Source organism: Nannobrachium achirus (assembly GCF_963921795.1).
Source record: "Nannobrachium achirus genome assembly, contig: SCAFFOLD_221, whole genome shotgun sequence".
NCBI lineage: Eukaryota > Metazoa > Chordata > Actinopteri > Myctophiformes > Myctophidae > Nannobrachium > Nannobrachium achirus.
Genome location: NW_027664950.1, coordinates 3,750 through 75,838, shown reverse-complemented (window position 1 = coordinate 75,838; position 72,089 = coordinate 3,750). Strand labels below are relative to the sequence as shown.

Genomic DNA, 72,089 nt, shown 5'->3' with positions numbered 1-72,089 from the left:
ATTTGATGTTATGCTTTTGAAACTGATATTATCCTAGATAAAGTACTATGTTCTATCCGTCTGTCTTTCAATGTTATATGAGATACTTAAAGTGTGGTTCCTGTGGAAATAAGCCTCGGCTTTCTAGGATCTCCTTTTAGTTGACCTTGTACCAGTGATTTGTACTGTCATGAAACTGTACTTTTTTCTATTGCAAACTTCTAATAAATTCTTCAATCAATCAAAACTGTATGTGCACACATACAGATGCTATAATAACATAACATAACCTAAAAGTGAAACCAACTATATTAGTTAAGGGTTGTGGCTTTTCATTTAGGTTCATTTTTTTTAAATAAGAGAATAATATTAGGTTTCAAATTCTTATTGTGCGTATATAATGGCCTTAGATAGGGTCTGCTTGTTAGTGCCTGTTTTTTTTTTTTAAATCAGAGGACTGATCTCTTTACGTCAAAGTGGGTCATAGCCATGGTCACAGTGTGAGCATGTTTGTTTTCATTCAACATAAAGTATAGTTTGAAATGAATTAGTAACATAATCAATTAAACCACATATTCTGATTAGACATAGTACAATGCTTTAAATTTCAGATTTCCCCTGTTATTTTACCCAAATATTTTATTGAATCTTTGTGGAACACATTGTAAAAAAAAGCCACGTGACACAAAAGTAAATATACATAGCATTTTATTAAACAAGAATTGACACAGTCAATATATAAGCTGGTCACATGTGGGTTAAAAAGGCGGAGCGCATGCTTCCTGGCCACAGTGGCAGTTTTTGTGATGTTTCACCTTCACCACATTAGTCTTTTTAGTTTATAAACGCATTTTTAAGCAATCTATACATGTGCAGAATATCTGTGTAGCCTACGTGAGCGCGCGTGTTTGCGTGTGCTCATGCGAGACGCATAATTGCACACGAAAAAAATCACGAGAGAGAGAGAGAGAGAGTAAACTTCACGAGCGCAAATCCACTAAATGGACTTGTACGTGTGGTGTGTGAGCGCGCGGGCGTGTGTGTGTGTGAGAGAGAGAGAGACAGAGCACACACTAGCGCGACTGGACGCTACCTCGTTCATCTATTCTCCTGTCGAGTCCTGTGCATCTTCTTGCGATCATAAATAGACTACCCCAAGAAAGAAGAAACCACCAGCAAAATATCCAATATCCTTCATCAGATAAATAATATTTAAAAGGGACTGCTGGGGTAAGGGGATATAAGAGAGACAATTTTAAAAGTAGGCTATTATACAGACTTTTTGTTTATTATCGTGAATGCACTTGTCCATGATGGGCCGTCGTGCGCAAATATGGATTGTGACGTGATGATGATTATAATAATGATAATATAGGCATATTTGTAAACAGAACAACGCACATCCCCAATAATCTAATTAAAAGAGCATTGCAGCTTATTTTTTCACTTTGGTGGGGCTGTGCATTTGCATTAGGCCCCATTATTATTACTATTATTAATGGATACAGGGAAACAACACGATTTAAAAGTGGGCACATGTAAACACCAGATCGGATTGATCTCACCCCATGTAAAAACTTGATCCAATACCTTCAATCGGGTTTATTTAGATCAGATTGGAATGAAGCTGTCATTTATACGCAGCTACTGAGAGGAACACTACAGTCCAGTTGGCTAGGCACTCCAGTGAACTTTTTGCCAGAAACACAATTAGCATTCTGTATGTTAGTTTAAATGCTTAATCTATATTTTGAATGTGCATATCATGGGACAATTACTAGTTTTTCAACATTTTTCAATTGCCTCAGAGGTACTCTTATTCTGAAGAGATCGGCACCGGAAGTCTTATTGCAGCTAACGCTAATGCAGCTCACTTCACATAGGCCAGAATGGCTGAGTGCGAGCTCGCGGTTATGTTGAAGAGAAAGATGGGTTTGCCGCACTTCCAACTGGATTTGATACAAGTTAATTTGTTCATTATTTTACGGTTTGTCGCAAAGACGTTAGGACTGATTGAATATACAGTTGACGTAGTTTCTCAATTGGTCGCATATTCAGCTGAGAGCCCAGTCAGCCCTCACAACAACAAAAGCCAGGAGCCATGGATTTTCGGATGTTTTTGCTAACGTAATGCTTTTAAACACATTTGTATTTGTAAAAGTATATTGAGATGACGATGATGATGACTGCTCAATGTTCCCATAATGCTTTGAATGAGCGTGACAAAGTGAACATATACTGACTGACTTGTGGGATGAAATCTGCAGTGTCCCTGTAGTAGACGGGTGTGAATTGCTGTAAGTGGCATCTCTTTGATACCGAGGTAGTCTGACACATCCATTCACACACAAAATTAACGAATTGAATATATTAACATATGGATTCCCATTGTTACAGTTATTCTTTTGTGTAGATTGTGTGAAATGGTAGACATTAAGTAGCCTATATATTCGTATAAACAATCTATGGAAGTGTGACTTCATTTTGCTGTGTGTATGTATGCTGTATAGAGCCTATCACTGAACGTCTATCAGAGGGTCTTGTGGATTTAGATCTAAGCTGCTGGGTACTAGTGAGTATTTTTATTAGCCTAGCCATGCTAGCATATAGCTGTTATTGCTTTATGAGAGGATCAGATGACCGTGCATTACCTGGTGAACAGGGGCCTACGTTTTAACATACCAACATCGCCTTGGTTCTTTTGTGTTATTAATGTCGTAGCACTGTGTATGATATGGGTTGATGAGATCGCTTGCTCATGCCTCTCTGCAGTAGAATACAGAGGACACTATTGCTACACATCCAACAGAGGGCGCTACCTTCACACTAAAGCCGGCATCATAGTCGCCTGGGCGGTGGAAGGCTTTACACCGCGGTGTAGTCTTTTCGAGTCTTTTTGAGTCATGAAACTACAATGTTACATCATTCCTCACGGTGGAGAGCTTTCCACCGTGAGTACCGACACATCTCTCTGTTTTTACTATCAGACAGACAGGCTCTACACCCCGTTCACTGATTGGTCGACCTGAACCGGTCTAGACGGGGTAAAGGACTTCACCGTGGGCCCGCTGGGCCGTGACTATGATGGCCTGCACTTATTTTCTGACTTGAGGTGGAAAGCTTTCCACCTCAAATTTGCGGTGGATAGCTCTCCACCGTACACTCTGATACGGGCTTAACTCATGTTTCTAATATGTGTTTTACCATTGTGCCGCTCTGGACGATGGATCATTGTCCAAAACAAACAGCGTCAATGCTGCCAGCTTGTCAATGCTATGTCATTACTACGCTGTCCTCTCTGTTCCTTATATTAATTACATTTTCCCCTTATTTAAGGTAAAGTTCTAATTCATCTATTGACAACTCTTTTTTTCATGACGATGACGTGACGTTAACGTAACGAGCTAAACATATGTCTGACGAAAATATGACGAGACGAATGTGTGTTTTCGTTGACGTAACGAAGACGAGACGAACATCTGGTCTTCGGACGACGTTAAATAAACATGCATGAAAGCCAGACAATATTATTGTAGTTGTTTCAATGGAGGAGTAGTGGCCAATCATATGGAACGTTCTAGGACGCATATAGCAACGGGCTCTGTGATTGGCTGGGATGTCGGCATGATTACACACGTGTTGTTTGTTGTCGTCAACTTTTCAGAAGTTAGTTGCACACATTACTGCTGGAAATGCTATTACATTTCTATTGGGATATGAAAGCTAATCATCTGATTGAGGAAAGACCTACTGTAGGTCTGCGTCATGCAGCAGCGCCGTCAACATTAATTAATAGATTTGGTCGTCGGAAAAGAAGACACGATATGGATATATTTTACAATCCAGGAAATAATGCAGGCTTACTTACGACGGAGCGGCTGCAATTCCAATCCGGTAAGCTGACGGTCCTTTTAACAAAATGATAGTCCTTACTCCTTTGCCTTGAGTCGATTTGCTTATTGACAAGTTGACAACTGTCCCATCCGTGGTCGCGTTCCTACTAATACTATCGCAACGTTTTCTATAACATCTGGTGCTAAGCTTCAGGCTAATGTTGGCTTTTAAGCAAACGTAAATTAATTGGATTGTTTGTTGCAAACTGTTGATGCAAACTTTGTTTTCGCTGGATCATGGATGTGGAGGTCGCTGTATGCGGAGCTATTATTCCCAAAGGCTAAGTTAGTGACGTAGTGGTTGTTTGTTTCCGGTTAGCGGCCGCCGACGATGCGTATGACTGTGACGTCACTTGTAAATCCTTGGAACTCGGGGACGGTTCTCAGTACCGTGTGTGTGTGTGTGTGTGTGTGTGTGTGTGTGTGTGTGTGTGTGTGTGTGTGTGTGTGTGTGTGTGTGTGTGTGTGTGTGTGTGTGTGTGTGTACTCTGTAGTGTGAAAGTGCAAGTGGCCAGTTCAGTGATACCATACCAAAAAAGATGCATAGTATTCTTATATTATATTATTATGATATTGCCTCCTGTGTGAACTGTGCATATAAATAGGATGGGGCAGGTGTAATATACACTTGTTATTAGCCCATATACCGGTACATATTGCTTGAATCATGAATTCAATTGCACCTGTCAACTTTGATTATTTCCAATGTCTATTAAATACTTAATGTATTTATTTAAAGACACATTTTTCTTTTTGACTAAAACTATTGACTAAAACTGGACTAAAACCTTTGTGTGGGTTCGTCGACTAAAACTTGACTAAAACCTTTTGAGTTCTAGTCGACTAAAACTAGACTAAAACTATCAAGGATATAAATGACTAAAATCTGACTAAAACTAATAAGCATTTCGTCAAAAAGACTAAGACTAAGACTAAATCTAAAATGCCCGCCAAAAACAACACTGCTAGCATGGCCTGTGATGCTAAATTAAACAGTAAAGTGGGATTTTCTATGTTGTCAGTTTTGGGGATTTCCATGAAGAGTGAACTGTGACTTTAATGTCCCAACATTATAACTCTAGGTAGTTTGCAGCAAGTGCAGATTATGTGTACTGTAAATTGCATTCACGAAGAGTCACTGTATGTCACTGGCCATTTATAATGTGTTGTTCCATTTACCTGTTGGGTAGCACTGTGAAAGGAATGTGAGATTTGGTCATCTATGTTTGAATCATTGATATAAATGGACATTTGTTCATAATACTAAAAAGGCATTACTACAGTGTATGGAACGACAGCAAGACATTGTCCTGTCTGTTCCTTATATTAATTACAGTTTCCCCTTATGTAAGGGGTCCTACATTAAAGGAGCTATAGTCAACCTTTTCATTGTAGGGCCGACACTTTGTTTACATCCTAGTCTATAGACTAGAATGTAAACAAAGTGTCGGTCTGACAATGGCCAAAATTATTATTTTATCATTATTTTACGCTTTTTGTGGTCATTTTTAAATCGAAACACATATATGAAGCTTATTTTTTTATAAAATATTTTTGAGACATTTTTATTTTAGCATCCGTTTTTCAAGAAAAAGTTGACTATAGCTCCTTTAACATTGCTTCATCACATTTAACTAAAACATGAACGCCACAGAAGAAGCGGGTCGGCCACAACCACCGTGAGGAGTCCTGCTGTTATATGACCGCCCGCCCAACTCGGTCCTCCGTAGGAACAAGCACATCACACATCGCCTTGGTTCTTTTGTGTTATTAATATCAATGAGAAATTGGACAGTGGATATAATCGTCCTGCTGCGAGATGACGGCCCGAACGGACCTCCGGTGGAACTCGACCATCCACCATCACACACCGTCTTGGTTCTTTTAATGTTGTCTGACAATGACAAATTACTCTGCCTATAGAAAGACTAAATACCTTAACGCTCAATGATGGTTTTTACATTGTCATCAGATATACATAATATGGTTTATATAATTATGTAGGACTACAATGCTGGAAATTATCTGGGAAAAATGACGAATATAACTATGGTCACCAGTTGGCTACTTGCCTGCATGCAAGGCATTGATTGCTTGAAGTATTTATTAGACATTTTGCAAGGGTACAGCAGTTTCATAACAGTACAGTTCACTGATACAAGGACAACTAAAAGGAAACTCGGGTAAAGTCAGGCTTATTTTCATTGAGATCATTCTCTTTAACTCACATCATTATAGTCAACGCTAACTGGGACAGACTAGACAGACATATGGGCGTCATGCATGCCTGGCCAGCCACAGTTTGCTGCTGTAATGTGATAATACTATGTAATATCTTTAACTGAAGACATTACTGAAAAGGTAACTTTTCGTTCCATTTCACTGGATACCATATCCTACTGAAAACTGAAGCCATGCTTTGAACATGTTTATGCAGTATAGAAACAGACAATGCATACATAATACATAAATATGTTCCCAATTTTCATCTGTTTTCATTATGTTTTGCAACTTGCTTTGCCAACGTAAATGTGTTTTCGCATGCCATTATTTTTCTTTCTCCAGTTTATTCTGGGTTTAATTATATAGTGTGTTTTACATGTGAAAGGCATATCAGGAAAAATACATGTTCTTTGTGGATTCTTTTTATTGTAGGAATAATCTTGTCTGCCAAATGAAATTGTATACTGTAAACGAATATTTCAGCTACAACCAACATGTTCATAGAGACAGACAATGCATAAATAATTAATATATGTTCCCAATTTCAAACAGTTTTTGTGTTTTTCAACTTGCTTTGGCAATATGTTTTGTCATGCCATTACAGCTCATTTTAATTGATTTTTTTGAAATCAGCAGTTACTGCAATGTAGAAAATAGGCTACTCAATAAGGATCATAATGTTATGCTATGAAATAACTCTTATATCTGGCAGGTCGCTAATTACACAATATATCTTATATAAAAACATAATGCCAAGGCCGCATGAAGCCCCGGTCTCCAGTGTGGAGTCAGCCCAGAGGTGAGTCTACGCCAGCTGTAAACAACAGATGTTTTACTAAGTAGAAGTATCAATACTGCAACAGAGAAATACAAGTAAATAAATAGTCTAGAGGAGCGGTGAACTGTCCAGCCATTGTTTTACTTAAGTACAAGTATCAATACTGCAATAGAGAAATACTGTTACAAATAAAAAGTCAAATGGCAACCAGGCTAGCCAGCTGCCTATTTGCTAATTTCCCGAACTCCCTGGGGGACCCCACTTAGAGAACCAACAGTCTATAGCTGATGATGTACAATAGCCTAGTATAGACGGAGCTAAGATGCTAATGAGGCTAGCTGCCTATTTGCTAATTCCCCCATTGCTAATTTCCAGTGGTGTAAAGTAACTAAGTACATTTACTTAAGTACTGTACTGTACTTAATTACAGTTTTGAGGTATTTGTACTTTACTTGAGTATTTCCAGTTTTCAGTACTTTTACTTCTAATCCACTACATCTCGGATCCAATTAATGTACTTTTACTCCACTTAAATTATTTGAAAACTTTAGTTACTTTACAGACATAAATTATAATATTATAAAACATACATAAACCACTTTAGCCCTAATTCATACCTAGGCTGTTTGAAAATAGCCGATCTACAAGCGACACGTTGTGAACGTGTGGCATCTGTACTTTTACTTTTGGTACTTTTAGTACATTTTGATGACAATACTTTCATACTTTTACTCAAGTAGGCCTACATTTTGAATTCTGGACTTTTACTTATAACGGAGTACATCTACAGTGCAGTATTGATACTTTTACAATACTTTTACTTAAGTAAAACATTTCCATTTTGATGACAATACTTTCATACTTTTACTCAAGTACATTTTGAATTCTGGACTTTTATTTATAACGGAGTACATCTACAGTGCAGTATTGATACTTTTACGATACTTTTACTTAAGTAAAACATTTGAGTACTTTTTCCAACACTGCTAATTTCCCCCATAGCCTGGAGGAGCGGTAAACTCTCCTGCTATTGGCCCTAACGCAGTTCTTTCCCCCCATTGTCTGGAAGGGCGCTCCTGGGGTACTGTCCTGCGATTGGCCCTTAGCTCAGTACCATGTGACATGGATAGCCTATCCAGAAGAGGTAACCAATGGTCGTTAGAATCTCGTCTAAGAAACTGATCTGATCCCAGAGCTGGTCCTTCTGACCAGCTAAAAAAAAAGAAAAAGAAAAGAAATCTCACATGGGAAATAGGGTGGAGATTGATTTATCTCTTGATAGAATGATTACAATGCAATATTATTATGCTGTGTTAAGAGACTGTTATATTTGCTTACATTGCTAACTTTGTTCAATCACAGATTAGGGTTAGGGTCCGAGATTAGGCCTTTTATATCTCCTCAATGCATCCTGTATATGAAATGCAAAGTTTATTTTCGCAGCTTTGCAAAGGACCAATGAAGGGAAAAAGTGTCCTCTTAAAATCACAACGGAAGAAATGGATCCAGCATCTTTTTTCTACATTGAAGAATGTTACTGTCTTTCCTTCACAGTCCAGAAACACTCCAAGCTTCTTAGGTTTCAATTCAGTGCTAAGTTTAGTGGGACTCCGCTCACATGTTTGCATTTCTTCATTTTCTAAACTAATGCACCAGTATCCTTCATCTGGGTATGTTTGAAATCTACTCCATTTGTTGTCCTCTGGGAACTGGGCGACACCAACACTCCACTGAGTTTTCTCCCTAAGGTCAATCTCCCAGTAATGTCTACCTGTGTCATACCCAGCTTTTCCCAAGACACAAAACCTGTTTTCAAAATACTTCTGACCCTCATGTTTTGTAATGGGCACCTCACAAATTGCAACAGACTTCCTATCCTCAGACACTTGAAGTCTAGGATGAGCAGTATCTGGATCAAGTAGAACATCCTCTGAAAGATTAGACAACATACAGCTGTAAATCCTTCAGGCACATCTGGAGTAACTATTTTGATGTAGCTGTATAACAGTCTCTCTCTCAGTGTAGGAGCAAACTTTAGCTTACTGTATACTGGGAGGGAGTCATCAGAAATGAGACTTTGCCTAAATGGGAGTTAACCATACTGACTCGCCAGTACATGAACCAAATATTGCTCATGTACTGGTTTCTCACATGTACTGTAACTTATGTACATTGTGTGTTTGCATGTGCGTGTGCGCTTATTATTGTATGGGGATTAAGTGTATTATTATGCCATTACCTGCATATGTGTGCATCAGTTCCCACACTAAAACAAAAGAAGAAAAACAGAGGGTGATTTTAATGGCACTTTAGAAGATGGCAATTAAATGATGACATTAATATTTACTGTTTTTACTGTACCATCCACTGGAATTTTCCCAGTAGTTTCTGTGGAGGAAGATTGAAAGAAAACAGATTATGTAAACACAGAGGAAAAGATCAAAAGAATATAAATATAGCCTACAGAATATACATTTGTTTTTATCTTTATACATTTCTGAGTCAAGATTAAAATTTGAGATAATAGGTTTCACTCGCATTACACAGTTTTTCCAAGTTTGAGCCTTTGTATTTTAGGCAGTTTGTCTATCTCCACAAACTGCTACATAAGATTGCAGTGCTTAAAACAAAATGGTACTTGTTAGAAATAGAGTGAATGGACTATGTGTTCACTTTACCATGGACTCAAAACAGTGGATAGTTTTGTGCTACCACAGAGCTACTTATCTGATGACCTCGAATACAGGCCGACATGGCGACATCAGGCCGAATCATAGTATTAATGCCATAACAACAGAATTAATTATTAGGCACACACTGTAACCATGAGTATGCTGCATGAAATGTCAATGTAATTTGCACAAAAGAGAATACTGCTGCAAAGTTGTACTAACCATTCAGTAGAAGCTCATCAGTTTTCTGCTTGATTTCTATGTAGAAGAGAAAATAGTAAATTAGAACAGTATAATTAAAAGAAGTGACAAACGTGACCCAGGAAAGGTAAGTCTGGGATTCTAAAACTATTGCCTCCCAACTCTAGATAAGCAGATGGTTGATGGATGGATGGATAGACGGACGGACAGACAGACGGATGTGAAGTGAAAAGACACAAAATTACCTACCATTGTTTTTCTCTTCTAATTGTTCCTGCATCTGAGCTGGAAAGAGAATGAGAATGAAAATATTGAGCATACATGGTACCAAATCTTAAAGTCTTAGATGAACATATGATAAACTAATTAGTAACACTTTTGACAAAATGTATGTTGTGATCTTACTCAGTGGTTTCAGCTTCTCCTTTGCCACTGTGAACAAAAGATAATGAAAAAATAAACAACGATAAACATGTGTTGATGTGTGTGTGTGTGTGTGTGTGTGTGTGTGTGTGTGTGTGTGTGTGTGTGTGCGTGTGTGTGTGCGTGTGCGTCCGTGCGTGCGTGCGTGCGTGCGTGTGTCGGTGTGTGACAGAATGGTACATTTCTTCAATTTGCGTCATAATTATTACTCTATGTTTTCTGATCTCTGAAATCATACTGAAAATGTTGAGATACTCACTTTTCCTCTCATGCATGACGTAGAGCGTGGACACAATAACAGAAATCAATATAGGAATCAGAAAGGCAGACAAGTAGATCCGTACAAACTCACTTTCTGTGTAGAACTCCCCTGTTTTGAAAGACAACCAGGGTTAGGCATGTGTGGTTCATTATTAGCATTCCTACTTAAAAGTAGGCTACCTGCTGAAATTGTTGGTCGTGGTCTGACAAGTGCTTTAGGGATGTGTTCTTGGATCTCAATCAATTTGATCATCTAAAAGTATAATTATGCTGTAAGCTCACCAGTCATTTGAATTCCTGTTTCCAACTTGTATTTCCTGTCTTGTGAAAACACCACACAGAAGACCTCCTCTGGCTGATGGTTCACTAAGGTCAGGTGACTTGTGACAGAGAACAAGATGCCATCTGGAATGGTTTCATGTTTTTCTGAGACAATCTCCTTCCTGCTACGATCCATCCAAACCATTCGAGGCTCCTCGGACCAGGAATGGGATCTGCAGCTCAACTTGAGGGATCCTCTCTGGAACTTTACCAAGGAGATCCTGGGAACAGTTCCCTGCTCTGCATGAACAAAAAGTATTAACAGTTGTAATTTATCTAATTTGAGATTGATGTCATCATCATCTACCATGACTCTGTGGTAAAAGTTCTACTCAAGCCATTTTCAGCCAGAGATACAAGAAATGTGCTTCAACACAGAGGTACAAATGCACTACACCGTATATACAATATATCTGGAAAACAATTAACAATTTAAACAATTTATCCCAAAAATTCTTTGCCTTTTTTACTATTTTGTAAAACATTGTAAAATACTCCAAATAGCCATGTTGTGAGCTTGTAAATCAGCTATTTTAAATATTTAAAAATGTTTTTCAAAATAGTAAAACATTCCAAATGAGATTAGGGATAAGGGGTAAGGCATTGAAGAAAATAGGGCCCAGAATGTAAAACATTAGATTTGTCGACCTTAAATCTATCCTTTTTACCAAAGCATCCTTCTGAATGTCTCTACTGTATTGAGTTTACAAACTGCTCAAATAATGGAAGTTGTGCAGTCAAAGGCCCCAAATTATGTCCACGCTCCCGGGGGCTAAACCCAAATCAAGAGTGATAGCGCTTGTGGTGGGGGCTCGTCATTTCTCCTGGGGGCTCGAGAGATAAGGCACAGATGTGCAGTACAGATGTGGTGTGAGGGATGTGCTCTGTTGCTGCTTACGTGTGATGTGGAGATCAATGGCTTCTTCTTGGACCCACTCCAGGTGACTGGCTTGGCATTTGTAACGACCTCGATCAGAGATGGTCAGGTCCTTCAGGAGCAGAGACATATTCCCTCTCTGCAGCTCCTGGGTGAAGAGGCTGACCCTTCCTTCATATTGTTTGCCCTCAGAGCTCTTGGAAGGTCGATAATGATACAGGTAGTTGAGGAAATCTCCTTCCCTAAACCACCTGATCCGCATGGGAACAGCACTGGCAACAGGAGAGAGGTGACATGGCAGGATGATGTCATGGCCCACGGAGCCAATCACAGGGATAGATGGCACAACAAGGTTGAACTCTGTGGAATACAGAGAAAGAGAGCAATGAGGAGTTATTGATCATATTCAGTCTTCAGTCTCATCAGGCTAATACATCGCTGCTGTATATTTTCATCATATCAGATGCCGTGATATAATTTGTGTCAGACATTTCATCAATTCTGGCAACAGACAGTGGACAAAGTGTGTGCTCTCTCTCTCTCTCTCCATTAATTGTGATTGGACTTGTAGCTTAATATATTTACATCATTACATGTACATGTTACATTGCTACACCTACAGTATATTTAGCAGTTTTCCGTAGTCAATAGATATTCTGTTATCATGTCCTGATCATGTCTTGATCACATATGCATACAGATTTGCTAATGTTTGGACAAACTCTGTAGGAGTAATATAAAAGCGGCTAGTGGGAATATGTGTGCAAAGTTTAATGAAAATCGCTACGCTCATGATTTGAGGATTTCTTTTCTTCAAAATGGAACACTCCTGCAAACTTTGGAAGCCAATCTTAGCCAATCAGGATGGAATATGAAAAATCTGAGATTTGGTTGACCCATTTGGTTTAATGACTATAGAGATACTGTGTCCTACAGATTTGTGTGATTTGGACAAAATCTGTAGGAGTAATATAAAACAATTGTTTAGCAAAAATCCGCCTCCTGGTGACACTATAACGGGTCCATGTGCACAGACATAGTGCAAAACATAGTCTCTGCCATGCCTTAGGCCTTCGACCTGGCGGAGACAATAATCACGTTTATAAGTACTGCATTTGCACATCAAGCTTCAGAGTCTGATCTGTGTGTAAGAGACTGTACCAGAAAGGTAAATGAATAGAAGCCAGTGATGGCAGGATTTAATTACCTGCTTTATTGGTGCAGATAGCAAATATAGCAATGACTGCTAGTTTCATACAGATTTTCTGTATCAAAGTCTCCATCATAAACCTGTCAGAGGACATAAAAGTTATTATGTAACTATGTAACTGAATAATAGTAGTCCGCTCCAGTACATACCATGCTAGACAGGCAATTAATAAAAAAAAAAATATTATTAAGAAAAGGTTGTCATTTTTATTATTTTCAATAAGCAAGTTTAGAGGGTTTCCAACCACATGATATTGTTAGTTTTGGTTTTCATTTCAATATTTACACCCAAAAAGAAGTGTGTGTTTAGTGTTATACTGTATGCATATTAGGCATAGTACATGATGGTTTTTCTTTCCCTTTATAAGTCTGTGCGAACCTGGGGGTCTGCTGAGGGGGTTAAGAAGCGGCCTGGGTTGTCTCGCAACCACATAACCGCCAGATCAGAAGAAGAGACTGTCACTATTGCCAGCAGACAAACTACTGTACATGAGCACACAGAACATCTGTGTTCTACAAATATATACTCCTGTAAGTTATTGTGATTTTGTGTGAACTGTATGTAAATGCTGAAGAGCTTAAAAAAGAGAGAAAAAAGGTCACAAAAAAGAAAAGGTTGAAATGAATTAAATTAATATTATTACATATTTCTGAAACTATAGTTTACAAATGGCAGAATACGGCATTATCAGGTAAAGTTAACCACATTTCAATGTCCCAAATCAATATAACAAATCACATATGAAGTCTGCAAGGTGAGAACATTTACGATTTGATTTGTGCTCTTTGACAATTAAATGTAGCCTATTACCTAATGAATAATATAGATTGTTTTAACAAGTGAAATACTGTTAAAAATCAAGGAATGGTTACTCCTACCGTAATGAAGTGAACGTCCAAGGAAATCAGTCTAGTGAACTGTGTTCAGTCTAGACAGAGATTAGATGAAACCACTCCTCCTTGAGAGGCAGGAGTACAAAAACAGTTCATTGTAGGACCTACATTCAGACATTAAACTATACACAACAGTAGAAGTATACCCTTCTGCTGAGCTGGTCGAGTCATCACTGTGACGTCAGAACAGGTCAGCTATATCCATATATGGAGTCTGTGAGGTCATATGTAGAGTTATTGACCAGCTCCATATATGGAGATCTAGGTGATGATCCAGTTGTCTCTATGTAGCGATATGCAGTGTTTGATGAGGTCAGTGTTGTGATCTTCATATATGGAATCCAGATGATGATAGTCAGCCATCTTGATTTGCAAATTAATTCTGTCTTGGCCATATGGAGCATCCATATATGGGCATTACCAAATATTAGTCAGGTTCACTATGTTAATAAAGGTTTATTCATTGGATTCTTTTGGAGATTTGTAAAACTATACATTTCTGGAATCTTCAGAGCATGGGGAATCCAAAAATCTTTGTTGGCATTTGCACGGACATGTGCAAAGCCGCCATTTTGGACGTTCAAAATGGCCGACATAAAATACATAATTTGTGCTATCTTGGCTTCTAGACAACCTAGAAACGTAATTAAACATGCCAATCCTATGTTTTCTGGGTCAAGGAATCGAATGAGTGAATGGTGGATGTAAAATGTTCTGGACCCCCACCCCCTTTCTGGGGGTTATCTATTTTGGGACCTCCCAGAACAGTAGGCCAGCCAGTTAATGTCCGATTTTCATAATATTAGAGTTGTTTTGTAGGTTTTAAAACATCCTGAGTTCATTTATTAGACTTTTAAAGCAGCCAGAATAACCTTTCTGACTTTTTTTTGGGGTCTTTCCTCACCTGGGACCCCCGAGACAGACCCCTGAGCTTATCTCAGTTCAAGAGACGATCACTAGGTTTGAATAAGCTTTATTACCAGAATGGAAGCAGCAGGAGAGCATTGAACAGCATGGCATATAGTGCTTACTACACTAGAAGCAGCATAACATCTATAGAGCTCCTACATATCCTATAAGCAAGAGCATTAGTATTAGTAGTATTAGGATTCTGCTCGGGTCATTTCTCGCTGACCCCCGCTCACATGTTACCATGTGTATCGGGGGCATAACCTATACCAGCGATCGATGACCCGAGACCCCCCGCAGGGTCTGAAACGGTGGCGCTGGGGTGGAGGCGGGGCAGCAGTTAGCGCAACATGACTGGGCTCCTAGCTGACATACCTAATGAACCCTGGGTAAGGGGGAGGGACACAGGTCCCAGCCCCCGCGGCGGCGCTCGCACCACGTGATCGTTCTCGAACTCGCTCTTGTCCCTTTGGTCCGCCGCATCATTTCAAGAGACGATCACTAGGTTTGAATAAGCTTTATTACCAGAATGGAAGCAGCAGGAGAGCATTGGCATATAGTGCAGTAGGAGAGCATTGAACAGCATGGCATATAGTGCTTATTACACTAGAAGCAGCATAACATCTATAGAGCTCCTACATATCCTATAAACAAGAGCATTAGTACGGTGTGGATTCTGCTCCGGTCATTTCTCGCTGACCCCCGCTCACATGTTACCATGTGTATCGGGGGCATAACCTATAACAGCGATCGATGACCCGAGACCCCCCAAAACACTAACAACCCCCCAACACAAGCAAAAGCTCAGAATCCACTGCCAATGCCAACCAACGGTGAGGAAGGTTGCTCTGCTGTAAATAGGCGACTATGCTGAGCACAACTACACTGACTAGCCTTAATACTCTAGAGCGATGCCATAAATAGAAGCAATAGCGATAGAAGCAGTGGAACTTTATTAATAGAATAACTTTATTAATATTAAATTAAGCGACAAGCAGCAATTAATTAACACTCTACCTAAAGTGCCACCCCAGCAACCGCCTTGCTTTGCATACTGAGAACCTGGAGCGCGCATATAAACCTATAAGAGAAAGAAACGCATAGCCAACACAGCCTGAAACAAAACATCTCTGCATAAGCGGTGAGGAGAATAATTGGGCATGCGAGCGTCCTGTTGATAATGCTGCCGCGTCAGTAGGGTGACCAGATGTCCCCCTTTGCGAGGGACAGTCCCACATTTCCATGACTTTTCAGGCGTCCCCCAAATTGAGACTCTGTCCCACATTGTGACTGGCAGGTGTTGATATACAGTAGGTGCGCTGATTGTTGCTCTTAACGTGATCTCACAGCAAGCTAGACTGGGCCACACTGGACTACTGGAATACATTATAGGGCAGAGTATTCCATTGTAATGTAAATCTCTTTCATTGTCCTTTTCCCTGCAAGATATGTTTTTAAGCTTCTCAATAACATGAGAAATATACCCTATAGGGGGGTAAATAACAAATTAATTGACAGTATTAGGCCTATGGTCGAATATGACATCAAAGCATTTATTAGCAACTTAATTAATAATTTGCTTTTAACCCCCCGCCCGCTCGTCCCACATTGTTCCACACAAGTGGTACTTCTGTCCCTCAAATGAACAGTTTGGATCTGGTCACCCTACGCGTCAGAGCGGCCGACCTGGCAGTCCACCCGATGCTTCATGGATTACTCCGACTGGGCAGCTTGATTGCTCATCAGTTTCTGTGCATGAAGAATCTCAGGCTTGCAGAAGCGGATGTACCGCACGTAGGCCGCTGATGACCATCTGCCCAGCGATTTTAGAGTTGACGAGGGCACCAGAAGAGCTGCGGTTGTAGCCGCTCCGATCCCTAGGGAATGCGGTGTATAGAGTGTAGGCGGAAGGCCGCAGCTCCGGCACAGCTCCCTCAGTTTGTCGCCAAACCAGGCGCGCGTCATTGGTTGCCCAGCGTCAGTGCGAAACAGGGGGTCATGAGGCGAGGAGATGGGGCGGACAGCCAGGTATTTCAGCATGGAGGTGAAAGGACAAAACAGAGAGTTAGTTTTTGCTACAATCACCGGTGTTCCTTCACTAAATTTATCTGTCTTTGATTGTTTTAGCAAAATGGTGTAATGCATCCCTCGCAATCTACGGTTAAGTCAGAGAAACATAACTCCTTCTTAGGATTGAAAGCCAGCGAGCTGGCCGTGTATTCCCCGCACCTCAGGAAAGCATAGAAAGCCATAAGGAGAACAGCCTCCAACATGATATTTTCGTGCTGAGAAAACATGCCTCCCCTTAGCCTCCCCACCAGTTTGTGCAACACTGTGATAGTTATAGGTAATCTACGGTCATTCCTTGGCCGTGGTCTTTTTTGAGTCCGTTGAGCAGCAGTTGGATGGCCGGGTTACCTAGGATGCTTGGTACGGTGGGTTCGAGGCAGCGAAGGTGAAATTGCACGCCAGAAATGAGCACTTTGATTGAGGGGGGCTGTAACTTTCTAGACTCATAGGAATGCACTATAAAAGTGCACACAATAGGAATATTTAGACGTAGAGGAGGACAAGCAAAGCGGTCACAGAAGGAACTAAAAAACCACCATGCTGAGTCATATGCTTTAATAGTTCTGGGGGCCAGGCCCTTCCTCATATAATATGCGGCAGCATCCAAGAGGTTGGCTAGGGGCCTTTGGGGCCTTTCCTGCACTAATCCAACAACAGTTCCACAAAGGCGGGAACCTGCAGGCTGTGGGCCGCTGCTCCTGGGCACAGAGAGCGGAACTCCTGCAATTTAAAGCGGGACAGCGCATCAGCGATGCAGTTTTCCTTCCCCGGAATAAAAACCGCATGCATAATAAAGTTGCCTTGGAGTGCTAGCCAGGTCAGGCGTCTCACAAATGTATTAATTATGGCAATAGAAGAACGGCCTTTGTTAATGACCTGCACCGTTGCCTCGTTGTCACACAGGACTGAGATCCTTTTCCTAGCCCACCTGCCTCCCCACAGTGATGCTGCCGCCACAATGGGGTAGATTTCATACAGAGCAGTTGATTTACATGCGGGAGATAAATCGTGCATTTCTATTGGCCAAGCGCTGGCGAACCATTCCCCGTTGAAATAACCCCCGAAGCCTATGGACGGGGCCGCGTCCGTATAAAACGCATGGACTCTGAGGACTCGGGCACATCATTGTAAAAAAAAGAAATACCATTCCATTTATCCAAAAAAAGCCCCCAAAATCTGAGGTCAGAGCGGCTGCCTTCGTCTAACTCTATCATTTCCCTCAAGTCCTTTTTTGACGCTGACAAGACAATTAACCGGGAAACGAAAGAGCGGCCCTGGGGGACAATGCGCATGGCGAAATTTAAATGACCTAATAAGGATAACAAGTCTCTTTTTGAAACGGCGTTGGCTGCTGCAACTGACTTCACTATAGCTCTGATGCGCACTAATTTTTCTATAGGCAGCGCTGCTTGCATAAGGATGCTGTCGAGCATGATACCTAAAAATTCAATGCGAGTGGATGGCCCAACGTTTTTTTCCTCCGACAGCGGAACCCCGAGCGAGTTAAAAACGTGGCGCACGATAGAAATACACCTAGCCGGCGGCGAACATGCGTAGTCGATGGTCAGAAAATCATCTAGCAGATGGAGCACAAAGGGGAGTTTATACGTATTGTTAAGAATCCAACATAGTGCCTCTGACAGCGTGTCAAAAATCCTCTGGCTGCTGCGGCACCCAAAAGTCAGTTTAACAGCGAAAAAATATTTAGAGCGCCACCGTATGCCGAACAAATGCCACTGCGAGGGATGGAGTGGCATGACTTTAAATGCGTCAAAGATGTCTGCTTTGGCCAGCCAGGCCCCCGGGCCAGCCTTTTTAATCAACTGAATGGCGTTGTCTACCGATGCGTAAAAGAGAGAAAAGGGTGCTAACGGTATCAAGCTATTAATGCTGGAGATAGGGCTGTTATGCGGCGCGGACAGATCGAAGATAAGGCGTTTTTTCCAGAATATTTCCTAGTCGCTACCCCTATAGGACTTACTCTAAATAAACTGAAAGGAGATTTGGCGAACGGGCCTATTAGGTGACCTTTCTTTACTTCCTTCTCCAGTAGCTCATCTACGACCTCGGGCTCCGACAGCGCTGATTTGAGATTCATACACACATGAGACGTTTTAGGTAGCCAACATAGCCCCGCTAAGAACCCCTGAATGAGTCCCCTAATCAAATATTTAACCCAACATCTATTAGGGTGGTCGGAGAGGGCAGCAGAAAGAGCCGGGACATCCACTGGAGTTGAGGGGTGGGTCACTTTTATTTTTTCCCACTCTTGGGCGCTGGGCGCTGCCTCCTTGGACAAACGGACCGGGGGTGGTTGTCCGTGCACCAGCTGCAAATATGCATGTATTTACAATTGGGAAAAGTACACACATTCTCATTGAACTGAATACAGATGGTGTCAAAAGACTCACAGGGAAATGACAGCAATCACCCCCAATCAGCCATGATTGGATTGCAGCTTGCCTGTCAGCAGCAGCAGCAGGAAGTTTACTTAAGCAGCCACTCACAGCCACGTCACTCTCTGTCTGAACCCCAAACTGCTCACCTGTGCTCCTTGGAAACCTCTGACCACAAAACCCTCCTGGATCCATTCTTCACCTACAATCCATCCAAACCGTGTGCGTCCACAAACCAACGTGAGTTTCATGTTGTCTAACTATGCTAAAGACCTGCAGCTAACTGCATGCTTCAATTGTTTGTTCCAGTTGCCAGCCCTAGTCAAGTTGCCAGCCCTAGTCATGGGCTATGGGCATGGGCACTTTCCTTGACTGAATAACTTTGCACTATTCAACTGTTTATTTATATGATTTGATTATTTGCCTTTATAAGCAATGCCTTTAAGTTATGTTTACTGCCATTTTGGTTGATGGTTTATTGATTTATTGATTGATGAAGTAATGGTTTACCCTGCTTATATAATTACGATGTATTTCCATTTAAGTTCATTAATTGATTGCCAAGTTTATTATTATGAATTACTTAATACTTAATTGAATTATGAATTTGATTATATCCTAAAGATGATTTATTATTTGATTAGATGATTTATGATGACTTATTATTGCAAGTTAAAGGTGCTTTTGAGTTTAAATACTATTATGATTTATTGAACATTATTATTGATACAAATACTGTATGTTGTTTCTTGTACAGCACACATCCCAATGGCTTCACTAAATATGCCGTTCAAAGGCTGAAAGTAGCTCTCTGTGTCCTGCCTCATTCATTCTTCATTATTACCTGGCCTGACACGTGACCTTAACCTGCTCACCCCCCGTCAGTCACTACACCTGAACTATACATAGACAATCTTTCAGATGGGGATTTTTCGATTGGGATCGTACGGCACCTGTCTAGTGTTAGCTGGAGCCTGCGGCCCGAATCCCATCTGCTGCTGGTGCATGGGGCCTCCCCCCATGCACCAGCAGCAGATGGGATTCGGTGGTCTTGACCGGCGCTTCGTTGGCAAGGGCTTTGGGGCAAAGATCGGTCCTACGGCTATAGGAGCCGCACACCGAGCATGACAACGGGGGATGGGCAGAAAAGTGGCGGCTAATGAGACCGAGGTCCAGAACAGCCCAGTCGATCCTCTGATTGAAGCGCTGTATGTGCATGGCCGATTTAGAGGAAAAACTTTTATGAACTCATAAAAGAGCCCACCCCCGTGTGTGTAAGCCAGGTCTGAAATAATCGATAGATAGGTATCAAACTCTACCCTGCGCTCGGGGTAGATCTCACACAGCGTGTCTCTGTAGACACTAAAAGCCACGTTAAATTCAGCGAGGGTTAGAGATTTAGTGAGCCTGGGGTCGATATCTTTTAAGATTACAGAAAAATCTCCGCAATCCACAAAACGCTCGGCTGTTGACTCTGCTGCACAGAGGAGGATCTTCACTAGGTTCACGTCCTGACCTGTCAAGGCAAGCGAAGCAATGCAAACTTAGAGCGCGGCTACACCTAACCAGCAAACAGGCAAAAAGCGCCACACTTTACCTGCTAGAATCTGAGTGCGCAGAGCATCTCGAATGGCAGCGGCGGGAGACAGGAATGTAGATCCCGTAGCTGGTGCGGGGACAGCTGTCCCTAGATTCCGACGCGGCATGCTGAGGATGTCGGATGGCTGCTGCTGACCGGCTCCAGCGAACCCGGCAGATGGGCTGGCCCCCGATCCTGACTCGAGCGTGACGAGCCGCTGATTCATCGCGCCGAGGACGTTTTTGATGTCGGCCAGCGCCAGTAATACCGAGGGGTCCGCGCTGGCGGCGGGAACGCCTCCGGATTTGGCGGGAGCTTCTCCGGGGTAGGCGGGAGATCCTACGGTTTTCGCGGGAGATCCTACGGGGTTGGCGGCGTTGCTACCTTCCGCGCCGGACTTTTTCTTCTTGGCTGGGCCGGTGTTGTTTACTTTTGCCGTCCTTTTCCCACGGGGTTTAGGTTTAGGCACTCCGGATGGCTCTCCCGGAGCGACTCGCTCGGCATCCAATAAAAACTGGAACAGTGCCCCGTGGCTGAGCCCGGCCGGGGCGGACAGCCCATTCGCATACAGAACCTCCAGGATCCTGTGAGGTGGCCAGTCAGCCAGCTTTGGCTGCTGGTTGAGCCTGGTGCTGCGGCGAGGGGGGGGAAGCTCCTCGCCCCCGGCCTCGGCGGCCTGGGTGTCGGGAATGACAGCCTCTTCTTCATCATCGAAGACTTCTTCTTCATGGTCCGATGCCGGGGCGGACATGGTGGACATGGTGAGTAGAATAACTGCTAGCAGCCAGAAATACCTCATCGGCAGCGGGCGGCGAGCACTCTCAGTGTCGAGACGGCGGCGGTAGTAGCAGCGTAGTAGCAGCAACAGTTAGCGCAACATGACTGGGCTCCTAGTTGACATACCTAATGAACCCTGGGTAAGGGGGAGGGACACAGGTCCCAGCCCCCGCGGCGGCGCTCGCACCACGTGATCGTTCTCGAACTCGCTCTTGTCCCTTTGGTCCGCCGCATCATTAATTGCTCTGCTACTGCTCCAGAGCAATGTTAAATTAGATCATAATTGAAGCATAAAAGTTGTTGTAGCTGGGCTCTGAAAACAAAAATGAGTAGTAGCAAATACCTCGGGGGGTCCGGGACCCCGGGGGGTCCTCAGAGTTACTACAGGGGGCCCGCCAAATATTGATGGGATGTGATGTCAGGGGAACCAAATCCCCTTTATGCCCATTAATGGAGATCCCTGTGATGCCAGGGGAACCAAATCCCTTTTATGGACAACTAGGTAGTCATCCGGCAACAGCTGTGAAGCCGGGAGGAGTTCAGATTGACAATCAGGTTCACAGGAGGGGAGGTTGGCGAGCAAAGTGTGGTAGAACAGGGGAAGGGCAAGGGCCAGACACAGAATTTGACAATGAAGATATTGCAACTTCTCACTTTGGGCGTGCAGAACAACATGTCCATTTATTGCACTGCACTCACACTGACAACACACACACACACACACACACACACACACACACACACACACACACACACACACACACACACACACCTCTTTGTTATTGTCACCCCAAAACCCTCACCCTAACCTCTTAAAGAGCCCATGGTCAATTATGCCCAAAAAGATTCACTACAATGCAGTCATTTCAGACATGCAGGATCTATTGTCTTCATCATTGTCATCTTCAATGTCCAACCTAATAGTGTTGACACAGTCTCCACCATGGAGTGAAAGGCAGGTTATTTGAGCAGCTGCACCGTCCCTTGCAACCTGCTTTGCAGCCATATTTGATGAGCTCAAGTACTGCCTTTGGAGCAGGGAGGGCAAGACACCTGACTGGAACATACCCTCCACTCTCTGAATTTCATCTATTTTCTTCGATTGGTGGAAGCTCAGGGCAATTTGTCAGGTATGATTTATCCCGCATTGTGACGTAGTTGGTACGGAGGATATGTGGTATCAGTGCAGCACGAGTTGGAGGTAGCATCTCACCCTCAAAGTTCTTTGACAGAAATAGTTCCCAACTGAGTAATCGCAGGGTTGTTGGACCTTTTGAACTTTAAACATGGCATGCAATATGCTCCAATGACTGCAATGTTGATGGAAGCTCACCAATAATAAGCTCAGGAGGAATGGAACCCTTGAAGCGGTTAATGACTTGGTCATCATCATCATCAGGCTTCAAATTGACCCATGTCTTTTTGGAGATTCCAACAAATGCTCTTCCCCAGCCAGCACGAGAAAAATTGTGTAGGACAAGGAACCCTTGACATTTGTGACATCCAATAACTTGAACTTGCTTGAATATATCTATTTCCATCGGTGGAGGACATCGGTGTTGGGTGACCAAACACATATGTCTTCCAAAGCACCATAAGCCGCAGAGGCAAGGACCTTGATGAGGAATCAGGGCATCAGCCTCTTCATGTGTGTGCACTTCCACAAAATCATGTCCCTTGATGAAGGTATCGTATTATGATGCCTACTTTGTCATATGTGACAAAAATAGCCCCAATCTTCGATCAATCGAAGAAAATAGATGGCATTTAGAGAGTGGAGGGTATGTTCCAGTCAGGTGTCTTGCCCTCCCTGCTCCAAAGGCAGTACTTGAGCCCATCAAATTTGGCTGCAAAGCAGGTTGCACTCCTCCCTGCAAATGCTATGGTGGAGATTAGGGATTAGGGCCAATTAGGGAGGACATGTACAGTATTGTAGTGAATCTCGTTGGGCAGAATTGACCATGAGCTCTTTAGCCCCAGGGGGGTCCAGGGGAAAAATCCGCCTAAAATGTATGCCCAAATTGGAACAGTTGTGGACACAAAACTACAATGATTGTGGCTACTCTTGACCCACCAAATGTCAGCTAACCCCTGAAAATTCACAAATGCAGTGTAAAACATCACATTTCTCTTGCCAAATTGTCCTGCTGTGATCATTTAGCTAGGAAAAGATGATTGAAAAAGACCTCCGCCTATGGAAATTTTGCCTTCTGAATAGTGAATGAGCCTCAAGACCTCATTGAAAACATAGTGAATAGAGACATTGTTCACCAAGGTGTCATCAATTGATAGGCAAAATTGTATGAATATATTCCAAACTATGTAAACTCTACAGATGTTTTAGTGAGAGTAGTGCTGTAATATTAGTAATGTTAAAGTATAGGGTGAAAAATGATAAAAACGAGTAACAATACATAGTAATAATACTGTAATATGAGTAATGAATGGATGAAAAGTACAATGGCAGCTGATTACTATGCTGTAGGACCACTGTAACAATAATCAACAAAGAAATTGTAGTTTGATTTGGTCTCTATTGATTTATTGACATTTATTGACAGCTGTTCAGAGGTCAACACCCTTTGCCCCCGCCGGCGGGGGCAATGGGGTTCAAGAGGTTAAGAGTGAGGGTTTTGGGGTGACAATTATCAAAGAGGTGTGTGTGTGTGTGTGTGTGTGTGTGTGTGTGTGTGTGAGTGTGTGAGTGTGTGAGTGTGTGTGTGTGTGTGTGTGTGTGCAGTGCAATAAATGGACACGTTAGTCTGCACACCCAAAGTGAGAAGTTGCAATACCTTAATCCCTGCAGTAACACCTGTTAACCATATTTGTCTAACATAAATTGTATAAATAATACTGAGAATACTAATAAACTAGAAAAGAAAATTTCTAAGAAATTTTAAGTGTGCCTGCAGCTCGCTAAGTCTGTGCAACCTTGTGTAGCGGTTGGTGTTGCGTTACATTTTTTTAACATTAAAATTTTTGCATAAGCTTTAACATTATCGTTTTTCATATGACACATCCCATATGTCTGTACGACAAACGGTTCATGAGATATAAGGTCACTTCCTGTTTGGTGAGGGGCAATTCCTGTTTGGCGAAATAGGCCCCAATAAGGTTAAGGACTCTTAATTAAGTCATATGGGGCCACCCACGCGTCTGTACGACAAACGGTTCACGAGATAAAGGGTCACTTCCTGTTTGGTGAGGGGCACTTCCTGTTTGGCGGAATAGGCCCCAATTAAGGTTAAGGACTCTTAATCAAGTCATATGGCGCCACCCACGCGTCTGTACGACTGACAGTTCATGAGATAAAGGGTCACTTCCTGTTTGGTGAGGGGCACTTCCTGTTTGGCGAAATAGGCCCCAATTAAGGTCAAGGACTCTTAATCAAGTCATTTGACGCCACCCATGCGTTTGTACGACAAACGGTTCATGAGATGTAGAGGCACTTCCTGTTTGGTGAAGGGCACTTCCTGTTACAGAGGAGGCGGGGCTTAATCAATTACAGCTCATCCCTATTGGAGGAAAAAGACCAAAGTTGTGTGTGCATTTTAAAGTTTAAGTGACGTTGCTAGGCAAAAGTATGTCAGAGTAATGTGGGGCCAAAGTTTCTGGGGTTTTTTTCAGAGTCCCCCATTCAAAGTTAATGGGGGTTTTTGCGCGTCGTTATTTACGAATTATGTTGCCATGGTAACGCGGATCGGAACGAAAAGTAATGGCACACCATTCCCGGCCGAGCCGCACATTTTGATATATATTGCGGGGGTGGCGTAAATCGTGCGGCAGTTATTACGTGCCGAAATTTCCCCCATTCTAAGTCAATGGGGTTTTTGGGCGTTGTTTTTTGCGAATTACATCGCCATGGTAACGCGGATCGGAAAGAAAAGTAATAGCACCCCATTCCCGGCCGAGCCGCACGTTTTGATGTATATATTGCGGGGGTGGCGTAAATTGTGCGGCACTTATTACGTGCCGAAATTTGTGGCGACATTACTTACTTATGTATATAAGTATGGCGGATTACAATAAGTGTTTTGCCATTGCATTGCATGGCAGGCACACTTAATCATAGAAGTACAATTTTTGGTGGGCCCCCTGTAGTAACTCTGAGGACCCCCCAGGGGTCCCGGACTCCCGGACCCCCTGAGGAAGACCCCTGGTATTTTGCTTACTAATTAAGTGTGCCTGCCATGCAATGGCAAAACACTTATTGTAATCCGCCATACTTAAGTCAGTAAGTAAGTAAGTAAGTAAGTAAGTCATGTTCTTGCAAATTTCTGCTCGTAATAACTGCCGCACAATTTACGCCACCCACGCAATATATACATCAAAACGTGCGGCTCGGCCGGGAATGGTGTGCTATTACTTTTCTAAGAGAAAAGTTGTATCGTTTAATTGATATTAATTTATTAGTGAATTAATTTTACCCATTGACTTATAATGGGAATCGCAAAAACTCACATTCAATATTTTTTTTCTCGCAAACCATAGGGGCTACAGTTTCAAAACTTGGAGAGGAGATTTATAATGATATCAAGGATTAAATAAAAAATAATTTCGTCAGTTGGCCTCATGGTGGCGCTATAACAGTCCACTTTACCTTTCGGCCTGTAACTCTTGAACCGTGGGTCGGAAAATGAAAATTCCTTTTTCCCTGGATTCCTTGGGTCATGACGCATCTCCTCATATAGGCCACGCCCATTTGCGTCAGGATAGATTTTCCGCCATTTTGAATTTTCTTCAAAACACACTTTTTGCTCCTTTTCCTACATATTTTCTCCAAATGTCACAAAAATCGATACACACGATCTATGGACTCATGCGATAAACATATTTAAACGATATTTTGATAGTCCATACCGTTCTTCCGTAACAAGGTTCCAAAGTTAGCGGGAGGAGCCCGTTTTGTAAAAAGTAGCCATAAATCACAAACGAAACATCCAGTCAACACCAAATTTTAACCACAAGTGGGGGGCGCTATACTGAACATATACCCAAAAGCATTTCCACTTCGACCCATAGGGGGCACCACAAACGCGCAAAACGTAACCGCTAATGCTAATGCTAACAAATGCTAATGCTAACAAATGCTAATGCTAACACATGCTAATGCTAACAAATGCTAATGCTAACAAATATGCTAATGTTAACACATACAAGGTTGCACACACTTAGCGAGCTGCAGGCACACTTAAAATTTCTTCGAAATTTTCTTTTCTAGTTTTTGTTTACAGAGCCCAGCTACAACAACTTTTATGCTTCAATTATGATCTCATTTAACATTGTTCTGGAGCAGGAGCAGAGTGATTACCGTACTGAGATAGGCTCAGGGGTCTGTCTAGGGGGTCCCAGGTGAGGAAAGACCTCAACCAAAAGTCAGAACGGTTATTCTGGCTGCTTTAAAAGTCTAATGAATGAACTCAAGATGTTTTAAAACCTACAAAACTCTAATATTATGAAAATCAGACATTAACTGGCTCGCGTACTGTTCTGGGAGGTCCCAAAATAGATAAGCCCCAGAAAGGGGGTGGGGGTCCGAAACATTTTACACCCATCATTTACTTAGTGGATTCCTTGACCCAGAAAACATAGGATTGGCATCTTTAATTAGGTTTCTAGGTTTTCTAGAAGCCAAGATAGCACAAATGATGTATTTTATGTCGGCCATTTTGAACGTCCAAAATGGCGACTTTGCAGGTGTCTGTGCAAATGCAAACAAATATTTTTGGATTCCCCATGCTCTGAAGATTCCAGAAATGTATAGTTTTACTAATCTCCAAAAAAATCCAACACAAATACATAGTGGACCTGACTAAAAGCAGTAATTTCCTCTTACTTATCTTTTAAAAATCAATTATAACCTTAGATTTGGGACTTTAGTTTAGGATATGTACTGAAATCAGACAGTAAATACAATATATCAAAGCTTTAGTTTACAGTAACTAATACTAGCTTTATATCAAATATGACCCAATGTCAAAAAGGAGCTATCATCAAACCCTGATATCAGTAGTTATACTGTGAGACACAAGTACTAAGTGAAACTACATCCACCTATGCTGACAACAAACAATCTAAAAATATTTTCAGACAATAAGAGCAAAGACCTTCAGAAATGTGTCAGTGGCAATATGCAAATATGGTAAAGGAGGCAAAATTATGCAATACTGCCCTCATGTGTTCAAAGATGGTGCTGTGTCCAGATGCCACAGCATTTTTGGAATTCATCAATATTCAGTTTATATTAACTCTTAGAACCTCTATAGCCTACTTTTGTGTTTTTGAGGGCACAAAGGTCAAATGCCAGGGTAGGAAGGCCATCAAATAAAACAAGATTTTAGTCCATTGAAAGTGAAATAGATAAATGATGGTATTTACTATCGGATCCATGCTCAGCCCTGCACCAATCAAAGTCACTGGATTGGTTTACAGTAAAGACTGGTGCCTACTAGGGATGTGAATCTCGACCACTGAGGCGATACGATACGCATCACGATACACTACCAGCGATACGATATAATTGCGATACATTGAAATCTTGCCGATACGATACATCACGATTCACCCCTGACCCCGATACGATGCGATATGTTTCACGATACTTTGCGATACACCCCTGGTGCTTACGATGCGATACGATTCACGATTCGGTGCGATTCAACACAATGCAAAGGATTTATATTAAAGCCCATGTAAATTCCCCCCCCCCCCCCCCCAAAAAAAATGTACTAAAAATGCATTACATTTAATTTCCAAACAATTTATTGTTTCACTGTAGTACTAGGCTCTGTCTAACAATCCAACTTATTGAAATCTGGGAGAACACTCCCTGGCTGGTAGAATTGTTTGATTAATACTATATCATGATATCATTATTATATATCATTACATCCTCAACAGGTGGTCAGGGACCCCTAGGGTCCTCAGAGTTATGTGAGGCGGCCAAATATTAATAGTTAGTTGTTACAGTAACCAATTGAACCCTAGCAAGTAGCAACCCTATAGGGGAACATTAGCCAATACATTAACACTTAGTGGGGGTTTAAGAGATAATAATTAATGGATTATAATGAATAACATAAATCCATCATATTAATAGAAAAGATAATGTGTGAACAAATAAACACAACATAGTAATGTATTAATGTCACTGATGATATAGTGTGCTGTCAAACAAGTCTCTGACAAGTTTTAATCTGCAACAGTTTATATAATAGCCTACAGTAGTCTAACATATAGCCTACAGTGGGGGTCCCTGCTTGATCTCTCTCTTCTCAGTTAAGGATCCTTGACCTGTATTATTATTATATTGTATGAATATAATCTAGGATTTTGCCATTTCTAGTCAAAATGTTTTAAAACGTAGATATTTGAGTCACAACGCGTCGCGTTGTGAGCTTGTAGGTCTGCTATTTAGGTGCGTGCGCGACACCGTCGAGCTGCCAAGTATAAATCAGGCTCCAGCCTGAGCCTCTCTTTGCAGAGGGAACAGCAGCAGCCTGCAGCTACAGTAACAAGTTGTGAATCAGTGTCAAATACTTTAAATCGCTAGTTGCACGCCCAGTATCGTTGTTGTAGTTCATACGTGTGTGTAGTTAAAGCGTGGAAGCTTCTGCTTTGTTTAAATCAATTCCGTCGCAGACTCGACAAGAAGAACAAACGGGTGTGGAATGTGGATCATAATATCACGCAGCGTGCTCCAGTCCAGTGACACAACAACGGATCACATCAGCGAACATTGGACAGGGATGTTATAAAGCTAAACGTGGTACTAATCTTGCATGTTTAACCAGTGGGCTCACGACTCACGAGTGCTGTCTGTCCGCATTGGTCGGGTGTTCACTGCACTACAGCTCAGTGCTGCTGTAAAAGACGCATGTCTGTAGAGTCGCTACAAGTGCTTTTTGGGGGAGGGCTGATGGGGTATTCAATGCGCCTCGGAAACACAGTATAGAATGAAATACTATGCAAAAACCGATCCAACCGTGGAATGTACCGATCCAGACACTCACGATACAATACAATCACGATTCCAGCCGTCAATTGTACCGATCCACCCTGAATGAACCGATTCACTCGTGTCGCGCACGTTTGTATCGCGATTACGATCCGTATCGGTATATCTCCGCATCCCTAGTGCCTACATGACAAGAAAGCGACACTGTTATCTACTGTCTACATATTGACAAAAAAGAGACAGAGGAGAAAGTAGTACATTCAGCTGGGGCATTAAGGCCACTGTGGCCTCAGGTCATGCCATTGGTTTGAGGGGCACAAGGCCAAACTGAGGGACGGCAGCCATGGACTTCGTGGCCTCCATGAAATTCCTTCCCTGGTTGTGACGCCTAGATATTCTGCTATTTCTTGATGAATGTTTCCCTCAGAATAGGAATGCTGGGGTTTAAGTGGTTAAACGTCAAGTATAAAAGTAAATATAATTCTGTCCTAATGGAAACAGATATTCTCCCAGTTTTCCTCGTGGCATACTGTAACTTAGGGGGGAATATTTACATATTTACACAGCATAATGTGACAAATGTACAGTAAGGTGCTAAAGTAACAATGTAATTCAGGGGTGCCTTGGATGAAAAAGTGATTTACAGGGGTGACCTGGGCCCAAGAAGTCTGAGAACCACTGCAGTAGACTGACATGCTAAACGCTGTGTGTGCACTCTTGCCTATTTTGTGTGTGTGTGTGTGTGTGTGTGTGTGTGTGTGTGTGTGTGTGTGTGTGTGTGTGTGTGTGTGTGTGTGTGTGTGTGTGTGTGTGTGTGTGTGTGTGTGTGTGTGTGTGTGTGTGTGTGTGCATGCACTTGTGTGTGCGTGCATGTGCACATGTCATGTCAGCCTGTTTGCAGGTGCTGTGCACACTAAAGGGGTCAATCACAGCGGAAAGAGAAAGTAGAAATCTTGGAAATAAAAGATCGTAAAGATTTACTGTGCACAAAGAACATCATGCGACCTTATTTGACACTTGAATAGATAAACCTTTGCCCAGATATCTGATATCCAATAAAACTATACACCACCAATAAAAGGCTGGGAGCACAGGCAAATATGCCAGCCTTTTCTTTTAAATGTGTTATACTTGCACTATGGACACCAATAGAAACCCACACGATAAGTCCTAGATAAATTAGAAAGGGTAATCACAAGTTAAAGGACAACTCCACCCTAAATCACTTCTAATCTCATTTCCCTACTTATATTGATCCCAAAAGACTGTCCATGGGGTCTATTAGGCGGAAATTCCCTTGTTGTCCAGTTTCCCCAGCAGAACGCAGCAGCTGTCATAGCATAGAGTGGAGCCTATAAGCCTATATCGCTTTTACACTATTTGTTGTGTTCAAAAGTGACTTTCTTTTTCATGAATGTGTTACTAATTGTCATTACATCCATGCCTTGGGTGTCCCACACAAGCCACCACAATCTCATAAATAATGTTTTGGGGTGATGATCATTCGGCACAAGTGCCAATCAAAGTGACTGCACTGGCCAATCACAGGGCATCTTTTCCAGGACTTGGCAAAACATATAAAAGCATAACATGGCATGATGACATGGATGTGTTTGTATTGACAACTAGTAACACGTTCATGAAAAATAAAAAACATTTTGACCACAACAAATAGTGTAAAAGTGATAGTCTAATAGGCTCCACTCTATGCTATGAGAGCTGCTGGGTTCTGCTGGGGAAACTGGACAACAGGGGCATTTCTGCCTAATAGACCCCATGGACAGTCTTTTTGGATCAATATAAGTAGGAAAATGAGCCTAGAAGTGATTTAGGGTGGAGTTGTTCTTTAACCATGACCAAAAACACCAAACAAGCTGGCCATTGGGAAAAGTGGGACAACTCCCGAACGGCCGGTTCATTCCCGGCCGGCCATTAGGAAAAAAATAAAAATAAAATGTCGGCCTTCGTTTCATTTTGGGGGCTGGGTGCATGGCCAACAAAGTAAATCGTCACTCTCGGGCAGAAACCTCGTATCTCCAAGTTTCAAATTTGTAAATTTTTTTGCAAAGCAAAGCCCTGCTTCATCATACAAGGCCGTCGCACAAAAGTAGTGAAAACGAGGCGTTGTGTGCTCGTAGATCGGCTGTTTTCACTAGTTTACATCATTTTCAAACAGTTTTGGACTTACAATGTTTCCACCTGACAACGACAAAATATAACTCATGTAATTGGCCCACTGGCTTGTCACTTGTCATGATCTGAAATGGCAAATCTTTGAGTAGCAGCAGCGCTATAGAGAGAGATCTCTCTATAGCGCGCAATGAGGGCCTCTCCAACTCTTTTTCCTGGGCTGAATCAGGGGCCCAGCATCATGTCCCTGTGGGTAATACTGGGGGCCACATCAGAACAACCAAGACCAGAAAGGATTGCTGTGCATCTCTGCATACTAAGTGCTGAGTTACATGATCAAACAGTGGGTTTCAATCCACAGATGATGAAAGGGCTCTTCCCTGTTAGTAGTGCTTTCTGCTCCTGGCAGTCTAACCATTACCCACCCAGGGCACTCAGGCACCCGCGCTAATGCACTATAATTACCTTCATTTCAGAACACAATGTTTCCAAAGGCATTTCACATTCTGCTTTCATAAGACTCGTGTAATGTCGCTCACACAGTTTTGTGGGGTTTTCCTAATTCCTACCCTGGCTGTAAGGTCATCAGTGTCACTTTTTTATATGTCAGCACAGCAGCCATGTGTCTCAGTGTCTGTGTCATTATCTTGATAACGGACCAAGATTGAGGCTATCAAATTCAATGATAAGTGTGATGTCCTCTGCTCCAATTTGGCCAATTGCTGCAATCTCAGAGTTGAAAAGTCAAATGTTAAATCAGACAAAGGTTTTCTCTAGACCACTAGAGTAACATGCATTTGGTGACAGTGGCAAGGACAAACTCCCTGAAACTCCATGAGCTGTAAACATGGTCTAGGGCAGTGTTTCTCAACCACTGTGCCTGGGGACCTTTGGTGTGCCCCTGAGAAGGGTCAAGTGTGCCCCTTGAAACTGCTTGAAAGCCAGTATTGTATTTACATTTTTAAAAAAATGATTTAAACTAGTGAAAACAGCCGATCTACAGGGCGTTGTGTGCTTGTAGATCGGCTGTTTTCACTACTGTTGTGTGACAGCCTTGTATGATGAAGCAGGGCTTTACTTTGCAAAGAAACGTACACATTTGAAACTTGGAGATACAAGGTTTTCTTCCCGAAAGTGACGATATTTACACCCCCGTATTATGTTGGTGTGCCCATGGATTCTTGGGACATGAAAAGTGTGCCCATGCAGAAAAAAAGGTTGAGAAACACTGGTCTAGGGTGCATGGCCATGTGCCTTGACCAATTTGTTTGGCACATTTATTCACATCCAAGATGATGACTGATTAGTCCGAACTGCATTATGCGTTCCTTTCCTTTATCCTTTTCTTTCTTCCTGAGATATGACCGATTATGTAAATGTGACCTTGACCTTGACATTTGACATTAAAAGAAATTCATCTCTTCGGGCAGTCTATACTGATAACTCCTATTCCGTGCACTAAGTTTCATGATAATCTTCCCATCTGTCCTCAAACTAAAACCTGCCACAAAAAAATCAGAAATCTAACTTTGGTCGATTATATCTCCCCTTTAATATACCCAAATGGTATTGATATACAGCTTGTAAGGATCTGGCATTCATGAAATGAGCAACACAGCCAAATGTGTGGGTAGCGCCCCTCCAAAAATTGTCAAAATGGCCTGGCAGGCCTGCAATACTGTTATTTTGGTGTTCACCTTTGTTACTTGGGGCATTGAATGATTGCACTCTCCCACAGTAATAATGAAAAGAAAAAACAACACATATTGGCAATTTTTACACTTTGTTAATGTTAAGCTCAGTGTCAGGGAAGCCCAAAACGAGAGTAAATGCCAGCAGAACGGTATATTGCAAGCCATTTTGTCAAAATTCTGGTCGGCGCTACCCACCCGCTTGGCTGTGTAGCTCATGCCTCGAATGCCCGATGCTTACAAGCTGTACCTCGTTGTAAAGGTGACAAATCAACGATAAAAAAATATAAAACTCAATACCATTTGGGTTTATTAAAGGGGAGATATATTCGACCAAAGTTACCCTGCCACATGCATGAGAGCAAGTTAGGTAACACGTGTTTTCTCTTTCTCTCTCTCACCAGGCCTGGATGAGGTGGAGAGCATCTACATCTTTGCCGACAACGAGATCATTGAGTATGATGGTGAGCTGGCTGCTGACACTCTGGTGGAGTTCCTCTATGATGTAAGTGATATGAACGAACGCACACTTTTGTGTTTCTGCCGAGAGATCTCTGTCGAGTGGATCGTGTGAAGTATCAATTAACACTTATTTGAGGAGATCTCACCAAGAGCCAAACCCAGAAGAGGTTAGAAGATAATAGAAAATGGTCATAAATCGCAAATGTGCTATCATGTACATTTTACATACAGTATTTACATATTCGTAAATGAATGTTGGCCACTACAGAAACCCATGCAAATGTACTAACATCTCCTGTCGTCTCTTCACAGGTGATTGAAGACCCCGTGGAGATCATTGACAACGACCGTGAGCTGAAGGGTTTCCACAACATCGATGAGGTCACCAAGCTGGTCGGCTACTTCAAGAGCGAGAAATCCCCCCGTAGGTGCAACCATGACGTCATAACCATGAGAACAACTATACATGCTATTGAGCATATTCACATGGTGGTCATTTTGTGGTTTCACTACCTTTAAGGTGGGGAACAAACCTGGAGAGTAATACAAGAGCAAACCACAACCACCGTGTAGATACATTATGGTCAATTGTGTTGTTATCAAATAATGATACTTCCACAGCTGCAGGTAGAAATTATATGAAGCACGGAGATGTATAACTCTTTATCTCTGTGGTTTATTAACCACCTTACCAGCGCCATTCCCATCGGGCACGATTACTATAAAGATAACTAACTATATTGTTCACCATTATATATATATTTTCATAGTCAGTGTGAACACTGCCATCCACTTGACTTAGAAATCTTTTTTTAAAACCATACTTTTATAGTTATTATGATAGTTATAGTGCTCAGTGTGGCCCTTCATAAGTCCGGTATCCATATAGCCTGTCATTATAGGCAACTTTTTTTAAATACTTTCAAAACATTTCAAAGAATGGTGAGAGCTAATGGGACTGTAGTTGGGGATATTTGGCACTCGCCCCCCGATTGTCGGTCAGAGCTAATACACAGGACCACCGTAGTGTAGTTGACTTCGACTTTATAGTCTTTTGACTCCTTTAGTGACAGAATGGTCTGAAATACAAAACTAACACAAACACACATGTCCGCAATCATAAAAAAGAAACATTAACATAATTAATTATAGTACAAACAATTCACTCAAAACTGAAATAACTCAAAAACAGAAGTAAAAACCCACAGCATAAATCACTTACTTACCACAGAACTAGTCCTTACCCGTTCAAAGATATGAGCTCTGAAATGATGTGCAGTGTGTGGGTTATGGGATGTGCACTGTGCACACAGACAGTATATGAGGGATGGAAAGTAACTTTAACTGGTGCTTGCATGATAATATGTAGGAGCATCAATGTAAGAAATACCCGTTTGTTTAATGGCTATAGAGATACTGTGTAACGATCTGCATGACTTTTATTTTTTTACAGACAACATCTGTAACGGGGCCAGACAACCCCCCCGCCCGCCCACACACACACACACACACACACACACACACACACACACACACACACACACACACACACACACACACACACACACACACACACACACACAGATGGTTAAACATGTTGCGTCATGCTAGATGCAGAATAGATATGCCTCATGCTAGATGCAGAAAAGATATAGATACACCATAGAAATGCTAATATACAGCATATGATTTGTGAAAGTGACAAACGGGCTTCACAGTTATGTCAGGTGTGTACATATGCTAATGGTGATGCGATTTCAGATCAATTGCTCCAGCCACTGAGGAGAAACGCTGTGACAGACAGACAGACAGACAGACACTCACTCAGACAGACACTCACTCAGACAGACAGACAGACAGACAGACAGACAGACAGACAGACAGACAGACAGACATTTGGAAAATTATATGTTAGATGGCACACACTACACAGAGGGTCCTTTCTGGAGCCAAACTAAATGACACACTGGGGGACATCAACCTGAATATGATAAATGATGATTGCCGTGGCCCACCCGTCCAACAAGACCATTCAGCCTGTTGAAGGTGGAGTGACATGGCCAAAACAGCTAATTAAGGCTATCAAATTAGCCAATTTTTTTTAATGATGTCATGTACCCCCATGTTAAATGACCCAATCAAATTAATTTATTGTAGTTACTGTACTGAAAGTAGTACTTTCTGTACAGTAACTGAAATAAATTAATTTGATTGGGCTAATATGGGGGGAGGGGCGGAGTCGATTATCCATATCATTATCTTTTGAAACTGCCCCAAAAAAAGCTGTCCGAGGTGTGTTTCCGACTTTCTAAACCAACTTTAAAACTATCAGTTCTAGGGGTAAAAAATATATAGCATTCGCTATAAAATCAATGGTTAGACCGATAAAAAAGTACATGTCTTCTTCAAAAAAGGTGTCAAAAAAGGTGTACGAGGGTCAACACGCTTCTCCCCGTGACCCCGTCTATGAGACGGTTTTGTCGACCATACCCTGCTGTCTCTGCCCTAACCTGACTGGAGCACCAGACCGACCGGAGCAAGCCATGTCCTGCTCCGGTCTGTGCGCTGTGCTCACCGGAGCACAGCGACCGGACTGAGGTCCGTGCGTGGCTCATATCATACACTCTGTGTGTGTGTAGCCTGTGTGTGTGTGCTTTCGCGCGTGTGTGTGTGCGTACACACACAATAGCTCTCGCAAATAGCCGTGCGGTGCAGCGTTAGCCGGTCTACACGCTAACAACAAGCCATCACGTTGTGCGTGGCACCGCACGACGGACGAAGTATACATTGCGCGGCACCGCACGACGGACAAAGTATACATTCACTACTAACTGATTCGGCCCGCCTCCTTTTCAGACTGTTTGAAGAAACACCACGTGACCTACTGTATCATAATGTTAAATTTCGGCCGGTGTCGCCACTCCTTTAAGGGATTGGCTGTCATCAATGACACCTGTGCAAGAATAAAAAAAAATATCTTATTTTCAAAGATAGAGAAAATATCAGATTTAGAAACTATTTTAATTATGCTTTGTATGACAACATAGTGTATGTGGCCTAAGTGGTTAAAGGGTCTCATAAATGCATTAACATGCCTTTTAACTTTTTACATTTTCATTATTCTCCAACATCCAGACTTCATCGAGTACGATGATGCCGCCGAGGAGTTCCATCCCTTCATCAAGTTCTACGCCACCTTCGACCCTAAGGTATGGACATCCAGTCAACAATTTTGTTAGTTTTGGATGGAGACCTAATAGAGGAAGTTATGCGCGAATGCCTACTGAGTGGCAAAAAAAAAAATCGACTTTCATGACCTTGACAGCCCATACATCCAGTCAGAAAAGTCCTATTGCATTAAACGACATTAAACAACATTAAACTCACTTTTCCACTCACTTTGCCACACAGTTTGCTACTCAATTTTCCACTCAATTTGCAATTCACTTCATGCATGTGCCTACCCTCTATAAGAGGTAATAACCAAACATATAATATGTGGTGAATACTTTTCACTTCCTTCGCAGTGAGTTTATCATGGCCACCACATTCAAATCTCACTTTCTTCTCATTTCAGGTTGCCAAGAAGCTGAAGCTGAAGATGAATGAAGTTGACTTCTACGAGCCTTTCATGGAGGAGCCCGTTACCATTCCAGGAAAGCCCTACACTGAGGCTGAACTTGTAGACTACATTGAGGAGCATGACAGGTGAGAAATTGAGGAGACTCCAAAGTAATTTAGATTTTTGAAATTTGAAATTTGATTTTTTTGTTATTTAGTTTTGTTTTTTGTTTGTTTTCATTATCATTATTATTATATCTTTATATATTTTTTTTTATATCCAGGCCAACCCTGAGAAAACTTGAGCCTTACAGCATGTATGAGATCTGGGTAAGCTGCTTAAAAAACCCTCTAAGATTCCTCTTAGCTTCAACTGTTGCACACAGAATTAAGCATAACCTGAAAGTCAATCTGTGGAGGAAACATTGGACACCCTTGTCTCACTCCCCACTCTTATTTTCTTAGGAGGATGACATTGATGGAGAACACATCGTTGCCTTTGCTGAGGAGGATGACCCAGGTAATAAATGAATAAATAAATAAATAAATACATACATAAATAAATAAATAAATAAATAAATAAATACATAGAAATAATGAATTATAAGAATGTTGAATTATAGGTATTTTAAAAAAGAATCGTATTACATTGCATTAGCAAAATACACAACCTTTGAACTTTACACTTAGATGGTTTTGAGTTCCTGGAAATCTTGAAGGAGGTGGCCCGTGAGAACACCGATAACCCCAACCTCAGCATCATCTGGATCGACCCTGACAAGTTCCCCCTGGTATGAGCACCATAACTACTGATCATATCAATTCCTATTGATATTGATTGTGTCTGTGTAGCTCGGTTGGTGGAGCACAGATTAATGGGAGCTTATGGTTGGTGTAGTGCTCCACCTCAGCAATCCATCTCCCAAGGATCTATGAATGTGACATCAGCTACTGTATGTTTTTTGTTGTTGTTGTATTTTGTATTTGTTACGGCCCGATGTGTGATAGACTTCCTTGTTGGTTGATATCGATACCACTTCAACCTACTTATACCATACTTACGTATATTATGATTATTCGTATAGCATTCAGTTTGAAAGTGTCCATTGATCAACTGGATGCATTATCCAAGCTTTCCTCTCATTGCTGTACCGCTCTCTCTGTCCCTCTTTGGGGCGGCATAGCTCAGGGGTAGAGAAACTGGTATTAGAGCACGAAGGGTATAAATCCCGAAGGGTTCCCAGTTCGAATCCGGGCTCCCCCTGAGTCAATGTCGAAGGGTCCTTGGGCAAGACTCTGAACCCCTAATTGCCTCCGGTGAGTAGGTTGGTGCCTTGCATGGCTTCCTCCGCCACCGGTGTATGAATGTGTGTGTGAATGGGTGAATGTAATGCACAATCTATGTAAAGCGCTTTGGATTAAAAGCGCTATATAAATGCACCATTTACCATTTACCATTTTGCCACTTTCAGCTGGTGCCCTATTGGGAGAAGACTTTCCGCATTGACCTCTCCTCCCCTCAGATTGGCGTGGTTGACGTTGAGGATGTAAGTCCGGTTTCTTCTCAGTCCAAGCATTGCCGCACGGCTCACAATGTACCGCATGTATTTTAGCAGAGCCCAATTCATAGCTTGTGTGGTTGTGTAGTAATCAGGGGCATAGTTCTGCCGATTTAAAATGACTCCAATACGGAACTAAAACTTCCTATGATTGGCTGCTAGTTGCGCTGTTTCCCCCCCCCCTGGCCGATCGCAAAAAGAATTGTCCTCCATTGGACCCCATTCATTTTCCCCTTTCGTTTTCTAACCTTAATTAACATTTTCATGAATACTGTATGGTTCCTATCGCTAGTTAAAAATTGCCTTTCAATCACCATCATATTCGTTTTGTCGAAATGTGGTCCAATTTATTTAAAAAAAAAATTATAAAGTTGCGGGGGGGGGGGGGGGGGCGTGGCCAACTAAACTGATACCAGCCGGCTGTGTTCTTCTTGACCGTTGGCAGCCAATAGCATCTCTGATGCCTTTACAATTCTATGATGGCGACACCCATTCCAAGGGGTAGAAAGGGCCATTTGCGCTGCATAGAAACCAATGGCTTCGCATCGTCCATATTTTTCTACAGTCTATGGTAGTAATTGACTAGTTGAACCCCAGGTGAATGTAATTGACTACCTTTTAGGACAGAAAAGCATCCCTGATAGAGGACTCCCAGAATACCTCTGTCTTATAAGACTTTCTTTGATTGAGTCTGATGTTGGTCCCCTTGAACCCTATTCTGAGGGGGAACGTTCAGAACGTTCAGAACGCATCGAATTGCTTAGATAGATTTGTGATCTAAGCACAAATAGATTTGATGTAGAGTATACCAAGTACAGTTGTAACTCGAAGACCAATATTTCCTACATTTTGCTTTTAATTTTATTTATCCTTTATATATATATATATGTATATTTATATATATATATATATATATATATATAAACTTTATAAAGCTAACATTTTAGCAAATTAAAAACAAAATTCAACGATTTTTGCAATAATTTCATGAAGAAATCAAATTAGAATTGAAGAAATTCCATAAATTAGAAAACAAATGTTTAAGAAGTAGTGAAAATAGCCGATCTACAACCTGTTGTGAGCTCGTAGATCTGCTATTTTCACTAGTTTGGGCAAACATCTAATATCTCGAGTCTTTTGGGTCTTGAGCTAAAAATGTTGGGAACCACTGCTCTATGGTTGAACCACATTTTGATATTTGAACTGTTTGCACTCGAGGTTTCATGGCATTCTCGAATCCTCCCTTGCAGGCCGACAGCGTGTGGATGGAAATGGATGACGATGACGACATGCCCACAGCAGACGAGCTGGAGCAGTGGATCGAAGACGTGCTGTCCGGGAAGATCGACCCAGATGATGACGATGAAGATAACGATGATGATGATGATGATGATGATGATGACGAGGATGACGATGATGATGACGACGATGATGATGACGACGATGATGATGATGATGATGATGATGACGATGATGATGATGATGACGACGACGACGATGACGACGACGATGATGACGACGATGAATAAATGTTCACTACCATCTTTGGGTTTACTTTCCTTTCGCCAATGACGGCGCAAATCAAATCAAGTGCAGCAACAACAATCTTCAGTTTTCTAATATCCTGCCACAAAAGCCTGGCCCCTTCTCTTCCTGTTTGCTTCCTGTATTGTTTCCTCAAAAGTTTTTTTTGGCGGACAAAACTCACAGCCCAAAAGGAAAGCTAAAAGAAAAATATATTTTTAAGGATGTAGATGGTTTCAGGTTAACAAATAACACCACGCTGTCCTGAATGCTCCAACTTTTTGCGAACATCCGGCTCATAACCGTCGCCCTGAGATCTGAGAAACAGCTAATAACGATCTTCTAACGTTAGCCTATATGAAACATGTCCATAAGATATTTTATCCATTATCACAAGCTCAGATTGTTTTCAGTCAGCTTTGAGCCTACGACTGTTGAAACTGCCTGAAAGGTTTCAGAAAAGCAGGGGGGAAAAGCAGACAAAAAAGGGCTGTCGTACATGTGTCACACGTCATTTGTTAAGTGTTTTTTTTTTCTCTCCTAATCATGGGGTGAATGTGAACAGGTAGGCTAACAGAGATACTGTACGTTCCCTGTTATGTTGTTGACCTGTGTCTCAAAGATCAGCCCTTACAGTACATGTATTCTGTTACACTGTTTTAACATCATGTTTTCTACTGGACAAACAGAAAAAAAATCTTTGTTGTATTATTTTGTAAAAAAATAATTAAACTTAAGCTCACTGGTAAGTCTTAAGATTATGAGATTAATGTACAATTAAATTATTAAGATCCTGGAACAGACAAACCAAAGAGAAAGAAATACGTGATCGTATGATATATATTTGGGATTAATGAGGAAAAAAGAAATACAAATTTTAAAACATTTGGTGTGGCTTGTCATTTCTCTATAAATGTGTGGTATGGATTGTCATTTCTCCGTCATCAGTGTGATTATACAAATAGGTAGCAAATTCAAGAAAACCCCTCAATAAATACGTGAAATTAGTGCATGTGTTAGTATTATAACATAACAGATACACATTTACTTGCCTACTTATTTACATATAAATTACGTTTCACTCACTACTGTGATTGCACTAACAACAAGGTTTTCAAACTACTATGGATATTATTTGAATTACTTTGCATTTTCTTCTTGGTTATAATTATACTATAACAATGAACAGAGAAGCCGAATCCCACATTCGGGCCCAAGAACCTTCTCTCTGCCTTCACTTCGGTGGAACTCCTATCGTTCCATCCGCCCCTTTTGCCTCTGAGGAGGACAAAAAGGCTACATTGCCGGTGTACGAGGAGAAACCTATCACCAAGGTGAGGTTGTCCCAATGCATGGTGGAAACCTAATGGCTGGCTTATTCTGGGGTAGGAACAGAGATGGGCAGTATTTGAAATACATGTATTTGAAATACGTATTTGAAATGCTTTTTTTTGTATTTTGTAATTTTGTATTTGGCTGGGATGGAGAAAAAATAGATGTAATTTGTATAAAAATACTTTCAGGTCTAGTATTTTCTGTATTTTAAAATACACAATACTTTGTAGTATTTGTATTTTGTATCAAATACTTTTGGATTTCGCCCATCTCTGGGTAGGAATGACACCACCAGCTGGGCTGAGAGCACAGTGCAGTTCAAGGAAAAAGGTCCAGTTCTGCAAATTTGGTGAATTTTCTTACTGGGTGTGTATGTAAAGCTTCTGATTCGATAACCAAGAGATTATTATCTTCCCATTAGGCGAGCCTTCTCGCTCACCAAAGACAAACCTCAAAAAATGTACAACTCCTATCAATCATCATCGATCTTGCTTCTACCCTGAAGAAGGCAGTTGGCTGCTGTAACGTTGGTCTGCGTCCTAAAATAAATACTTTGGCTTTAGCTACAGTGTGTGTGGCCGCTTCAATAATAATAATAATATCAACTAGAAGAGAAAATTTCTAAGAAATTTTAAGTGTGCCTGCAGCTCGCTAAGTCTGTGCAACCTTGTGTAGCGGTTGGTGTTAGCATTAGCGTTATTTCATTTGACGCAACCCGCGTGTCTGTATGACAAACGGTTCACGAGATCAAGGGTCACTTCCTGTTTGGTGAGGGGCACTTCCTGTTTGGCGAAATAGGCCCCAATTAAGGTCATGGACGATTAATGAATTAAAGCTGCAAGCAGCTCTACCCACGTCACAAGGCCAGCAGCCAATCAGAAACCAAACAGGAAGTCAGCCATTTCGACTAATTAGTGGCGTTTTGGAGCATTTTTGGCCGTTATCACGGGTCGCACTTTAACGACAGTTTTTTGAGAAAAAATTTTTTTGTGAGAAAAAAAATTTGAGAAAAAAACTTTTTTGAGAAAAAGAAATTTTGAAAAAAAAATTGTGAGAAAAAAAAATCTTGAGAAAAAAAAATGTGAGAAAAAAAAATGTTGAGAAAAAAATAATTTTGAGAAAACAATTTTGAGAAAAACATTTTTTGAGAAAAAAATAATTTTGAGAAAAAAAAAATTGAGAAAATTTTTTTGAGAAAAAAAATTTGAGAAAAAAATTGAGAAAAAAAATTTTTTGAGAAAAAAAAATTTTGAGAAAAAAATTGAGAAAAAAAAATTTTGAGAAAAAAAAATTGAGAAAAAAAAAATTTGAGAAAAAAAAATTTTGAGAAAAAAAAAATGTTGAGAAAAAAAATGTTTGAGAAAAAAAATTTTGAGAAAAAAAAATTTGAGAAAAAAATTTTTTGAGAAAAAAAAAATTTGAGAAAAAAAATTTGAGAAAAAAAAAATTGAGAAAAAAAAAATTGAGAAAAAAAAATTGAGAAAAAAAGAAAAGGTATGACACCAGCCGCAAGTCTGTACGACAAACGGTTCATGAGTTATAGAGGCACTTCCTGTTTGGTGAAGGGCACTTCCTGTTAAAGAGGGGGCGAGGCTTAATCAATTACAGCTCATCCCTATTGGTCGGAAAAAGACCAAAGTTGTGTGAGCATTTTACATTTTAAATGACGTTGCTAGGCAAAAGTATGGCAGAGTTATGTGGCGCCAAAGTTTCTGGGTTTTTTTCGGAGTCCCCCATTCAAAGTCAATGGAGTTTTTGGGCGTTGTTTTTTGCGAATTACATCGCAATCGGAAAGCGGATCGGAAAGAAAAGTAATAGCACACCATTCCCGGCCGAGCCGCACATTTTGATGTATATATTGCGGGGGTGGCGTAAATCGTGCGGCAGTTATTACGTGCCGAAGTTTCCCCCATTCTAAGTCAATGGGGTTTTTTGGCGTCGTTTTTTGCGAATTACGTCGCAATGGTAACGCGGATCGGAAAGAAAAGTAATAGCACACCATTCCCGGCCGAGCCGCACGTTTTGATGTATATATTGCGGCGGTGGCGTAAATTGTGCGGCAGTTATTACGTGCAGAAATTCGTGGCGAAAGACTTAATTAATTAAGTATGGCGGATTACAATAAGTGTTTTGCTATTGCATAGCAGGCACACTTAATAATAAGACTATTATTGATATTATTCTTCCCTGAGTCACCACTACTGCACAGTGATGTGTTTTTATCCTCATAACACCATACACATTTAATCAGGGTAAAAGGGACAGCTTTGTGCAGTATAAATAAAAACTAGAAGAGAAAATTTCTAAGAAATTTTAAGTGTGCCTGCAGCTCGCTAAGTCTGTGCAACCTTGTGTAGCGGTTGGTGTTAGCATTAGCGTTATTTCATTTGACGCAACCCGCGTGTCTGTATGACAAACGGTTCACGAGATCAAGGGTCACTTCCTGTTTGGTGAGGGGCACTTCCTGTTTGGCGAAATAGGCCCCAATTAAGGTCATGGACGATTAATGAATTAAAGCTGCAAGCAGCGATGACCAGGCCATCGCAGCTCTACCCACGTCACAAGGCCAGCAGCCAATCAGAAACCAAACAGGAAGTCAGCCATTTCGACTAATTAGTGGCGTTTTGGAGCATTTTTGGCCGTTATCACGGGTCGCACTTTAACGACAGTTTTTTGAGAAAAAATTGTTTTGTGAGAAAAAAAATTTGAGAAAAAAACTTTTTTGAGAAAAAGAAATTTTGAAAAAAAAATTGTGAGAAAAAAAAATGTTGAGAAAAAAATAATTTTGAGAAAACAATTTTGAGAAAAAAAAAATTTGAGAAAAAAAAATTTTGAGAAAAAAAAAATTGAGAAAAAAATGTTTTGAGAAAAAAAAAATTGAGAAAAAAATGTTGAGAAAAAACATTTTTTGAGAAAAAAAAATTTTTGAGAAAAAAAATTGAGAAAAAAAATTTGAGAAAAAAAAATTTGAGAAAAAAAATTTTGAGAAAAAAAAAATTTGAGAAAAAAAATTTGAGAAAAAAAAAATTTGAGAAAAAAAAATTTGAGAAAAAAAATTTTTGAGAAAAAAAAAATTTGAGAAAAAAAAATTGAGAAAAAAAAAATTGAGAAAAAAAAAATTGAGAAAAAAAGAAAAGGTATGACACCAGCCGCAAGTCTGTACGACAAACGGTTCATGAGTTATAGAGGCACTTCCTGTTTGGTGAAGGGCACTTCCTGTTAAAGAGGGGGCGAGGCTTAATCAATTACAGCTCATCCCTATTGGTCGGAAAAAGACCAAAGTTGTGTGAGCATTTTACATTTTAAATGACGTTGCTAGGCAAAAGTATGGCAGAGTTATGTGGCGCCAAAGTTTCTGGGTTTTTTTCGGAGTCCCCCATTCAAAGTCAATGGAGTTTTTGGGCGTTGTTTTTTGCGAATTACATCGCAATCGGAAAGCGGATCGGAAAGAAAAGTAATAGCACACCATTCCCGGCCGAGCCGCACATTTTGATGTATATATTGCGGGGGTGGCGTAAATCGTGCGGCAGTTATTACGTGCCGAAGTTTCCCCCATTCTAAGTCAATGGGGTTTTTTGGCGTCGTTTTTTGGGAATTACGTCGCAATGGTAACGCGGATCGGAAAGAAAAGTAATAGCACACCATTCCCGGCCGAGCCGCACGTTTTGATGTATATATTGCGGCGGTGGCGTAAATTGTGCGGCAGTTATTACGTGCAGAAATTCGTGGCGAAAGACTTAATGACTTAAGTATGGCGGATTACAATAAGTGTTTTGCTATTGCATAGCAGGCACACTTAATAAAAGAACAAAGCATACTGTACATACAACCTTGGGGCTCTGCTGCATGTTTTGTTTAAGGTCTTTGAGAAATATTTTGACAATGATAAATAGTGGAAGTCTTGAAATGTGAGATTATGATGCCTTTATGAACAGTAGGCTATTATTAAGAACTGGGTCGATTAGAACTGGGTCGATTACACTCTCAGAGTTGCGAGGGCTTGGAGCGCAAAGGGCCCAAGTGACATTTTTGGCGAAAATGACTTTTTTACATCATTTTAAACCTTCAGTTGAACTTGGAGCGCAAAAGGCCTAAGTGCACGTGTAGTATACCAAACCAGACACACCGTGGCCCTAATAGGCACCAAATTAGGCACAAACACTGTTCAGGAGCCTGCCATGACAATAGTCACACCAGGGGCCTTGTGTGGCCCCCAGGGACCACATTAGGGCCCCTGGTGGGCCCTGGGTGCCACAGGGGAACAGAGATAGTAACTTGCCAGAAACTAGTCTGATCCACACCAAACAAAGATTAATCAGGGGTCTGCATTCAGAGTGGCCACACCAGAGGCCATGTGTGACCCCCAGGTGCAAAATCAAGGCCCCCAGGGGCCCCTGGTGTGTGTGTGCGCGAGCCTTCTCGCACACACACACACACACACACACACACACACACACACACACACACACACACACACACACACACATGCATTAACACACGCCCGCACCCACATATGCACGCCTACAGTACTGTATATACGCCCTCTGGAGATTAGCTTCATCCTAGTTAATATTTCACCTCACATCGTACTGTACATGTCTTTCTTTGTTGCACGACTCTTTCAGGAGAGATCAGATTACCATGTTTGAAATTTGTTGGTAATCTTTTGGCGCTGGCGCTGGTGCTGCTGTTGCTGTTGCTGTTGCTGTTGCCGTTGCTGTTGGTGTTGCATTGATGGGTGCTATCATTTCAAAAAACAAAGGTATACCACTCTACTTATTATATACTTATTATTAGTATTATCGTATTATCTTATCTTGTAACATTTCCTGTTGTAACATTTCCATATAGAACATACCTTTTCATATTACCAGCTAGACAACAAGGTAAGAACTTGTTAAATATTAAGGACAGTAGGACACTAATATTGAAAGGCTATAAGTATGCTTGGTCTTCAAATATGTTTTTATTTGTTATAATTTGTTTTAAATACCTTAAAATAAAAACTAGCTGTAAAGAGAGTTAGAAAGTGCCATTCCACATGCTGGCTAGATGTTTTCATTGATGTATTTAAAGGTTAAGTAAGTGATTTTCTTTGGTAAAATAAGTGTTAAATAGCTCTATATTCTGATAGTACCCATTGCTATAGTGTTTCTGTTCAGGAACAGGAGTATCTTTGTCTCTCCAGCTATATTGAACAGAAACAGCAATTTCAGATAAGGATACCAATTGTATCCAATCAGGATAGAGAATTCAGCCATGAAGTTTGGCCATAAAACTCACTGAGTGCATACATGATCACCAGATGCGACCCCATTGGTGATCAGTGACTTTTCCTTCAGGTCAAAAGGCAATTTAGAATGTAATTATGGTATTTTGTTTAAACATTTTGAAGTGTAGCTTATGCATAATAAATATGAATACATTTGTGTACTGATTACTACAGAATAAATAACTTTAATCCTTTATTAAAATAACTTTTTGTTTTAGCCAAAACATCACTTACTCTATGTTTAACAACATATTTGCAACAAGTTGAATCGGCTGTGGAAATCTATATCATTGAAATAATAATAATGTAATGGCAGGAATGATCAATCATCAATGGTTTGAGGTTATCTTGGTAACATCATGTATTTTATGGATAGAGGAAACTGATACATACTCTGGTCTTTGACCAGTCCTGATGTTTTTATGACGATATGTTGTTTATCCCCATGACACCATAAACATTTAATCGGGGTCAAAGGCATGAAAGCGAACGAGAGCCGCATTTCGACAAGTCCCGGAAAATATGCGCTGTGATTGGCTGGCGTCGACAACCCTGCGAGCCCCCCCCCCCCACGCAATCTCGCTACACCCCACAGAGGTTAGGGTTAGGGTTTGGTTTAATGTTGGTTGTCGAAAATATGTAGTAAATATTGACAAAGGGACTGCTTCCGCGTCCGAATGTGGCTCAAAGGAACTTCAGCCAATCACACGCTGGCAGGGAGGGGTTTGTCGAAATGCGGCTCTCATTCGCTATCATGCGGGTCAAAGGGACAGCTTTGTACATTAGTTATTTTATATAAATAAAAAACAGTAAGACGCCCTAAGGGTGAGAAGCGACCTTGTCTGGGTGCGTGCACGTGGGTGCTTTGGCATGTATACCCTTCTGCTGAGCTGGTCGAGTCATCACTGTGATGTCAGAACAGGTCAGCTAAATCCATACATGGAGTCTGTGAGGTCAGATGTATAGGTATTGACCAGCTCCATATATGGAGATCTAGGTGATGATCCAGTCGTCTCCATGTATTGATATCCAGGGTTTGATGAGGTCAGTGTCGTGAGATCCAGGTGATGATAGTCAGCAGTCTTGATTTGCAAATTATGTCTGTCTTGGCCATATAGCTGGGGATCCAGTCACCAAAAATGTGGGAGGACCTGTGATGTTTTTATTTTTTATGTGATACTTTTTATTTCTGTTTCATCTATTAGTTTGTCCACAGAATGAGAGGCCTGCTCTGCTGGAAACATCGCGGAAAAAAAGTTATGGCCATTTGTATATTCACTGTCCCATTGACTCCACTACACAGGAAAATAATACATCAAATAAATCTGCTTTAAGTAGCATGTGAGGGGTCAAACTAGGGGTTCTTCATGATTCTGAATCCATTGCAAGCATTTGTTTTGCATGAAAAACATTCCTTCGTGGGCTACAGATGACTCATCACTTTTTACAGTTTTGGGGGGCCGAAACTTTGCCCAATGAATGTTTTTCATGCAAAACAAAATGCTTGCAGTGGATTCAGAATCATGAAGAACCCTTAAGGCCTCTCCAGAACCGAACTTTTCGGTTGAAAAATAAACTTTTTTATTTTTTATCTTTTCCGGAAAAAAAAACGTCGGATGTTCATACTTCGCTCCTGTTCGGAGGGTTGGCACGTTGGAAGTTGGAAGCGGTGGCACGTAATGTGGAGGTTATGGAGGAGGAGGAAGACGAGGAGGAAATGTTAGAGGAGGCAGAGGAGGAGGAGGATTTTGCCCTGCTTTGTGCGGCTGAGGAGGAGGCGAGCACATCTAGCCGTCGGTGGTATGTCCGCCCGCTAAATAGGCTACGACAAGGCCCCGGGATGGCCTGTATCAGACTCTCGTTTGAGGGGCATGGACGAGGAGAAAGATTTTTAAATAATGAGAACGTCTGCCAGTCGTTTTGACGACCTTCTGCGTCGTGTCGCGCCGCTCATTGAGCATGCACCGACACACAGTATAGTAGTTTTCGCGGGTCGCAAAGCAAAAACAAAAGCAATGTACAGTAGCCTCGCGTCACCAGGCTTTCCAGTGTACAGTAGCTGGGGGGGGGGGGGGGGTTGGACCAATCGGACCAAACGTTTGCGTTTCACCGAACCTGATTTCGGCGAGTGACAACATCTCACTGTGCAAATTTCAGAACTATTTTTCGGAGAAAAAAAAAAAAAAAGGCAGTTTCGGTCAAAGTATGGACAGGCCTTAAGTTTGACCCCCTCACATTTCATTATTTAATATTTTTCTTTTGCTGTGTATCGGAGTGAATGGGACAGTGAATATACAAATGACCATAACTTTTTTTCGTGATGTTTCCGGCAGAGCAGGCCGCTCATTTTGTGGACATTAATGACCAAACTAATAGATAAAACAGAAATAAAAAGTACGGCAAGACATCACAGGTTCAACCCTATTCCTTGAGCTTTTAGGTCTGTGGGTCCCCGACTAATATATGGAGCATCCATATATGGGCATTGTCAAATAATGGCATTCCCAGATATGAGCTTATTATTGAAGACATCAGTATATTTCATTTCTATATTGACTAGAGGGAAAACTAATTCTATGTCTACTCAATTGTTTACATATTAAATATTTACATATATATACCTTTTTTAGGTCCTGCTCCTGATGTAGAACTAAACTTGAGTTCTGGGAACCTATGGGCGGGGCCAGCAGCGCTCCGGCTCTCGATTGGTCGAGCGGAGGTAACTACACCGAGGAGAACGGGGAGAAATCTCTCACAACACAACAGCGTCATTTTTTAAAATCCTATTCCGACAGACAGAAACACAGAAACACTATGGACGCGACGCCAGACGACAGCCACGACACATTGGTCAAGTGAATGTGATGATACAGGCTCTTTATTTGTGTCTGGGTGGGAGAAGAAAATATCCAGTGCATTTTATAAACTTTAAAATGCACACACAACTTTGGTCTTTTTACAGCCAATAAGCCCCGCCCCCTCTGTATTCCTATTGGCTGGGTTTTAAACAGCCACTACTCCAGTTCACAGCATGGTACCGTCTTGAAACTTGGTGTCTGGACTTAAACGGCCAATAGGGACTTATTACTTAAGCCCCGCCCCCTCTAAAGCCCCGCCCCTATCTTCCTATTGGCTTAGCTTTAAACAGCTATATCTCCAGTTTGCAGCATGGTACCGTCTCGAAACTCGCTGTGTGTACTTACATGGCAAATAAGAATTATCTGTAATTGCTTAAGCCCCGCCCCCTCTGCATTCCTATTGGCTGGGCTTTAAACAGCCATGTCTCCACTTCCCAAAACGTTACTGGTCTCAAACTCGATGGGTGGTCCCACAGTCCCAACGGCTAACCGCTAATGCTAATGCCAACAAATGCTAATGCTAACAAATGCTAATTCTAAACCATGCTAATGCTAACAAATGCTAATGCTAATGCTAACACATGCTAATGCTAATGCTAACACATGCTAATGCTAACAAATGCTAATGCTAAATAATGCTAATGCTAACAAATGCTAATGCTAAAAATGCTAATGCTAACACATGCTAATGCTAACAAAAATGCTAATGCCAACAAATTGCTAATGCTAATGCTAACATATGCTAATGCTAACATAAATGCTAATGCTAACACATGCTAATGCTAACACATGCTAATGCTAACAATTGTTAATTAAGGTTTTTCGACTTTCTTATTATTCATTTATTAACATGTATAAACATATAATAAGGTTTATAGATGACTTAATATTGACTTGATATTAATGTTTAATTAAGCATTGTATAAAATGTTTTATTACGTTTTTAAAACGTTCTTATTACTCTTTTATTAAGATGTATTAAGTATATATTAACTCATTAAAAGCCTCAGACATTAACGGATTATAATATCCAGAGTGCCTCCCACCCCCCCCCCATTCACGGCCGTTCTCTTATTTTGTCTTATTTTGAAGGCCACCGGAAGTACTTCCGGTCTGACGTCATCGGATCCTTCGACTGAACCGATCATTGTTTATGTGGAGCCATGCTGGATCGGCTCGTAGCGTTTATACATGTGTTTTATAAGCGAGCATCTGCCTCCATCTTCGCTTCTAAAGTGTAGTTTTGAGATAATGGACATTAAAGATGAGGCGGCCCGTCCACCTCAATGTTATGGGATGACTATTGTGTGCTCGTGGAGCCGTGATGATGACAAATCAGCGCGGATTTCGTCTCCGGAGCGTCGGCCATTGTACTAGGTATTTTTACTCGCCGTTACAGTAATATATTACTTTTCCCGCGACATCGCGTGGATGGCACTATAGATACTCTATTACTTTTCCCGCGACATCGCGGGGTTGGCTTTTAATGAGTTAAGGTTAATAAGTATCTTATAAGTAGTTTATGAATTCTTTATAAGATTCATATTATACAGTTTATAATGTTTTTATTAGGGTTTAATAACGTTTTTTTAAGAGTTAATAAACAGTTATTAAGTATCTTATTAACTGTTAATAAGTCTTTATTAGGGCACCTTATTGTAAAGTGCTACCAAGATCAATATTTTATCTTTCTGTCAGAACACAGCTTTAGAGAATGAAGCTGAGACGTTAACATCCTCTGTTTGTACCAGGAACCAACCATTGATTTACTTCAGAAACACATCTTGAAAACTCTGAAGAAGCTGAAGACCAAGGAATTCAAGAATTTCAAGGTTCATTTGAGAGACCCTGATATTCTCGAAGGCCTAAATCCAATCGCAAAGAGGCTTCTGGAGAAGAATAACAAGAAGACCATTGCTGGCATGATCGTGTGCACCTATCCCAGTCAGGTATCAGTAGTAGTAAATCTTTATATCGGTCCATTTAAAAAATGTATAAATAAAATACATACATACAGCTTATACCGAAAAGGTGTAGACTGAAGCCAATGCTTATGTTTTTCAGGCATCAATGATCATGGTGAAAGTCCTGAAGAGAATCCACAGGGATGATCTAGTGGAGAGGTTTCAATACGTATCAACAGGTAAGTGAAGTCTCCCTGGCCAAGGGAGAATTCCCCTTCAGGCTAGGGTTAATGTTGTCTGGGAGAAAGTTCAAAGAGGAGATTGTGTGCACATCTAGTACTGTACATGTATTTAGGTCAGGTGCAGGACAGCAAGGCAATAATTAATAGAAGGTTTTAATCTGGATCAAAACCAGCCTTCCTGGAAACATTTTGTAAGGCTGTACTCGCTTGACCCACACAAGTACATTCTTCTTGTGTTTGAATATACTGTATCTACATTCCAGTTGTGAGAAGAACACTATGCATTATTATAGTTGTTTGATACTTTTTAGTAATTTGAGTGTCATTGAGAGTCATTTTAATATCAGGATTATTACTGCCAGGTAATACCAGGTTTCTTATTCACGTCGTTTGTCTTTTCTGACTCAATAGTTGTAACATCATGCTCACAGTGTGGTTTTAGCTTGTAGTTTGGCTATGTTGGCAAATGTTTGCTCCAGAATAGAGACTCCAGTTTGTATGGTTAAAATACCTACTGTATAGTTATAAACATTAAATACTCATCATGACAAACATTTAATGTGTTTGAACCCTCATTGTTTCTATCTCGTGGCCCAGTTTGTTTCCATTTAGAACATGTGTGTCATTAATCTTATGTTTTCCCCCCCAGCAGAGATATCTACTGGTTCCAAGAAGGCTGTCCCAGATCATGTTCAAGGTAAGAGAATTGAGATTGTAAGACCTTGATTTGTCTCCACCAAAAATAACCCATTTACAATACCAATGTTTTTGCATTTTAAAACACTGAATATTCCGAAAATGAGTTTGTATAGCATTATTTTACATGCAGTGCATAAAGTATACAAAAAAAATAAGAAAATACTTGATGAATTGCAGTAAAACACATCTTGAAAACTCTGAAGAAGCTGAAAGCCAAGGAGTTTGAGAATTTCAAGGTTCATTTGGGAAACCCTGATAAGTTTTGAAACTGTAGCCCCTATGGTTTGCGAGAAAAAAAATATTGAATGTGAGTTTTTGCGATTCCCATTATAAGTCAATGGGTAAAATTAATTCACTAATAAATTAATATCAATTAAACGATACAACTTTTCTCTTAGAAAAGTAATAGCACACCATTCCCGGCCGAGCCGCACGTTTTGATGTATATATTGTGTGGGTGGTGTAAATTGTGCGGCAGTTATTACGTGCAGAAATTTGTGGCGGGATTAATTAATTAATTACTTACTTAAGTATGGCGGATTACAATAAGTGTTTTGCCATTGCGTTGCATGGCAGGCACACTTAAATATCCAGGAGTTAGAAGTATCCGTTCTAAATGAAGGAGTCTCAAACAAATTCCGTCGCCGTCGTCTTTCTGAAATGGGCGTCGAGTGCACAAGCAAACAGACACGGTGCCAAGCAAAAATAAAGAAAATGCACGTCGATAGACAGACAACAAACTACGGTGGAGATACGCATTTCTACATTCGCCCGTCCATTGGTGACTCCCAAGTCGCGAGGCAGCAGCCGAGCCGTGCTGTGACGTGTGTGTGTGTGTGTGTGTGTGTGTGAGAGAGAGAGACGCTTTTTTTTCTCCCTAGAGCAAAGGCAGCGTACCGACCAAACGCTCAGTAGCCTACACACTGTAAAAAATAAAGTTGGGAAAACTCAAAATTTTAAGGCAACAAACTTCAGAAAACTTTTAAGTTTTGCTTAAATTGGTTTAGTTGGTTTATCTTAACATTTTCAGTTGCCTCAACTTTTATAATTTTTGCTTAACTTAAAATTCTAAGTTGACCTAAACTTAAAAGTTTTCTGAAGTTTGTTGCCTTAACATTTTGAGTATTCCCAACTTAGCAGCTTGTTTGAACGTTCTATTGTTTTTTTTATGCCTTGACCAGTTACAGTATATTACTCAATGTTATTATTCCCTTACAACTATGTTTTATCCCCATGACACCATAAACATTTAATCAGGGTCAAAGGGACAGCTTTGCACATGATAGAGGACATCTTGTAATGTGAGATTATGATGCCTTTATGAAATGTAGGCTACTTTGAAGAGTGTTGCATTTTGGGCCATGTGGGTACAACAGCTGAACAGACCACATGACAACATGGATTTACAATTTAGGCATTTAGCAGACGCTCTTAATCCAGAGTGGTTTACAGTAAGCATCATCCTTGGTGTGGTTCAAGGTAAAGCTGTGTTGCATGTCTTTCACCCTGCCTGCACTCTGCTTCCTGCCTTTCTACACGTTCCTCTAACTAAAGCAAGCCTTAATAATCATATTCTCTCCTGATTGGCTGACATCTGTCACCTACCTGAAAATGTATTTTCCCTTTATTAAAGAGCTGGAGAGACAGCGAGACCCCTGTTACTGAGCAAACACTCTCTAGCAATGATTACTATCAGAATAAATAACTTTAATATTTTATTAAAATAACTTTTAGACACATTATTCTAAATGGAGGTGTCACCTAAACCTAACCTTAACCCTAACCCTAACCTCAGTGGGGGTATTTCTGAATGGGGATGTTTCTAAGTGGGGGTGTTTCTGAATGGAGGTCTGCCCCCAAAGCATATCACTTACCCTGTGACCCATTTAGGCCTAACCTAATAGAATAGGGCTAAATCAGAAATTAGCCTACAAAACAAATATGTTGCTACATACTGTACATGTACTGTAAGCCCCTCCCAAACAGCAAAATGTGTTCCCGGCCTGAATGGGTTAACAACACATTTGTAACACGTTGAATCTGCTGTGGAAATGTAGATCATTAAAATGTAATGGCAGGAACGATCAATCATCAATGGTTTGATGTTACTCCATGTATCTTGGTAACATCATGTCTTTTATGGATAGAGGAAACCGATACATACTCTACGTCTTTGACCAGTCCTGATGTTTTTATGACAATTATATATGTTTTATCCCCATGACACCATAAATATTTAATCAGGGTCAAAGGGACAGCTTTGCACATTAGTTATTTTGTATGAATAAAAATAACAAACAAGACAAACAACCTTTAGGTTTTGTAGCGTGTTTTGTGTAAGGTCTATGAGAAATGTTTTGCCAATGATAGTGGACATTAAGGCTGGGCGATATTAGGAAAACCTTCGATATTCGATTGTTGAATACCTCGATATTGATATTACTCACAATATTAGTTAAAACAATTACATTATATAATTTTTAATGTTTTTCTGCTTTAGGTCCACTGCCTGCCTAACCCAGATAATGAATAGCATATCCATGCATGCACACAGTACACATAAAGAAATAAAATGCTGGTTACAGATGGACAGTTTTTGTCAATTAATTTGACACATACACCAATACCTCATTTCAAGCCGTCTTCGTCAATATGTATGTTGATACTTTGATATCGATAATTTTTCGATATATTGCCCAGCATTAGTGGACATCTTGAAATGTGAGATTCCTTCGTGAATAGTAGGCTACTTTGAAGAGTGTTGCATTTTGGGCCATGTGGGTACAGTAGCTGAACAGACCACATGACCATATCGATTTACAATTTAGGCATTTAGCAGACGCTCTTAATCCAGAGTGATTTACAGTAAGCATCATCTTTGCTGTGGTTCCAGCTAATGCTGTGTTGCATGTACCCTCTCTGCACTCTGCTTCCTGTCTGTTTACACTTTCCTGTCTGACTAAAGCAAAGACTGCCCAAATAATCCTACATAGAACTACATCAACATTTTTTTGTTGGGCTATTGAACTTAACACTTCCCCAGCCTGGCCAGAATGGCTTGTCTGTGGACTAGCCGGAAATTTCTATTATTGTATTATGATCTGAGACATAATATTATGATTATGAGCATCAGCGCGCCTCCCGTCCTTCATGGTTGGCACCATTCTTTTTTTTTCTTCTTTCGATCCCCCGTTGAAAACTCACCAGAAATGTTTCGATCTGCATTGGCATATAGGGAATTTGGCCGAGTCGTCTCCCCCCTGTGCGCTTCGTGTGCACGATCCGTGCACATCGAGGTAAGCAAATGTAATCCACTCCGTATGAAGCACCCATGTCAACTTTTTTCTGATCAAAAACATCACGGACAGATGCTATGCTAACGCCTCCTCCTACAACGAAAGTGGATGGGACTGTGGCTATGCAGGCTGAAAGCTACGAGAGGTACTTCAGGTTCAGAGGGTTGAGAGAATGATCCTTTTAGATCAGTCGAAGAAGAGATGGAGAAGAGCTCCCGATTGTTTTGTTTTTTTGATAATTATCATTTATTTCGGTTTTAATGACCTAGTACGGAAAATTCCGGTCGGCTAATTTAAGTACAGAAGAAGTACGGTTTAATCCGGTTTTAACATTAAGTGGCTCCCCGTGGCTGATAAAGAGTTAATTTCTCTGGTGGGTACAATGTTAAGGATAAATTTGGGGTGCAAGTAGTCTCAAGTCTAAAGCTAGTCTGCACTTCCAATATCAATAATGACATTACAATTCGATCGAGGTGAATGCATTGTAATTACCTTAAATTTGTTCAGATGACAATCAAACATTGTGAGGGAGGGCGATCTCTTCTTTCATCCCTGACCCGGGGTCGCGTTCCCACAGTGGGGTCGTGTCCCCACAAGGGGACAGAGCGCAAAAGTGGATGGTTGCCCAGCCAGAACCATGAGTTCCAAGTTGGGAAAGAATTGGATAACTGCTTGGCTCGGAGTTATTCGTGTGCATACTGTACGCCTGTACAGTCTTCAATTATGTGTCACTTAAAGACAAACACACACACGCATGCACATACACACTGAATACCAGATATCTTGCATATCAAATAAATATCGTCTAAATACCAGCACCCACACATTTAATATAGTGCTACTGCCTGAATACCAGTGCCCAAACATTAAATAAAGTAGTACTGTGTGCGCGCAGCAACCAGTGCCCACACGCCAATTACAGTAGTACAGTCTGAATACAAGCACACACTCAAATAGAGTAGTACTGACTGAATACCAGCACGCACTCATCAAACAGAGTAGGCACTGCTTACTCACTGGGTGTGATTTTCTCCAACCCTGGCTTCATAACTGAGTAGCTCTGTTGGTAGATCACACACCTTCACACGGTTTAGGTTGGGACCCAAACACCCACAACTCAGCACATGAAAACAGCGGTAGTTAGGCCTATAATTAAAAAACATAACCTTGACCCCTCTGTTCTAGCCAACTATAGACCAATTTCTAATCTTCCCTTCCTTGCAAAAATCCTAGAAAAAGTGGTCTTCAAACAACTAGATGTCTTTCTACAATCAAATCACCTTCACAATAAATTCCAATCAGGTTTCCGAAAAGGCCATAGCACAGAGACAGCTCTGGTAAAAGTGGTAAATGATCTCAGGATGTCCTCTGCAAAGAAAAATGTGTCCGTTCTTTTTCTTCTGGATCAAACGGCTGCTTTTGATACTTTAGATCACTCTATTCTACTACATCGTCTCGAGCACTGGGTAGGTCTGTCAGGCACAGCCTTGTCTTGGTTTTACTCTTACCTGACTGACAGAAGCTACTTTGTTAATCTAGCAAATTTCAACTCGAACAAACACAACATATGCTCTGGTATTCCCCAGGGTTCAATTCTAGGCCCTTTATTATTTTCTTTATATTTACTTCCGCTGGGAGAACTTATCTCCAATCATAATGTGAACTATCATTTTTATGCTGATGATACTCAGCTTTATGTCTCCGTAGCACCAGATGACCCCAGTGCTCTTGACCCACTGCTGTCCTGTCTGGCCAGCATCAAATGCTGGATGTCTGAGAATCTTCTAAAATTGAATGAGGATAAAAATGAAATTCTCATCATTGGCTCTGACGAGTAAAGAACTTTGATCTCAAATAGACTTGGCGATCAGACTATAGTGAGGAAAAACGCAGTCAAGAACCTAGGAGTTATCATTGACTCTGAACTGAGTTTCGACGCTCACATCAGTCAGGTAACCAAGACCGCTTTTTTTCATCTGAGAAATATTGCACGCATTAGAGCCTTCTTGTCATTGGATGACGCTAAAACTTTAGTCCACGCTTTTGTGTTCTCTAGGCTTGACTATTGTAATGCACTCTTCTCCGGCCTCCCAAAGAAAACTACTGACAAACTGCAGCTGGTCCAAAATGCGGCGGCCAGGGTTTTAACTAAAACCAGGAGATGGGAACATATAACTCCAGTTTTGATCTCACTTCACTGGCTCCCAGTCAGTTTTAGGATCAATTTTAAAATTCTTTTACTCGTTTATAAAGCCCTTCATGGTTTGGCTCCCCCATACCTTTTAGACTTTCTACCGAGACATGTTCCTGCTCGCCCCCTCAGGTCCTCTACCGCTGACCTCCTCGATGTCCCAGACATGAGGAAAATGAAAGTAAAAAAATACGGCCAAGCAGCATTTTGTTTCTATGGCCCGACGGCCTGGAATGGGCTCCCTCTTCACCTAAGACAAGCTACCTCTGTGGACATTTTTTAAAAACAGCTTAAGACTCATTTATTTACCATAGCTTTTAGTTAACTTTGTGCTGTTTTTGCCCACCATTTTTTATTTCTTCTATCCTAACTGTTCCACTCATTCATTCTGTCTTCATGATTATATTCTCTTGTCATTTTTTATTGTTAGTTATATTATTATTATTGCCATGCCTTGCCTTAATGTATTGTTTTTACTGCTTTTCTACTTCTTTGTGAAGCAATTGTGATGTTGTTTTTGTATATGTGAAGCACTTTGAGCTGCAGTCGCTGTATGAAAGGTGCTATATAAATAAAGTTTATTATTATTATTATTATTATTATTATTATTTAGGCATATGGTTTCTCCGCGCTTGTCATGCATAAAATCTTTGGATTCATTGGTGTGTGTGTGTGTGTGTGTGTGTGTGTGTGTGTGTGTGTGTGTGTGTGTGTGTGTGTGTGTGTGTGTGTGTGTGTGTGCGTGCGCCGCGCATGTCGTGCAGCCTATGTTTTGGCCGACGATTTTGACCCCAGAACCCCCGCAGTGTTTTCCACAGTGAGAGAGTGTAAAATGAAACCAAACGTTACGGGTCCATTTGGTTTCATTTTAGGCCTACCCGCACAATAATTAAAATGTCCATAAAGGCCCATTCCCACTGGGCCAGATAAAAGATATCTGGAGATATTTCTCCAGATATTTTTCCATTCAAAGTGGATGGTAGATACAGATAAAAAAAATATATACCACAGATATTTGCCACAGATACTTTTATCTGTGGCAAAACATTTTTTTATCTGTATCTACCATCCACTTTGCATGGAGAAATATCTGGAGAAATATCTCCAGATATATTTTATCTGGCCCAGTGGGAATGGGCCTTAAGGGTCCATTATATTCCAGGCGATTGCCTGACCTGGCCAAATCAATCTATCTATCTATCTATCTATCTATCTATCTATCTATCTATCTATCTATCTATCTATCTATCTATGATTGAAAGCCTAGGCCATGGCTGTCTTGAACTTGAACCGTCCGTGACTATAGGCCTATTAGGCTAAACAGCAGCTGCTCACCCCACGTCAGTCACTTTCTCTGATGGTCCATGCAGTTATGTAATCTCTAGCATACTCCTTTCAAGTTCCAATTGGCGGTGTAGCTTAATTAATGGGCCATCATCAACTCGTTGTTTGATCTACCAGCTGGGTTAACAACTCCGACGCACACAGCGCGCCCGTAGTAGCCAGGCGTTTCGCACACACAAGTAGGCTATTTTCACAGACAGCAGGTTTAGAAAATATGCGCGTTACCTTAAATATTATACAATAAAATGACTTTATCAAAACTGACAATGATAAAACTGGAGCGGACATAAAATAAACACAATGGATACAGGCCTAATAGGCCTATCCTTTTTAATGCAATACGCCTTGCAAAACGCACGCATGTCAGTGCGTGCGTCCCTGCGACATACATACATGCGTGCGTGTGCGTGTTGCAAGGCGAAGCTATCAGAACCCCGTGGCATTTTGTATTAATTATAATATTTATTATTGCTGTGTTTAGATTATCTGGTCAGAGAATCTGAAAAAATTATCCTGTAGTGTTTAATTCTACCCGGGGCCCGATTATCTTGTAGTGTATTGCCAGCTAAAAGTCAGAGTAAAACTGGCTCTTGGGCCAGTTACGGCCTGGGATTGATGACAACAGAAATCCAGAAATCTCCACATATGCCAATCTGGCACAGTGTGGGAATGGAATAGGCGAAGGCGCTGTCCATGGTGCTGAATTATCGTTCCACTGTCTCGCCTCGCTGGAGTCAGTGCCCGGCAAAACGCCACAAATACATGCTTATGTATTTACAGTTAAGCCCTGCTCGTCAACCACAAATACAGTAGATGAATACATATTATATTTGTTACTATCGCTTTGAAGTTATTATATAAATGTGAATAAATGTTAAGGCAGATATTCACAACATGACAAAAGTGAGTTTCCTTTTTTTTTTATTTTACAAAGATGCGAGCAGGTGCAAAACAGGTGTGCATAAAAGAAATAGGTGGAGAGGGTCAGAGGGACTGATAGACATTGATTATTATGATTAGGTCTACTACAAGGCTACACTAAGGAAGGAAAGGGTGGTACGTAGACAGACAGACGTAGACAGACAGACAGACAGACAGACAGACAGACAGACAGACAGACAGACAGACAGACAGACAGACAGACAGACAGAGAAAGTGGCCACTTAATTGTCTGCGGTTGATCCCGTCATGCACTCCTTTGAAGTCAAAATTGGGCCATTCGGTTTTTGTAACCTAATTGTTTGTTTGAACGCACAGCAGGGAGTCCTTGCAGCTGTCAATGGTGATATAGTCAGACAATAGCCTACACTTCATATTCACTTTATATATTTATTTTATTAACTGTAGGCCTATCACCTGGTCCTTTAGAGCTAGTAGGCTATTGCATGTCTTATTACGCATAAAGAAAACCTGCGGAGGCGCCGTGGGCCGCTAAAAAAAGAATAAGAAAAATAAAAAAAAAGGAAGTTGTAACAGAAATACAGATAGATGCGAGCAGTGACGACTAAGAGGTGGACCCAGCTCTGGCAGATACCGGCAGACACAAATACAGGAGATGAATACATATTTGCTATCGCTTTGAAATTATAATCTAAATGTGAATAAATGAGCAGAGATTCACACAACATGACAATAATGAGTTTCCTCTTTTATTTTACATATTAAATGAGCAGAGCATCACTTAAAAATGCAGGACTTTAATTAATTGAGAATGTAATGGAGATAGATAGATAGATAGATAGATAGATAGATAGATAGATAGATTGATTTGGCCAGGTCAGGCAATCGCCTGGAATATAATGGACCCTTATGGACATTTTAATTATTGTGCGGGTAGGCCTAAAATGAAACCAAATGGACCGTAACGTTTGGTTTCATTTTACACTCTCTCACTGTGGAAAACACTGCGGGGGTTCTGGGGTCAAAATCGTCGGCCAAAACATAGGCTGCACGACATGCGCGGCGCACGCACGCACGCACACACACACACACACACACACACACACACACACACACACACACACACACACACACACACACACACACACACACACACACACACACACACACACACACACCAATGAATCCAAAGATTTTACGCATGACAAGCGCGGAGAAACCATATGCCTAAATAATAATAATGAAGAACATGTGTTGAAACATAAACATATCTATGATGAATTCGATTAAGGTGAACCTTTAGTTAATTTAGCTGCAAAGAAAAACAGAAGGAGCGAATACACTCCCCGGCACATATGAGACATACAGATGAAAACGTTTATTTTATTTAATAAAGGAGACACTCTGTAGCTCCGGCCGTATAAGAGGCGAGGCGCCAATCCGTTAACTATTATAGCCTACAATGAAATGAATACAATAAGGCATAAGCCTATACATATTTGGGTAGGGAGGGGTAAAAACGAAGGGAAAAGATGGACATTGGGGGGGGGGGGGGGGGGGGGGAATTGTAACAATAGATAGATAGATGCGTGCGCAAAACAGCTGTGCGTAAAATGGATAGATAGAAGTGGAGAGGGCAGGCGAGGTGGAGGGAGGGACAGACATGATAGACACAGATTATTAATATTAGGTCTACTACTAGGCTACTAAGGAAAGGGTGGTACAGACAGACAGACAGACAGACAGACAGACAGACAGACAGACAGACAGACAGACCCATCTCTGGCAGCACTGCGGCCGCCGCCGATGCACCGGCAGATGGACCGGCGGATCGGGTATAGAAGCGGCAGGTGACGGCGGCTACCGGCGGCTCCGGGAGGTCGGTAAGCGACCACCGGAGCAGACATGACTGTTTAATACTTTATTCATTTATTTATACATTATTGATATGAGCACGCTGGTCCACTGCTGATCATGGTGTGTGCGTGTGTGTGTGTGCATGCGTCATGATGCGTGCGTGCTGCTGATCATGGTGCGTGCGTGTGTGTGTGCGTGCCTGGGTGCGCGTGCGTGCCTGCGTGCGTGTGTGTGTGTGTGGGGGGGGGGGGGGGGGGGGGGGGGGGGGGGGGATAGGTTCGGCAACAGCGGCTGACGCAGCTCCATAGTCGGTGTGTCCAGCGTTGCCACGGATTAGGTATAATTGCCACGGCATAGGAATCATTGCCGCGGCTGTTGTCGGCAGGTGTGCATTCGCTGTCCCTCGGACATTGATCCAAAAAAGAAGGTCATATTTGAATTCTCCATAAAAAAAATACATACAATAGACGTCCAAAAGGATGCGAGCAGCACTTTTGCGTCCAGCGGCCAGCCGTTCCAGAAAAATGCGTCCCACATGCTCTTTCCCACAGCCTCGTCCCGCGTCCTACAAGTGAGTCCCACGGCCTTGTCCCCCGTCCCACGTCCCATTTCCGCGTCCCGCGTCCTACAAGTGAGTCCCACGGCCTTGTCCCCCGTCCCACGTCCCATTTCCGCGTCCCGCGTCTGACACCTGGCAGCGTCCATGTACGAGGACGACGAGGGCGGGGACGCGAGCGGCCAGCCGTTCCAGAAAAACGCGTCCTACGTCCTCGGTCCCACGGCCTCGTCCCACGGCCTCGTCCCACGGCCTCGTCCCACGGTCGCGTCCCGCGTCCCACGAGTGAGTCCCATGGCCGCGTCCCGCGTCCATGGACGCGTCCATGGACGTGGACGCGGCGGCCAACGGCGCTTGCTGCCCTTTCTCTTTACTGTACTCTGTTCTTGTTTTTCTGTTATCCTTTTCCATACTTCTCTGTAACTTTGTAAATAACCTTATACTGCTGTGCTGCCTCTTGGCGACTGATTTTCCCCCTTGGGATAATAAAGGTACTATCTATCTAAGTTGTACAACATGTCACAAAATGGCATCATTCATCAATTCAAAAACATTGCTCTGCTACAATTGAGAAAGAACGATAAAGGAAGCAAACTAAAAAAAAAAAAAAAAAAAAAAAGTGAGCACTGAGCAACTACATTAATGGCAATCAACCAGGAATCTAATAATAATAATAATATCAGTATGGCTACAATGTTATATGACATTTTATGCAATTGCCTACCTAAATTTAACATCATGAACAACTCGCTCTCATCTATTTCAGGTGCTGCTGTGGTCCCAGGTCCCCCATCATCCTCTACGGACCAAGGTGAGCTCATATGGTGTGGTAACTAAAAGTTATACCCAGCAGTCATATGTAGCAGTTTCAACTGAAAGGAAGTTATAATATCAACTAGCCTGGTTAATTGTTTGTTTGGCTCTGAGCTGATTAAGAGGCCAATATCCATCTAAATAATGCTTCATGCGTGTACAGTAGATTATTATTGTTATCAATCTTGCTTCATGCTTTGGTTATCAATATCAATCTGTATGCTTCATGCTTGTAGATAGGCCTATAGTATGTCCTTGTAGTGAACAACAAGATGTGATTGATGATGATGGAAACTAATGTGAGCAAAGGTAGTTAGGTAGTGAGAAAGATGAGTGGACAAATGAGTAAACGTAAATCATTATGTAATTGACATTGTACATACTGCAATATAGAAGATTCCTTATGGCTTCTTGTTTTAACAAATAAAACATGAATCGAGTTAAGTATTGTAAGTAATTGTTATAGGCTACAGTGTGTTGAGAAATGTTGTGTGATCTTTGTGCTTTAAAACTATACAGACACACTGTAAGCACATTTATAGGCTACAAATAATAACAGTCTGTGACTGTGGTATGAACAGTTCAATGGTGAGATTGGTGACTACCCAACCACTATATATGCTCAGGGTTGTTAAGTAACGGATTACATGTAACGGGATTACGTAATCAGATTACAAAAAACAGGTAACTTGTAAAGTCTCAGGTTCCATTTTAAAATGTGTAATCTGGATTACAGTAACGGGTCTGAATGATGGGGGTTACATGCTGGATTACATTCTCCCCTTGCCCTCATCAATTTTACAAATAAATTATAACGCCAAACAATAAAATAATCAAGTCGAATCAGCGTAAAGTACTGCCACTTCGCTTAAGTAAAATTGTGTTGTCCTTTTCCTAATTTCATTGCGCTCAATATTCTTGTCTAGTTATCAATGGTAAAACTTGTTTTATTTAATTAAAGAGTTTTGCTAAACAGTAATCTAAAAGTAACTGAAAGTAACTAGTAGTTACTTTTTAAATTGTGATAATCAGATTACGTTACTGACTACATTATCTTTGCAAGTAACTTGTAACTGTAGGGGATTCCTTTTTAAAAGTAACCCTAACAACCCTGTATATGCTATACCCCTGATAATTGTTGAGCATATATTACAAAGGAGAAATAAATCCCAGATATTAAAAATGTGTGCTCATTTAAACATAGTATTACACTTTTTTATTGACTTTACCCTCTGATTAAAAATATATATGAATATCTTTTCTGTATTTGTGAGCTCACAAAGTACTTCCCTTCCATTAATGTTGTAGAAAATGCCACTGAGACGGGACATCCAGATTTTAAAAAGGCGCAGTCACATGAAGGTACATTACAAATCTCTTCTTCATGAAAAAATTATATCACAAACAGAATTTGCCAGATATGAATCAGTTCTTATACATTTTTGCTAACATGGAACTTCAGAGAAGTCATACAGAAATATAGGCCGATGCCGACGTTTGGTATGCTGATGAGACAATTAACTATGAACTAAGGCAATCATTCAGTAATTGTTTACTCTCTTCCCCACAGTGGATATGTCCTTTTCAATCCTGAAGTCTGAGGATGGAGATACACAACAGTCGAAGAATGACAAAAGCAATGTAGAAGATTTTAATGATGAATTTGTGCAGGGTAACAGGGGTCCTTCTCGTTGGGTTTACTGGGAGGTGCCTGTAAAAGGCAAGGACTGGAAACTGGGAGTTGCAAATTCTGAAGCTAAGAGTAAGACTAAGAGTAGACCGATTGTTTGTCCTGCTGAAGGATTCTGGGTAATTGGACTGCGCGATGGCCTAAAGCTGATGGCCATGGACGGTAAAGATGACGAGGATTCTGTACTGAAACATGAAGGGCCACTTAACAAAGTTGGTGTCTGTTTAGATTTGAAGGAGAAGAAGGTGTCTTTCTGCAATGCTGATAACAATTCACACATACATACATTCAAAAATGGACCTGGATATGAAGATTTTTTCCCAATTCTTTCCAAGAAACAATGCGAAAAAAAAAAAGAAAAACAAAAGCGTAGTCAAGTTGAATAAAGCTATCTGCGCGAGTTGTTTCGGGCTGGCATCACACAACCTATCAAGCACACACGCAGGCACACAGGCAGGCACACGCACACGCACACGCACACGCACACGCACACGCACACGCACACGCACACACACACACACACACACACACACACAGAGAGAGAAAGAGGGAGACTCTTCTGCAAACCTCTGTCCCCGCTCCTGTGATGCATCGGACTAGCCGTATAAATTTGTTGCATTGACTTTATAAGGTTTTTCTTTTTGTTTTAAAGTTAATTATTCGCCTCACAAATTCGCCCCCAGTGTTTAAGGACCTTTAATGATGTCTATTTGAAAACCAAAAGCACTGCACTTACATTTAACAGAAGAAATGTCTGTCTGTAAGTGTAAACTGAAACTAGACATTTTCATTTACTTTCTTTGTAAACATGTTATTTTGTCAAAAGAAAATCACTGTTTGTATTGTGTAGTCAAATCAGCCGTTCTGTAATTCATATGTTGCAGCCCATCAATGTGTGATTAATGTGTGAATTCTTTTTTCTTTTTTTTCTCTTTTTTTGGGCAGGGGGGGCTGCTCCCGCTGCTCCCTGGGGCTGCTCCCGCAAGCCAATCAAATTCAATTGGAATGGAATATGAAAAATCTGAATTAAACATGTTTTACACAATATGACTCAAGTACTGATTGGTGTTAGATTTGGAAAACAATCTGTGTCATGATGCAGGGAATCCAGGGGAAATAAATGTTGATTAAATAACCTACGTTTGAAGAATTATAGGCCAAAATCCAAAGCAGCCTGCAGTGACACTATGAGACCGATTTAAAGAGTCTTTCTTGGCCTACTGGGAGTGTGTAAACAAAGTTTGATGCCAATCAAAGGTCCAGTGGTGTCCCAGATTAGCTGTGTACAGACACAGACATGGAAGTAGACAGGCACACACACGGACGGGGGCAAAACCATCATGTCCACCTCCTTGCCTGTTGGTCTGGTGAGGATAAAAAAAAAGTTTTTTAAGCATTTTAAACAATGACTGATACCAATAAAGTAAGTAGGTCGGAGAGGGTAGGTAAGTAGGTCTATTCCCATTACAATACGCTAGACCCCTGGGAGATGGAATGCTGAGGTGGAGCAACTCATACTGTGCTACTCATACACTGATACAAAACTAAGACATTTTAACACTCATATTTTCTTTCCTCTAATTACAATCTAAAATATGAACCCTTGTTGTAAAAAAAAACTGTTGTCCTCTTAAGCCCCAGGGGAAAAATATGCCTAAAATCTATGCCCAAATTGGAACAGTTGTGGACACATCAACACTACAATGATTGTGGCTACTCTTGACTCAACAAATGTCAGCTAACCCCTGAAAATTCACAAATCCAGTGTAAAACATCACATTTCTCTCACTAAATTGTCCTGCTGTGATCATTTATCTAGGAAAAGATGATTGAAAAAATGTTGCCTTCTGAATAGTGAATGAGCCTCAAGACCTCATTGAAAACATACAGTATATAGTGAATAGAGAAATTGTTCACCAAGGTGTCATCTATTGATAGGCAAAATGGTATGAATATATTCCAAACTATGTAAACTCTACAGATGTTTTAGTGAGAGTAGTGCTGTAATATTAGTAATTTTAAACTTTAGGGTGAAAAAAATTGATAAAAACGAGTAACAAAGTTGTAATAATACTGTAATATGAGTAATGTGGATGAAAAGTAAAATGGCAGCTGATTACCATGCTGTAGGCCCACTGTAATGATAATCAACAATGAAATTGTTGTTTGATTTGGTCTCTATTGATTTATTGACATTTACTGACAGCTGTTCAGAGGTCAACACCTTTTGGCCCCCGCCGGCAGGGGCAATGGGGTTCAAGAGGTCGGACCTGGCACTCTTTTACTGTCCTGGCAGATTACTGTCCGATTTGTTTAGTGAAGGAGTTCTGATGTCTTTTCAGCAGCTGCAGACACAGCTTTTTTAATTTTTTGCAAATACGTTGCTTTATTAACTCATTACAATTGCCAGCTTGCCACTGCCTCTTGGCTCCCTTTATAGCAAAGTAGAGGACTTTTTATATAAATGCAGTAATGTAACACATTTTATCTCTTAATTTTATTCTATGTTGTACTCTCTGGACTCTCTGGAGGTACAATCATTCCGCAAATGGGAGAGGGATTTGTTTTCTTCTTTTTTTGCAACTTATTGCTTTTATTGTCATTATTGTCAGGTTAAATTCTGTGTGTTATTGCATCACATTTTATAATAGCGAAAATTGTAATCATAATGTCAAAATGTCAAATTAATATTTACACAAGGAAAATAAAATCACACAAAACAAGTTAAAATATTAGTTAAGACAATCGGGGGGGATTTTAACAATGAATATAGAGGATGACTGGAAAGAGGCCATCAACTCAGTTAAAAAGGTGTGTACCTGCAACAGACTAAGAGAAACACAATAAAGAATTCTCCATGGATTGCACATAACACCTGATCTTGGAACTTTACTACCACTACTTTTGGAAATGTAAGTGGATATCCAGGTTTTGGAGCCAGGTGGCACGTGAGCTAAGTGACGTACATCTTTAAAGTTAAAATAAAGAAGGATCCTGAAGCTTTCATCTTGGGACTCCCCTCAAAAGAGTCACCTTGACACCCCTACAATTTAAGTTATTTCATAAAAAAAAAAAAAAAAAGATTTTGATTCATTGGATGAAAGATAAACCCCCAACCATACAACTCTGGTATGAGGAACCAAAGAAACGTATGGCACTGATGACACGGAGGATCCAGATTGTCTTGTTTCAGAGCACATGGCAAATATTAACTGTTGCCCCAAAGTCTTGTTGAAACTTTATATTCCATAATGGCCGAGGTGTTGTTTTTACTCAGAAGTCAGAACGTCTCTTCAGCCTGTGTCAGCAGCACTAACTAAGGGGCCCCATAGAGCTTCCTGTCATACCAGTGGGCATTTCAAAACAAGAGTCATTGTATTGGATATTTGTAATGTGATCATTCAACACATGTTTTATTTTGAAATGGTAGCAGCCTACTACAGGAAATAGAGGCAGCAGACAGTGTCACACTGGACAGATCAGCGGCTCTGTCTGTATACATTGTTATTAGATTATTATTTTTTCCCTCTGACCTGTGTGTCAGCGTGTGCCCCTGAACGCCCTGGGCCCCAATGCGCATGCGTCGGCTGCATCGTGCTAGTCTCGCCCCTGCACCCGTAGGAAACCCAAGGCTGTTAAAATTAATGATAACCCTTTACAAACATTCTAACGTGCAACATGCTGGTTGGCAGTCTTGGTGAACTGAAGAGGAGAGCCCACAGGAGCAGTGAAAAGGCCAGCCTTTTGAACATCCCTCCAGAAGACTGGAACCAATCAGCTCCCTCCAGATACCTGCAAAATCATTCACTCACAAAAAGGCACACCTGAATCCCATCACTCTCACACAGGCACACCCAAGGCTACTGACACAGTCTATACATTGAATGAAATTATGACCTCAGGGTCATAACAATGTTACTATACCTAAACCTAACCCGTACCCCTAACCTCAGTAAAACTATGCCTAAACCTAACCCTAACCCTTAGTCGGACTAATGGGACGCCGAAATATCGAGATTTCCAGGGTAGATACCCTCACAAAAAATGTTGTAATCCTGCTCTCTGTAATGCCTCCCCCTGGCCAGCCGGGGCTCCTGATGGAGGGGAAAGGAACTGGTTGGAATAACGTGTTCCCTCCACGCGCTGCGTCCAACCGGGGAAATCCCCACTGTCAGGAGAAAAGAAGCAACTTGGATAACTCATCTATAGAAGGAAGCATGAGTTCAGTCCGTTGTCTCCCCAGGTTGGCAGAGGGAGTGTTGCGCTCTGGATTACATTAGAAATTGACACCAGGTGAAAAATGGGTTACAAAATTGTGGGATAAAAATGTTATAAAGGTTATGGACCCCAATGCTAAATTATTTCCCGCATGAAATGTCACAGATCCTCCTGAAAGGTCAGTGCCCAGTGGGCCAGAATCCCCTGCTGGGATGTCTCATATGGCTGTGTTTGTGTTTAAGTGCCTATATCCACAGTGGTTTGTGTACAGAACTGGATATGCTTTTTATATACCTTTCTTGTTTTATTGTATTGCATTGTATTACTGATGATGATGAACTGGAAATAGATGACTTGGAAATTGGATGTCGGATATATTTATGCTCAGAAGCTGATGCCATTTATGTCTGATTAGATAATTAAAAGAAGTTAATGATGTTCGAAAAAGAGGCCCATTAGATGTACTGTATATACACATGGAAAATCATACACTATACTTGAATTTCTGAGAGACAATAAATTCTGCCCCCTTTTAATTATACGACTGTATCAACTAAAGGAAAAGCTGTGGTTGGTTGATTACTTGCTGGTACCACATGACTGCTTGCAGTCTTGTATTTATTTTGAGGTGATCATTCCAACTCATTTGGTGGATAATGTGGACTGTGTAGAATTAATTGGAGAGCGTAGTTGACTTTCTGACCATTCTAGAATTGTAGATGTTTTCGCAGGACATCTTTCCATTGATTGTAATTATTGAATTAAAAACAATACATTTATCTATACTTTAATACAGATTAGGCTTCAATGAATGTATTTTAAAATATACTTTGTTTTAATTAAATAATTTGTACTAGTTAAATTAGTACAATCAATGAAAACCTGCCCTGTGAAAAAAATGAAAATGTGCTCCAAGCCGTGGACAGATTTAGCATTTTGAAAGGATTCAAACTTTAAACTCACAATTCTTTTGTGAGGAAATTAACAAGAACATGTCTTTCTTTAAATGCCAGAATTGGGAGAATGGGAAGAACAATAATTTGCATGCCCATTCCGCTACTACCTGCCTGTATGGTCACACTGATGTTAAATTCTACCCATAAGGGTGGATTCTGCAAGTGCTTTTCAATGTGAATGGAGTGGTTTATTGCCATTTGCTTATTTCTGCAAAAATACGCTCCGCGAGATGATGGCCAAACAGTGGCAGATTCCGTCCTCACAGGTAGAATTAAACTTTTGTGTGACCGTACCCTAAGTCTTTATGGACAGCTGTAGAAAACATTCTCCAGGGAAAAGACAACCGGTAGTATGAACGTTTTTATTGTAGGACATGAGGAAGGAATAAAAGACAGTATTGTTAATTGTCAGATAAGTCATTCAGTCAATCACATGTTTGTAATAGTCTACCTCTTTTAATAATTACATTACAGTATTCATAACAAATTATCTAACTTCTGCTTTTCAGAAACCAAACTTGCTTCTTATATAATATATATATAATACTAACCCTAACCCTAACCCTAGATTACACTCAAAACTACTTCAGATAGGGCCTCTAAATTAGAGGCCTATTTCCCAACTGTCAAGATTTTAACTTTGTTCTCGCAGAGTTTCCAGAGATCAATGAAAGGATGGATTTCCCCCTCAAAATCACACTGGAAGGAATGGATGTGGCATCTTTTTTCTACATTGAAGAATGTTACTGTCTTTCCTTCACAGTCCAGAAACACTCCGAGCTTCTCAGGTTTTAGTTTAATTGGAAGTGAAGTGGGGCTCTGCTCACATGTTTGCATTTCTCCTTTATCTAAACTAATGCACCAGTATCCTACGTCTGGGTATGGGTGGAAGCTGCTCCATTTCTTTGGGAACTGGGCGACACCAACACTCCACTGGACTTCCTCCCCCAGGTCAATCTCCCAGTAATGGCTACCTGTGTCATACCCAGCTTTTCCCAAAACACGAAGTCTCTCTTCAAAATACTTCTGGCCCCCTTTTTTTGTTATCACGATTTCTTCTGGAACTTGTTCCACAGACTTCCCATCTTCAGACACTTTAAGTTTAGGATTAGCCGTGTCTGGATCAAGTATGACGTCCTCTGTAATTGACAACATAGAACTATGAATCTTACAGGCATAACTGTTCATTACAGTAACTACTTGAATTGCAATGTGTAATGTAGGTATTAATGTGGATCAAGTGTATGACTTTACCTGCATGTTTGTGCATCAGTTCCCAAACTAAAACAAAAGTGATTAAAAGAGGTTAATTGTACTGTATGCATTTTTCAATGGCAATTTAAAAGATGGCAATTAAACAATATAAAACTTTAATATTGTGTTTTTACTGTACCAGACTCTGGAATCTTCCCAACAATTTCTGTGGAGGAACATTGAAAGAGCATTATTTACAAATTCATTACAAATATTTACCTACCTACCTACCTACCTTACCTACCTACCTTACCTACCTACCTACCTACCTACCTACCTACCTACCTACCTACCTATCTACCTTCCTACCTACCTACCTTACCTACCTACCTACCTACCTACCTATCTACCAGAGCCC

At 41.0% G+C, this 72,089-nt stretch overlaps 1 protein-coding gene across 1 annotated transcript; it reads left to right on the top strand.

The window, feature by feature from the left end:
• Positions 1–32,383: 32,383 nt before the first annotated feature.
• LOC308280697 (calsequestrin-1-like) lies at positions 32,384–40,351 on the top strand (the record flags this gene model as incomplete). The annotated part of the gene is made up of 10 exons (XM_080755017.1): positions 32,384–32,390; positions 33,645–33,745; positions 34,015–34,126; positions 36,838–36,911; positions 37,280–37,410; positions 37,548–37,593; positions 37,729–37,783; positions 37,954–38,054; positions 38,736–38,810; positions 40,073–40,351. 10 exons carry the CDS (start codon positions 32,384–32,386, stop codon positions 40,349–40,351), a joined length of 981 nt encoding a protein of 326 aa, XP_080611143.1.
• Between the last annotated feature and the right edge of the window lie 31,738 nt (positions 40,352–72,089).